This window comes from Muscardinus avellanarius, assembly GCF_963383645.1.
Source record: "Muscardinus avellanarius genome assembly, chromosome: 8".
Lineage (NCBI taxonomy): Eukaryota > Metazoa > Chordata > Mammalia > Rodentia > Gliridae > Muscardinus > Muscardinus avellanarius.
This window is the reverse complement of record NC_137794.1, coordinates 11,086,629-11,157,833: the sequence shown is the minus strand read 5'-3', so window position 1 is coordinate 11,157,833 and position 71,205 is coordinate 11,086,629. Positions and strand designations below refer to the sequence as shown.

General features: G+C 46.3%; 2 protein-coding genes across 3 annotated transcripts; one reads left to right on the top strand and one right to left on the bottom strand.

Moving 5' to 3' along the window:
* Positions 1 to 27,343: 27,343 nt before the first annotated feature.
* Positions 27,344 to 28,681, bottom strand: LOC308266259 (tubulin beta-4B chain-like; the record flags this gene model as incomplete). 2 transcript variants are annotated; one of them, XM_080700365.1, is made up of 2 exons in its annotated part: positions 27,344 to 28,399; positions 28,493 to 28,681. In XM_080700365.1, 2 exons carry the CDS (start codon positions 28,679 to 28,681, stop codon positions 27,344 to 27,346), a joined length of 1,245 nt encoding a protein of 414 aa, XP_080556491.1. The 2 variants fall into 2 exon arrangements, with proteins under 2 accessions (XP_080556491.1, XP_080556490.1); XM_080700364.1 differs by having other exon boundaries at positions 27,344 to 28,681.
* Positions 28,682 to 35,197: 6,516 nt separating this feature from the next.
* On the top strand, positions 35,198 to 62,436 carry ELOVL5 (ELOVL fatty acid elongase 5; the record flags this gene model as incomplete). Its single annotated transcript, XM_080699800.1, has 7 exons — positions 35,198 to 35,255; positions 39,380 to 39,567; positions 53,093 to 53,170; positions 54,579 to 54,750; positions 57,357 to 57,481; positions 60,723 to 60,857; positions 62,293 to 62,436. The coding sequence occupies 7 exons, from the start codon at positions 35,198 to 35,200 to the stop codon at positions 62,434 to 62,436; spliced, it is 900 nt and encodes a 299-aa protein (XP_080555926.1).
* Between the last annotated feature and the right edge of the window lie 8,769 nt (positions 62,437 to 71,205).

Here is a 71,205-nt window from a genome sequence, read left to right as displayed (position 1 = left end):
GACGAATGCTTGCAAATATTTTCTTCCACAGTGCTGATTGTCCTTGGCAGCTTTTTGTCATGACTCATCTTGTTCTCAGTTTCTCCCTGGTGCATCCTCCTCCTTTCATTTTTATAAGTGCTTTTCTTTTTTTTTCTTTTTCTTTTTCTTTTGTGACACTGGGGATGGAACCCAGGGGCTTTTCTACCTCCAGGCTACCCTCCCAGACCTATTTTATATTTTATTTAGAAACAGGGTCTCACTAAAGTTTCTGAGGGCCTCACTAAGTAGCTGAGGTTGGCTTCAAACCTGCGCGATCCTCCTGTCTCAGCCTCCCAATACTAGGATCACAAGTGTGCGCCACCAGGCCCGGCTCAGAGCTTTTCTTCTAAATATCACTTTTAAATGTATTATAGCAGGGAGGGAGGTGTGTGTGTGTGTGTGTGTGTGTGTGTGTGTGTGTGTGTATGTGTGTGTGTGTGTGTGAGAGAGAGAGAGAGAAAGAGAGAGAGAGGGAGGGAGGGAGGGAGGGAGGGAGAGAATGAGAGAGAATGTGTGTGTTTTACTAGGGATTGAACCCAGGAATATTCTACCTTTGAGCTACATCTTTTTTTATTTTATTTATCTATTTGTTTGTTTTTGTGTTACTGGGAATTGAACCCAAGGGCATTCTACCTCTTGTTATACCCCTAGTCCTATTTTTTTTATTTTTTATTTTGAAACAGGGGTCTCAAAATAAAATTTTGAGGCCTTACAAAGTTGCTGAGGCTGGCTGTGAACCTGTGACCCTCTTTTCTCAACCTCCCAAGTACTGGGATTACAGGCATATGCCACCACACCCAGCTAGCCACGGGCTTTTACTACTTGTTATCTTATTGCTGGAAATGGGGGAGAGAGAGAACGGAAGTGAAACCATGGAGACGATTCATATTAGCTGCTTTTTATGAGGTGTTGAGATCATTCGCGATAAGATTTGGGGAGGAAAGAGTGCAGGGAATGATGTCTAGGCTGAGGAGACTGAAGCCAGTGTGTGACCGGGCAGAAGGAGCCTCTGGAGAGAAGAGGCAGTTGACGGTAAAATGGGACATGGGACTTGAGTGAATAGTTGAAAGAAGTGGGAAAGGATCCAGGCGAGAGCATAAGGATGGAAAGAGTGTGAACTTCTGCGCGCCCCGGTGGCCTCGCCCTGGTGCACGTCCACAGTGGCACCAAACAAGGGTCTGGATCCTGCTGAGGACATCCGCAAGAGCAGACAGAGCTCAGTGGCCGGACAGGGACCTGCGTGAAGGGGAGGAAGGTCCTGGTCCAGAAGTGCTGGGGCTGGCCAAGTCAGGGTACAGCAGCAGCACGAGGCGGGGCCGGCTCGCTCTTGCCCATCAGAGGGCACCCGTAACTGCCCGCTGCACTAGGCACGTGGGCGAGGAGGGAGGCCGTTTTTTGTCCTGATGGCTTCTGGCCGGGAGGGGCGCCCACTCCTCTGGAAGCGGGCCTCTTCCTGTTTCTTCTGATGAAGGCCAGCAAGCTGAATCAGACACTCTTGCTGGTGCCCGAGGCCAGCACCTTCTCTCTGCCTGCAGAGTAAAGGCCATGGGATTCTGCTTTGCAGGGTCTTCCCTGGGCAGTCCCCAGCCTGCTTCTCAGGCTCATGCCCCAGCCCCACTCAGCACCTGGAGAGGTTATGGGCAGCCCGTGGGTGCCCTGTGGAGCATGGACAGGCACAGCGCTTGCCCTCATGTTAACCGTGTGTTGAACAGCTTGTGTCTGAGTGTGATTGTAGTGGAGACAGAGAGGCCTGACCTAGCCTGGTGGGGCTTTGGGGAGGAGCTTGGAACCTTTCTTTGGAGCACACCCTCTTTCAGCAGGGTGCAGATGGGAGGGGTGGGTACATGTGGGAAGGGGCAGAAGGAGAAAAGGAGCTGGAGTGGGATGGGGTGGGGGCAGAAGTTGCTGGGGAATTAGGTGTGGGCCAGGCATGAGGGGCCTCTCAGCCACAGGAGGGGGTGTAGACCATGTTCAGCGAGCAGGAGGGGGAACAGCTTTAGGCAGGAGCAGATGGTCAGTTTGGGATTCACATGAGAAACTGGTGCCGTGTGTCTGTGGATAGGGTTAAGAGCAGATGCCTGAAAGCCAGTTTCTAACCTGTGTGAAGGAAAATGGCCTTGGTGTGGGAAGGGGGTGCAGGGGGGAAGAAGCAGGTATTTATAAAGAACTTGGGAGATGGCATCACAGGATACGGAGGCGGGGGCTATCCTGGCACCCTGCCCTCCTGTCTCTGTAGGCACATGCCTCTGAATCTCTTCACTCTGTGCCTTGGGCTCTAAATACCCACCAACATTCTGCCTCCGAGGCCTTCTGTCTTGTCAAAGCCTTAATAACCTGGCCAGATGCCACTCTTATCAAGTCTTCTTGATGCACTGCCTGGAATTAATTCATTGAGCAAAATTTTCTGGAGCATCCACGTGCTTTGATGTGCTTTAAGTCGTAGCCTACTTGGTTTTCTAGTGAGGCGCAGCGTTAACAATGCCAGCCAGTTACCGGGCTGGTAACTAAGGCTGCGGCAGATGCTGTCCTGGGTTGGTAGCCTCGCCTCACCTCCACCCCTTAGGTAGTAGTTTCCCTTCCTGTTTCTTGGCCTGCTCACACCTACCAGCAGGCATCTTCAGTGGCAGGACAAGCCCATTTCTGCTGAAGCCCAGCCCAAGGCCTCAGCACTGCAGCCCACTCCCCTGGGCTGCCCGCTTTTTCTTGTTGGGTGCTAGTGTGGTATTGTTAACTTTCCATGTGCGTGTGACCAGCTGTACTGGACAGTTGTATAGTCTTTCAGGCCTGCTGTATCTAGGAGTGCTTGCATATGTGACATGCATAAACGTCTACAGCTGGCACCAGCTTCATACTTTCCCATAAGCCTTAGGTCAGATACAGGCCCTTCCTAAGACTAGAATCGGGATGTAGGTGCCATCCATTTGGCCTAAGATACAGGAGTATCTTAGCTTACTTAGACACCGTGTTTCAGACTAAAGAACAGTGCTCAAGTGATTCTCCTTTGCCCTCTTCTCCCCTCAGTTGTTATATACTTGGGTCGGACACCCCGGCACACGTGGCGTGGGTGAGGAGTAAATCAAGGGTGGCATTTTGAAGGGTAAGTTACGAACTGAACTTCCTAAAAGAGCTTACTGGTAGGGTAGGGTATCCCCAGAGAGTAGGCCTAGGGCGTGGGGCCAGGGAGACCAGGTGGCCTGAACAGAGAGCTTTTCTGCCTTGTTTTGGGCTGCACGGAGCGGGTGATCAGTGTCCCCAAGAGTCCTTGGCCTCAATCTGTGCTGCCTGCGGCCGAGAGAGCAGCATCTCTGTGGGCTTTTTGTATCGCTGCACATCCTTCAGAGAAGTCTCCCTTACCTCACACCTCAAGTGCATCCTTCTCATTCATTATCTGCTTTGCAGATGAAGAAGTTGAGATTTTCTTTTTGTTTTTATGATAATTGCATTCCTTTGTTTTATTCTAAGACTAGGTAGTTATCCCCAGCTTATTATAATAGACCCATATACGTTCCCCATAACTTGAACCCATATAGTTCTGTACCTCAGTTTTGTAACTGGAGTTGAACCCAGGGGCAACCTATCTCCAAACTACTCCCTAGCCCTATTTTTTTTTTTGCTTTTGAAACAGGGTCTCTCACTAAGTTGCTGAGGGACCTCTCAGTGGCTGAGGCTGGCCTTGAACCTCCTGTCTCAGCCTCCCAAGTGCTGGGGTCACAGGCGTGCACCATCACACCTGGCTATCACTGCTAATCGCAGCAGACTCATATTTTAAAGGGATGTGGGAGAAATCTATCATCCATCCTAGCTCTAGAGGTGGACGAGCGCTGAGCAGTCTGTTCCGCGGTCTGCGTTTTGCGTTACCCCCAGGACACACAGCAGAAGCACCTACTTGAGACTTTTCCAGCTGCCTTGCGGAAGCCATGTTGCCAGTGTTTGCTTTTTGTCATTTCTAGGCAAGGCCTGCAGCTTCACAAATGCACATGTCACCGAAGTCTGCCAATGATTCATTTGAATGGGGAAGAGAAACTCACATGCTTGTCACTCAACTCCGGCTGGCCCGCTCACATCAGTGTGGACGCCATTGTCTTGGGGTTAAACGGTCCTGGACGTACACCGCGTCTCACAAATGCGTGGGGTGCCACTGGGACCTAGTGTGTCTCAGGTGCCAGCAGGCTGCCGTTTTGAGGTAGTTCCCTCTTTCCCTACCAGACAAGAGTAAACTGGTCTAACTTGAGTGGAAGTGAAGAGCTCTGGGTGTGGAGCCAGCAGTCTTGGTTTGAACCTCATTTTCTACCAGGGGGAGTCTCTGTAAATTCTAGAGTGGGAGCCTCCGTTTCTCCTGTAAATGGGAGAAAATAACCCAGGGTTATTGAGACCATTGGACAGTGTATGTGAGATGCATGCTAAGTGCTTAGCACCTACCACATGCCCAGTATTAGCTGCTCTTACGATTGTCGCCCCTGGTACGTTTCTGCTCGCGGTGGTGTCTCCAGTCCTGACATTGTCACTTCATGACAAAATCCTCTCGACTCGTTAGTGAGGCAGCGATCTGTAATGCTGGGAGATCTGTTTAATGCTGGGACAGATCGGGCCAGACTTAGCGCCATTCCATCCTCTCAAGCCTTGGGTGGCTTATCTCTGTGCTTGTCAGACGTTTTGCTGACCAAGGCTTCCTTTCAGTGTGACTTGATTCCCAAAGACAGGGCCACTGTCGCTGGGAAGATTTGATGTCCCGGGTTGAAGTGGTGGATTCTGAAAGAAAGCTGCTGTGTCCCATGCATTTCCTTTTGCAAACGTGGGGACTGAGGACTCTTGAGGGATTCTTCCTGGTGTCCTTTGACACGCGTATGAAATTTCTCTGAGGGAAAGTCAAAATATTTTTCTAACAGCTCACTTAGTGCCTCCACATGGGACTGGAAAAATCAAGCTGTTTTATATGGCTTTATTTACAGCAATACTAATGACATAACCTAATTTGGCTGACTCAGCTACTTAGCAGCAAAAATGGTTCATCCTCTACAGAATGTCATGTACACAGTTTAGAAACCAACCGAAAGGTTCTTCTTACTTCAAGTTCTTGGGTAGAGAGATATTTAGCTCTTTTAAAGATAGTTTTATAACTGGGTATGATGGCGCAAGTATGTGATCCCAGTACTCGGGAGTCTGAGACAGGAGGGTTGTAGATTTGAAGTTAGCGGGGGCAACTCAGCGAGACCCTGTCTCTAAATATAAAAATACGGCTGAGGTAGATGCCCTCTGGGTTTAATTGCTGGTGTGTGTGACACACACACACACACACACACACACACACACACACACACACTTATAGTTTTATGACCTTCTGTCACCAGAACTGAATTTTTTTTTTTTTTGTTTTGGTGGTACTGGGGATGGAACCCAGGGGCACTCTACCTCAGAGCTACACCCCCAGCCCTAATTTTTAGTCTTTTTATTTTTGAAACAGGGTCTCCCTGAGTTGCGAAGGGCCTCGCCAAGGAGCTGAGGCTGTCTTCCAGCCGCGATCCTCTGGATTCCGGGATTGCTAGTGTGTGTCACCACGCCCAGCTGCGTTTGTTCCATAGGGCTCTCTTGGTTGTGCTTGGAAAGTCAGTGTCTGATTTAACTGCAGTAGTCTCCATACCCAAACAAAATCCATACTTAACAAGTGCTCGAACTGTGTTTTCCAAAATCAATACTTGTTCTCAAGGATCACTGTTATTTATGGATTGTGTAATAATTTATAGCGGTTTAAAACACAACTAGACTTTTTGGGTTGAAAGAGCGTTTTTGTAGAATGCACGTGTACTATTTACTAATGACCTGGGGGGGGGGAATCTCTCAATTAAAGTAACCAATTAGCAATTGCCTGTTTATGTTAATTATTTCTAGAAGCCGGGCGTGGTGGTGCATGCCTGTAATCCTAGTACTTGGGAGGCTGAGACAGGAGGATTGCACAGGTTCAAAGCCAGCCTCAACAAGGTTCCTGTTTCAAAATAAGATATAAAATAGGTCGAGGGTATAGCCCAGAGGTAGAGGCCCCTGGGTCCCAACCCCAGGACCACAAATAAATAAATAAATAAATATATAATTTATATTATTTAATATATATTTTATATATTATTTATGTATATTTATATTATATATAGTATATATGTTATTCCTTTAGGAAGCCAAGGACATAGAATGTGTGATTCATTTTTTTCTGAGCATTAACTAGTAATAGCTCTTTATTTACACAAATTTTTATTGTATAAAATGTTTACTTAGCCAATGAGATTTCTATATGACATATTTTTTACATACCCACCAAGCAGTTTATGTTAGACTAAATTACTGAAGAAACCTTTTTGGCTAGGCATGGTGCCGCAAGCTTGTAATCCCAGCATTCGGGAGGCAGAGACTAGAGGATCACAGTTCGCAGACAGCCTCAGCTACTTAGGGAGGCCCTCCGCAACTCATTGAGACCTTGTTTCAAGAAAATACAGAATAAAAAATAGGGCTGGGGCTGGGGTAGCTGGGAGGCACAATGCCTTTAGGTTCTATTTCCAGTACAGAAAAAAAAAAAAATCTTCATGTGGATAACCCTGTCCTGGCCAGGGAGCTGTTATGTCGGTTACTCATATAGATAGACCCTGCTGGTGGGGTTCATAGGTTAAAAATGTTTGGGAAAGGAATTTTATATAATTACATATTTAGACCCTTTACCTAACCAGCCAATTTCTCCCTCCCTCCCTTCCTTCTTTCTTTTTTGAGGTACTGGGGATTGAACTCCCCTCCGAGCTACATCCCCAGCATTCTACCTCCAAGCTCCACCTCCAGCCCTATTTTTTAGTCTTTATTTTGAAACAGTCTCACTGAGTTGCAAAGGACCTCAGTGAGTAGCTTAGGCTGGCCATAAACTTGCGATCCTCCTGCCTCAGTCTCTCAGGATTACAAATGTGTGCCACCACACCTGACTAACTGGCCAGTTTCTAAGAATATCGCCCATGAAAAATAATATATAGCTAAGGCTTTATGTACAAAGATGTTTATCTCAATATTATTTAAGAACTAAAAACTTAGACATATTAAATGGCCAATAATGGAAGAATAGCTACATTTATTAAAAATATTGTTTCAGAACTGTAGTTACAGTCATGAAGAAAACAATTGCCACAGTGTTAAAATTTACCAATATGAAAAGAGTAGAAGAAATAAACTTATGTTGTACATGTTATTTGTTACATAATAACCTAGCTCCATGACAAAGGCTCCACCCGAACATCTCATCTGATTAGGTCAGTATTCTTGTTTTTCCCATTAAGGGAATCTTTCAGATGAAGTGTCCAGGGCTTTCAAAGGTTAACTGTCCCGGGGCACCATTTATATAAATGGCAGAAGGATGATGGGGACTCTGCTATACTCTGGCTACTTTATTATTTGACTTCAAAATGAATCTTCTTTCACTAGTTTCCAAATTCTTACAAATAAACATTTCTTTTTTATACTCCTTGTAATTTGGGAAGTGCTATTTTGGATAAATATTCTCCAGAGGCCCCAGTGTTAAAGGCTTGGTCCCCGGCCTGTGGCCGTGGGGGTGCTGGGCCCCTAGGAGGCGGCCCGTGAGGAAGCTAGACCTGAGGGGTGGTGGGGCCCGGCTCTTCAGGTCTCTTCCTCAGCTTCCGTGGGGGGAGCAGCTTCCTCTCCATGCTCTCCCGTCTCCACGTCCCAAAGCCGCGGGCCCGCCCCATGGACGAAACCTCCCAAAGCCTGAGCCCAGGGCGCCTTCCCACCGCCACAGGCCTTAGGAGTTCTACTTGCGGGTACGCCACAGGAGGCGCAGTCAGTATCTCAGAGCAATACCCGTGCGCCCTGCTTGTTGCAGTATTGATCATAACAGTCAAGAAATGGAAGCAAAAGTGTCTGCCATCGGATGAATTTTAAAAACATGGAACAGGTACACAGTGGTACTATGGTACTACACAGTCTTTAAAGAGGATGAAATGTGTCTTTTGTGACAACGTGGATGGAACTGGCTAACTAAAATAAGCCTCACACAGAAAGTCAAATACCACACGATTCCACTGGAATTAACAGTGTAAAAAATGTAATCTCATAAAAGTTGAGATCAGAATGGTATTGCCAGGAGGGGAGGTTGGGGAGAGGTTGATCAGTGGGTACAAAGTTAGATAATAAGAATGGCTAGTGTGCTGTGTACAGGAGGGTGATTTTAGAAAACAGTAATGACTGCCGGGCGTGGTGGCGCACGCTTGTAATCCCCCCAGCGGAGACAAGAGGATCGTGCTGGTTCGGAGCCAGCCGCGCTGGCTTAAGAGACCCTGTTTTCAAGTAAAAATATAAAATAGGTCTGGGAGTGTAGCCCGGAGATAGAAGGGCTTCCAGGAACCCCAGTACCGCCAAAAAAAAAAAAAAAAAGAAAAGAAAAAGAAAAAAAAAGAAAACTGTAATGACTGTATACTTCAAAAAGCCAGAAAAAAAGGATTTGAATGTTTTTATCATCCTGAAATGATAAATGTTTGAGGAGATTCATATGGTTAACCTGATTTAAAAATTATATTATGTATTGAAGCATTATGTGGTACCCCATTAATATGTCAGACGTGTGTGTGTGGGGGGGGTACTGGGGATGGAGCCCAGGGGCATTCTACCTCCAAGCTAAACCTCCCGACCTATTTTATGTTTTAGTTGAAAACAGGGTCTAAGTTGTTGAGAGCCTCACTAAGCTGCTGAGGCTGGCTTCAAACCTGAGTGATAACTCCTGTCTCAGCCTCCTAAGTACTGGAATTACAAGCATGTGTCACCATGCCTGGCAGACTTTCGTTTTTTATGTGGCAGTTTAAAATAAGTTTAAAAAAACCAAAGCCAGGCGTGGTGGCGCACGCTTGTAATCCCAGCGTTTGGGAGGCTGAGACAGGAGGATTGTAGTTCGAGGACAGCCTCAGCTACTTAGGCCCTTTGCAACTCAGTGAGAACCAAAATAAAGAATAAGAAATAGGGCAGGGGGTGTAGCTCAGAGGTAGAATGCCCCTGGGGTCCATCCCCAGTACCACAAAAAACAAAACAAAAAACATAAAACAAAAATAGACACCATGAAAAGCAAGCCTTTCTTTTTTTAAGTTGAAATCTCAGGTATTTTATTACTGCACTGAAACCTAGTCTGACAAGGCAGTAGGTATATGGTTGAAAGAGTAGGCTCTGGCCGTTACCCTGTGACCTTGGGAAGGAGCCTTAACTGCTCTGCCTCCGTGTACTCGGCTGTGGAAGGCGGGTGTGGCAGGTCTGCTATGAAGGGTTGGATCATCCTTGTAACTTTATAGTAGAAAGGCTGGCAGATGGTAAAGACCAAGTTAGCGTTAGTTGCTATTCCATCCATTGTGATCTTCAAAGGAAAGGACTTCAAAATTTAAAAAAACATTATTTTTAAGGGAACACTTGAAATGGTCTTGGTTAGGTTCTGAATGGTTATGAGAGTCTCCTGGAGAGATGGAAATGGGCTGGGAGAAGGCACTTTGGAAAGCTCCTTGTCAGCAATGAGTCGTTAGCAGACCATTTGGTGAAGGCAATAGCAATTTGCTGAATAATTCAACCTCCTGAAGCGTGTGGTTCAGGCCGGAGCATTGCTGGCTTTGTTTGCTGAGGCCCACCGAGTGGAGACGGTCTTCCCTGTCCGCGCATTTATATCCTTGCATTCAACCAACTGTGGGTTGAAAATATTCAGAAAAGAAAGCTGTGTCTATATTAAAGTCGTACAGACTTTTTTTTCTTGTCATTATTCTCTAAACAATATGATTGGCCCCCACAACCAAGCAAGCAGTCACTTCCGTAGTAGACACCAGCTGGGTGTGCTCTAATTCAGTTCAGTTCTGACACTCTCCACCTGGAAGTAGGGTTAGATCCCACAGCTTGAGAGCGCGGCCTCATAAAGCTAACCCCACCCCCAGACATCAGATGTAAGTCCAGCCTCTGAAACTTCTCCCCAACCAGCTGCAGATGGGGTTCCCACAAGGCTTCCTTGGGTTCCATTAATTTGCTAGAGCTGCTCACAGCACTCAGAGAAACATTACACTTTGTGTGTGTGTGTGTGTGTGTGTGTGTGTGTGTGTGTGTGTGTGGTACTGGGGATTGAACCCAGGGACATTCTACCCTGAGATACTCCCCAGCCCTATGTTTTATTCTTTATTTTGAAATGGTCTCACTAAGTTGTGGAGGGTCTCACTAAGTAGTTGAGGCTGGCTGCGAACTTGCGATCCTCCTGTCCCAGCCTCCCAAGTACTTGTAATCGTGTGCCAACATGCCTGGTCCTACACTTACGTGTTTCTAACAGCATATTGGATACAGAAAAATAGAGGAAGAGTTTCACAGGATAAGCCCGGAAGGGCCCCAGCACAGGAGCCTCTGTCCACATGGAGTTGGGTGTGCCACCTGTCCAGCGCGTGGGTGAGCTCTGGCTCACCTTCCCGTGAGCCCCCGCTGCTCACTGTCCAGAGCCCTTGGAACCCTGCGCTTTGGGGGTTTGTGGAGACTTCGTTGCATAAGCATCGTTGAAGCCTGGACAGCTGTGAAGAAGTGTGATTGGACAAAAGGGTGTGATCTGTGACAGTGGGCCGAGTGGGGGAACTCAGCAGGGCCAGTCTGTTCAGATTCTTGGTCTGTGTGTGACATTCCTTCCTTCCGGGCATGAGCAGGACTCCTGCGACTGGGGACTTGGGATCTCAGGACCAGGTAGTCAGAAAATTTCTTTATGTTAGTTCGAATACAGGCTAGGGAAGATGAGTATGTTTTTAGTTTCCCTGACCTGCCTTGGGGAAGAGAAAGTCTAATTTCTGTGACCTGCCCTTTGGCAGAAAAAAAAAAGAGATGAAAGAAGGCAGGAGTCGGTCAGAGAGAAAGTTTGCTTTCTGAGGCTCGAAGTGCCCCCAACATTATAATAGAAGACTTGGTTCACCTTTATCACTCTGAAGCTCTTCTGAAGCTGTTCTGAAACTGTCAGGAACTAAAGATAAAAAGGACAAAACCTGTTTTAACAAAAGATAAGCTTTCTGTTCTAGTGATATGGGCAGTAACCAGGACCACGGGAACTGTGGATGAAACGGCACATAGGCCTCTGTTGCTAGACTCTGCCCTCTTTGAAAGCGGATTCATTTTCTGTGGACTGGTTTCATCCTGTGTCTATGATGGTTCATGAAATGTTTATTTATAACTGTATACTGAAAATAATAAAAATAACTGCCACTAGTTTAGGTAGTTATGCATTGTGCCAAGTGCTTTCTGTAATCTCAATCCCCATAACAACCCCCGGGGGTGTCAGCACCCTCCTTCTCATGTTTATAGATCAGGAAATGGAGCTCTATGTAAGTTTAGCAGCGTGTCCAAGGTCATACGTCAGTCTATACTGTTATAGCCTGTCAGAGGACCTAACTGAAATTGTACATATTACAGGTTATATTTCCACTTAGAAATGGAATTAGCAGGATGTGTTGGCGCAGGCTTGTAATCCCAGTACTTGGGAGGCTGAGACAAGGCGATTGCAAACTCAAGAACAGCCTCAGCGAGTAGCGAGGCTGTTATCAACCTAGTGAGACTCTGTTTCAAAATAAAAATAAAATAGTGCTGGGGATACAGTGTGGGGATAGAAGGCCTGGGTTCTATCCCCAGTACCACACACACACACACACACACACACACACACACACACACACACACAAAGGTGAGAAGTAGTGAGAGTCTGTAGATAGTCCTGTTTCTGCCACTTCACTCTAAGTTAAGTGGTTTAGGGTTCGTCTTCAGCTCTGTCAGCCACTGACAGCGAGGATCCTTCCCTTGGTCCCTGAGGACTCTGAGGATTGGGGGGACTCTGAAAATCTGTTGTAGCCAATAGGAAACAGTTCTCCTTTGTTTTAATCAGATTTTTATAATTACTTTGGGATCCAAAAAAGGTTATGAACTATTAACATTATTTCTATAGAAAAATTATTTTGGAAAGGCAGATTATTAATTTACAATACACCTGAGCCAGGCAGGGTGGCGTACACTTGTAATCCCAGCATTTTGGAGGGTGAGACAGGAGGATCTTGGTCTGTGAACAGCCTCAGCTACTTAGTGAAGCCCTTTGCAATTCAATAAGACCCTGTTTTAAAATAAAGAATAAAAAATAGGGCTGGGGGTATAGCTTAAAGGTAGAATGCCCCTGGGTTCCATTCCCAGTACCACAAAAAATATTTCCTTTGAAATATAATATTTTCATAAGGAGGAAATTGTTTTTTAATAACTTGACTGAAGGAAAATTACTCATCATAGCTGCTGCCGCCGCCGCCGCCGCCTCCTCCTCCTCCTCCTCCTCCTCCTCCTCCTCCTCCTCTTCCTCCTCCTCCTCCTCCTCCTCCTCCTCCTCCTCCTCCTCCTCCTCCTCCTCCTCCTCCTCTTCTTCTTCTTCTTCTTCTTCTTCTTCTTCTTCTTCTTCTTCTTCTTCTTCTTCTTCTTCTTCTTTTTGTGGTACTGGGGATAGAACCCAGGGGCCCTTCTATTTCTGAGCTACACTCCAAGCCCTATTTTATTCTTTGCAGAGGGTCTTACTAAGTTGTAGAGGCTGGTCTTGAACCTGCAATCCTCTTGTCTCAGCCTTCCAAGTCTAGGATTATAAGTGTGTGCCATCACGCATGGTTCACGTTAGGTTTTAAGAAAGTGATAATTTTCGATAGACACCATAAATAGTCATTCCTTTTAGCTCTTAAATGGAAAATTACCTCTGTATTACGGTCTGGACCTTTGTGCCGCCCCCCCCCCCCAATATGTTGAAGCCAATGGGATGGAATCAGGAGAGTGGGATCTTTGGGAGGTATTTATGTTTAGATGAGGTCACGAGATTGAAGCCCCCATGATAGGATTAGGATGATTATAAGAGGGGGAAGAGAGAACAACAACCCCATCACCCCCAAGTGAGAGTCCAGCTATCTGCAGCCCACAGCAAGATGGCCCTCACCGGGAACCAGCCTCCAGAGCGCTGAGCTATGACTATATCGCTTATGTCACCTGGCCCGTGGTGTTCAGATATTGCAGCCCAAGCTACTAAAGACACTGTCCTTTACTTTTTTTTTCCAGCCTGGTGTCATATATTAAATTGCTCGTGTATATGACAGAAGTCGTTGGGGGAGGGCGCAGTACATTGTAGACAGGTGACTGCTTCTGTAGTCACACTCATTTCTTTAAATAACTTTCCATTTGAATCAGCATAGGAAAAATACGTGATAGCTTTCCAAATCAAAGTAGGACATTATATCATATACCATTTTATATCTGTACCCCACCTTCATCAGCTAAACAGTCTTGCCTTTCAAGGGTGTACATGTGTGTGTGTGTGGGGGGGGGGGCTATTGTTGATTTGTTTTGTGCTGAATTTCTGTGTTTTGAAGTAAGGTACAAATATGAGTCCCAGCTCTGGGTGACAGCTAGAGTTCTGAGCTTCAGGGAAGGAACCCCATTCTCTATCCCCAACACCTGCCATAGCTACTGAAATACATTTAGTGTTCAGTAAAGGCACTCTGTTAAACCATTTTACAACTCTAAATTATTTCCTTTGAAGCTTTTACCTGACTGACTTTTTCTTACAGCTTCTATACACAAATAGGGTTCCCTCCTGCTACATCTTAAATGTGCCCTTAATTTTCACTTTGGGACTTGGTGGAGATTCTCCCTTGGTGTTCTGCCTGTAGTTAGGCATCTAGTGGACCTCGTGTTCATTTGATCACTGGCTTTCCTTCCTTTGTTTTGTTATGGCAAAACACCCTTTATGACGGCTTAGCACTGAATATTGGTACTGAGGAGGAACTAAAATGAAGGACATTCTTAATAGACAGAATATTCAGTTGCATTAATATGACTTGCCTAAAATCCTTGCAGTTTGGCTGGAATGGAGTCACCTTCAGGCCGAATTCTTCGGATGTTACCTTTCACAGTTGTTGGGGTTTTAAACACAGTGGCACATTTGTTGAAAGTAGTACTTAGTGAAAAAGGAGGAAGGCATAATCAGGAAGAGTTCTGATCATGCTGGAGAATTTCCAGAGGACTACAGAAGACTCCCCGCCTCTTCTGGAGCGTGCCCCTGTGCTCTGTGGGGCTGTGGGAGTTGGCCGGCAGCTAAAAGCTTGCACCGTGGCAGCCTGCTCGGTGTCCTGAAAGGGCGCCTTAACCGAAGCCTGTTTGTTTTTCAATGGGTTGAGAAGAATAGGCTCCAAAAGATAGAAGAAAGCAGTTTTTATTTTATAATGCACTAAACTTTTCTTTTATTATGAGAAACACCTGGAGTCTGGATGGCTAACAGTGTTGATGAGGCTTTTTGGGTTTCATTTACAAGACAGGAAAACTGCAAGGAAACTTGTGGGTCAGGGAGACATGGAGGATAAGTCAGAGATGTATAGAGCCACTTGGCTGTGGCCATCTACAGTCCTGTAGATGTAATTCTGACTCGGAAAGAATTCAGGATCACAAAATGGCTTTGAATCATCAGAGCTAGTGTTGTGCTTGGCAGTTTTTGTGCGTTTCTTTCTCTTTGAAGTCTGGCCTCTGTGTGAGGTGCGGCTCTCTCTGAGGCTGGTCACAGCACTCTCCCCACTGCAGGAGTGGTCTGGATAGATCAATGTTTGCTAGGGACCCCGGGGAGACTGCCGTGATGTGTCAGCATTTAGGTAAAGCTTAAGCTCTGGGGAGTGGAGTCCCAGTTCAGAGAGTCCCTTTCCAGCACACGCCTTCCTTTACATTACAGCTTCCCTGAAAGTCACCCTGTCCGCTGGCTCAGATGCTGGTTGGGAGTTTTATACATATATGCTTGTATTGCTGCCATATGGCTTCACCTCATAGTGCTGGTGACATCCATGCACACAGCACTAGGGGGCTTCCCCCGGCTCCCACCCCACTCCTTGTCGGTGTTCTCGCATGTATACACGATGTCTGAGGAGGTGTTCCCTCCGTGTCCTCCTCCTCCCCTTTCCTTCCCCCAGACCTCCCTGGCTCCACTGAAATTTCTCTTCCATTATCTGAAGTCCCCCTGGTATCCCAAATTACTCCCTAGCTGAGAGAAGCTGGTTGGGTTTTTGAAATCAAATGCCGAGTCTTGTTTGTTGGTTATCTTCACTGTTGTAGATTTTTAAAAATTCTACTTTTTTTGAGAGAGAATTACAGATTTCTATGCAGTTGTTAGAAATAACACCAAGATCCTGAATACCCTTTGCCCTTTTTCCCCTGCTGGTAACATCCTGCAGAAATGTAGCCCCGTATTGCAACCAGGATGTTGCTGTTAATGTGCTCTGGTAGGGAACGGTTGCTGTCCGCACCTGTTTGACTTGATTGCCACATCCTCTTCCCCTGCCTCACACCATCTCTAACCCTGCAAACCACCAGTCCCTTCTCTGTCTTTGGACTTTGATCATTTAAAAATGTTATATAAGCAGATTGGTTTTTTCACCCAGTTTAAATCTCTGGAGAGCCAGCCAAGCTGCGGTGTGTATCAGTCATTTGTTCTGTTTTATTGGTGAGTATTGTTCATGGTTGGATGTGCCAGTTTGTTTAACTACCTGTTGAAGAATATCTTGGTTGCTCCAGTTTGGGGCTACTATAAATAAAGCTGCTGTGACATGTTTGCATGGACATATGTTTTCATTTCTCCAGAATCAGTGTTCAGTAACTTCATTTTAATGATAGCATAGTATCTGTCTGTCTGTACGTAATTTCTGTCACTGGTTATTTCTAGTTGGTTATGCACTGGTCACCCCTCCATTTTTCTGTAATTATAAATATCGCTGTTAATAATCTTTAAATCTCAACACACCTGCTTTCATCTCCTTCATGTGGATTGCTAGAAGTGGGCTTGAGTATCAAAAATGTTAATTGCTTTTTATAAGCACCTGTCTCATTTGCAAAATTTATTTTTAATTTCTCAAGTGTTATCTAATTCCAAAGCATTTTAATCACTTAAAAAAGAAATTCCACACTCATACTAGCTCCCGTTCATTCCTCCCTTCCCTTCTGCCAGCCCTTTGCATCCACTCCTATGCTTTCTCCCATCCAGGCACTCACTGGGCCCAACCCTGCCTAGCTGCCGAGATCAGACAAGACGGGGCACGTTCAGGTGGTAAGGCCAAAGGCTGTACTTTCTTCTTTGTGATAATTTGCCTGTTCTGAGTATTTCATGTAAACAGAATCATGCAAGATGTGGCCTTCTGTGGTGTGGCACCTTCACTTCTAAACACAATTTTTTGAGGTTCATCCAGGTAGTTGTAAGGATCAGTACTTCATTCTTTTTATGGCTGATAATATTCCAGTAAACACATATACCATATTTTGTTTATTTATTGCGGGGTTGAAGGAATTTGGGGTTGTTTCCACTCTGGAGCCACTACTTAGAACGCTGCTGTGAATATTTGTTTGTAGTTTTTGTATGGACATATGTTTTCATTTTCCTTGGGTATATATCTAAAAGTGGAATTGCCAGTCATAGGAAGCTCTCGTTCATTTTTGAGGATCTGCCAAACTAGTTTCCATTCCATTTGACAGTCCCACCAGTCATGAGTATTACAATTTCTCCATATCTTTACGTGTGTGTGTGTGTGTGTGTGTGTGTGTGTGTGTGTGTGTGTGTGTGTTTTACTTGGGATTGAACCCAGGGGCATTTTGCCGCTGAGCCTCACCTCTAGCCCTATTTTATTTTTTATTTAAAAGAGAGTTTCACTAAGTTGTAGAGGGACTGACAGATTGCTGAGGCTGGCCACAAACCTGCCATCCTCCCATCTCCGCCTCCCAAGTACTCAGATTTCAGGTGCAGGCCACCATTTCTTATTGTCTGTCTTTATGAATATAGCAGTTGTGGCTATATTCTTTTTTTTTTTTTTTTTTTTTTGGTACTGGGGGTGGAACCCAGGGGCTTTCTACCTCCGGGCTATACTCCCAGACCTATTTTGTATTTTATTTGGAAACAGGGTCTCACTAAGTTGCTGAGAGCCTCACTAAGTAGCTGAGGCTGGCTTCAAACCTGCGCAGTCCTCCTGTCTCAGCCTCCCAAGTGCAGGGATTACAAGCGCTCGCCACCACGCCCGGCTGGCTATATTCTTTTTAAAAGAGAATGGGCCAAGCTATTTGAGCAGTGGCTGCTTCCGCTTCACTGACCCTCTAGCTATGACAGCCACAGGGACCCTATTTATGTTGAAGTCCGGTTGGTGGACTTCTGTAGAGCCACAGGAAATGAGGTGACTGCCCACCCCTCCTGCCAGAGCACCCAGCTTGTTCTCAAGTACGGGAATTGCCCAGCTCATCATCCACCTGAAGCCCAGGGGAGTTATTGGTGTCCTTTGTGGATTCGATTGCTGTTTTGAAACAAAAATTTGCAGAATCTCAAGCTAAAAATTTCCCTTGGTGAAATGTATTACAAGAATAGCAATTGTCTTAACAGAAAAAAAGTGTAACAACCTCTGAGAGCCTGCTTGGGTACTGTAAGATTAAAAATGAGAGATTTATGGCTTTCATTTTATTAGGTGACATTTCAAAATTCATTGCAGATCCTAAGCTACTAAGTGATAGCGTTAAATGTACTTTTAAAAAGTCAGCTGTGTTGTGTCTTGCAAATAGCACAAGGTTTGGGCCAACTTCAAATTAAGGAGCTTAACCCTGGGATCCACTGAGTTCTTCCGTGGTGCTAGGAAATGCCCTGGTTTCAGCACTGACACTCTTACTTCAGGAAGCCTGAAAAACCAGGACCATTGGCCACTCTGTCATATAAACTTGGAGTTAACAAATGGCCCTATTTACTTTTTGTTTGACCAAGTTACTCGAGAGTCTTTTAAAGTAGGCATCCAGTTAGATAATAAATGTTAGGTCCCTTGTCTCAGACTAGTAATAAAAGTGTTGTCTTCATAACCAAATCTTATACTTTTTTTTTTTGTTTCTTTTCCTATTTTCAGTTAAATGGGGGAGACATTTATATGTCACTAAACCATGATTGTGGCTGGTGCCCTTGTTATGTGCAGACAGCAAAAGGAAGCCAGCAAGGCCAGAGTTGGCTCTCAAGAACCTCTTCCTAGCTGGGCGCAGCAGCACATGCCTGTAATCCCAGTGTGATGGAGGCTGAGACAGGATGTCCGATGGCAGGTCTGACGACAGCCTCAGCAGTGTAGTGAGACCCTGTTTCAAAAATAAAAAACCAAGCCAGGCATGGTGGTACATGCTTGTAATCCCCGGATTTGGAGGCTGAGACAGGCCAGATCCAAGGTTCGCAGCCAGCCTCAGCTACTTAGTGAGGCCCTGCACAACTTAGTGAGACTCTATCAAAATAAAGAATAAAAATAGGGTGTGGCTCAGAGACAGAATGCCCTCGGTTAAACCTCCAGTACCACCAAAAAAAAAAAAAAAAAGGACTGGAGGTTTAGTTTGGAGGTAGAATACCTCCAAAAAAAAAAAGGACTGGAGGTTTAGTTTGGAGGTAGAATACCCACTACCACACACGCACACAAAATCCCCAGTACTCCCCAACACATACGAAAAGAACTTCCTCCCGCCCCAGCTGCATAATTTCTAAGCCCTTTCTCTATTAGGAAGAAGTTGTCCCCAATTTTCACAGCTTAAAACACAAACACTTATTGTCTTGCAAAGTTCCTGAGGGTCAGGAGTCCCCAGAGGCGTAGCGGGGTTGATCTGGCTCAGGGTCTCAGGCAGGTGCAGCCCTTGGCCTGAGCTGGTGGGGCCACAGGATCTGCTGCTAAGCTTGCTTGGGAGGTCCTCGGCAGAACGCCTCAGTTTCCCCCCACATTGGCCCCTCTGTAGGACCGCCCATACCATGACAGCCGGCATCCCTGGAGCTCATGATCCAGAAACAAACACGGCTACTGACCAAGATGGGAAACCACGGTATCTTATCACCTAAGCCCACAAGTAGCATACATCCGTTGGCTATGTTCTGTTGTCACACACACAACCCCGGGTCAGTGAGGGGACAGGAGAGTGCACAGACTGGGGGAGGGTGTCATTGGGACCTTCATAGAGTGGCCTCCCGTAGATTTCAAATTCACTTGAAGAGCCGGGCCTGGTGGCACACACCTGTCATCTAGTACTTGCAGGCGGAGACACAAGAATCTCAGGTTCAAGGACAGCTCCAGTAACTTAGTGAGGCCCTCTGCACCTTAGCGAGACTCTGTTTCAAAATAAAGAATAAAATAGGGCTGAGGTATAGCTCAGAGATAGAATGCCCCTAGGTTCCATCTTTAGTACGTACTACAAACAAACAACAACAAAAAACTCACTTGAAGAAGGCTGGAGATCTTCCAATCTCATAATGAGCCTAATAGAAAATGGCCCAGCTTATTTTTTTATCTTATTTTATTTTATTTTTTTGTGGTACTGGGAGTGGAACCCAGAGGCTTTCTACCTCCGGGCTATACTCCCAGACCTATTTTGTATTTTATTTTAAAACAGGGTCTCACTAAGTTGCTGAGAGCTTCACTAAGTAGCTGAGGCTGGCTTCGAACCTGTGCGATCCTCCTGTCTCAGTTTCCCAAGTGCAGGGATTACAAGCGTGCACCACCATGCCCAGCTGAAGTGGCCCAGCTTAGAGCCCATGTCTGCCAACCCACATCCTTCTGTCACCTGCCTCGTCTCCTTCCAAGGAACGCGCACACTTGACTGTGCCAAGCAGGTGCCACGATTGGGCCGTGCAGCCCAGCCACGTCCTGGCCCAGAGCAGTGTGATTGGACAAGTACTTACTAAATTCCTTCTGTACAGCAGTAACAGCTGCGAGGGACTAGGGATTAAGGGAGCAAGACAGAGCCATCCCTGCCCTCACGGAGCTTTACAGGTGACAGATCCTTTTGACTGTCATTTTTATAACGGCGTGCCAGAGTGGGGGAAGACCTGGCACTCCCTAAGGAGCGTTGGCTTATTATGATGTGGCCTTTGTGACGCAGTGTTTGAAACATATGAGAATTGGTCTCTACTTAGCGGTTTCATTTCATCTTGAGAGATGGTTTGAAATGAGTCCCCCTCACCCTGGGCTGGTGAAATTAGAGCCAACAAGGAATTGTAACCGAATTTGTTGGAATAAAAAAAATAGCTCTTGTCCTTGAGACCACTGTTGTAGTCCATGTTCGGTCAGTGTAATACAATACATAGATCCTGTCGGGGTGATAAAATATCAGAAGCTGCAAGGGATTTTCTTTTTCTTTTTTAGTCCTAAAGTCCATTTGATAGCAGTGCTTCCCAGTGCAGGTTGCTTCTCAGAGTTATCTAAGGAGAGTTTCAAAAAGACAAATTTTGCCGGGCGTGGTGGTGCACTCTAGTAATCCCAGCATTTGGGAGGCTGAGACAGGAGATTGCGGTTTACCGACAGCCTCATCTACTTAGGTCCTTTGCAACTCAGTGAGACCCTGTAATCCCAGCGCTTGGGAGGCTGAGACAGAAGGATCACACAGGTTCAAAGCCAGCCTCAGCTACTGAGTGAGGCTTTCAGCCACTTAGTGAGACCCTGTTTCCAAATAAAGTATAAAATAGGTCTGGGAGTATAGCCCGGTGGTAGAAACGCCCTGGGTTCCACACCCAGTACCACCAAAAAATAAAAAAAATTAAAAAAAATTAAAAAAAATTAAAAATAGGGCTCAAGGTGTCACTCAGAGGTAGAATGTCTGCCCTTGGGTTCCATCCCTAGTAACACACACACACACACACACGACAAATTTCTCAGCCACTAGAGTACTAAATTAGAATTTCTAGGGGTAGGTCACAGAGGTTTGTATTTTTTAAGCTCATGGATGATTATGGGATGCACCCAGACTTACTGACTCACTGATAGGAAACTGGAAATGGCATGACGGCACCCATCCATCCATCCATCCATCCATCCATCCATCCATTCACTCGTTCGTGGTTTGCACTCGGCAATCAGCAGTCTGTTGTCACAGCTCTGGGCTCTCTGGACATGCCAATGGCAACCTCAGAGGTTCCCGCACGAAGATCTTTGCCTAATGGGGATTGTGACAAGTGGACAGATAATCACATCATAACTGATAATTGCAACACTTGTAAGACTGTAATTTTATCACTAATGATTAAGATAGAGTAGAAGTGATGATGGGAATATGAAAATGAGGCCAAGAAGGGTTTCTAAGTCTTAAGTTATAAATAAGATCTCTATTACCAACCATTTTAAGAGAACACAACTGGCTTTTGTATGTGCTTCTTAATTTGATAGTTATTTATAATTACATTGGCTTACTCATAGGTAGTTACATGGACTCAAACAATGCTGTTGTATATCATTCTGTCCTCTTAATAAATGCATCAACATGCTCCCTTGAAAGGCTGCAGGGTCTGGGGATGGAACCCAGAGGCATTCGACCTCCGAGCTACAACACCCCCTGCCCTATTTTTTATTATTATTTACTTTGAAACAGGGCCTCCCTAAGTTGCGGAGGGCCTCGCTAAGTAGCTGAGGCTATCCGTGAACTGCGGTCCTCATGTCTCAGCCTCCCGAATGTTGGGATTACAAGCGTGCGCCACCACGCCCGGCTGCAGGGAGGGTTTTAAGAGCAGTAGACTAGAGTAGCCAGCCCTGCGGCCTTTAGCCACTCAGCCACCTCTACTCACAGATTCTTCTCGGCTTAGGATGGGAAGACATCCAGATAAACCCAGCCTAGCTTAGCAACGCAGTACACTGGGGGCTTTCTGAGAACTATAGCGCCACTGCCCAGCGTGAAGAAAGACTATCATACTGAATATCACTAGTCCGGGAAAAGATCAGAATTCCAAATTTGAAATACAGTTTCTACTGAATGCAAATTGCTTTTGCACCATCAGAAAGTTAAAGAAAATGTAGGTCTAACCACCGTAGTAAATAAGTGTATTGAGTGTCTACCATTTGCTACCTGCTAGGAGCACAAGAAATGCATGTAGACATGGTTATGTCTGATATATATTAAGACTAGAATGGACAATAACGTCTACGACCAGCATCCCCCAAACATTCCAGAAGAGTTCAGAGTTCCTTAGAAATCCCAGGACACGCAGTATCGTTATGGCGTGTGACTCCATCCAAAATGGAAGGCAGCGGAGCTGCGAGGTGTGGCGAGGGGGTCTCACTGCCCATGAGCACCTAAGGGACTCTGATTGACGGCCCAGCAGTATTTACTGTGTGACTGTTCTAAGCATCTTACATGAGTGGATTCTTTTACTCACACGGGGGAGATACTATAGTCAGCCTCATTCTACAGTTTAGGAAACGAAGGCACAAAAGATTAAGTTGCCCCAAATCACACAGCTGGGAGGTGGCAGTGCCGGGGTCTGAACCCAGGCGGCTGTCTCCAGACTGTGCTATGCCTAGCGCCTGCTCTTCAGACATGGCTGACCCACCGGTACCTTTTAAGTGTCAGGACAGGGGTCAGAGCTGTCTCGGTCACTGTCCTTTTCCTAACAATCTAACGGCACTCATTAAATATTTGTAGAGCCATTGAGTCAGCTGCTTTTCAGCTGTCTGGAAGCATGAAGAGCAGTCATTCTCGAGTGAAACCAGTCACACACAGACAATCCACAGGGGTGCTTCTTTCCCCTTACTTCATTGCAGTCTTGTGGGCGTTAATTAGTTACTGTCAGCAGAGTTGTTTATGGAGCCAAGTTCTAAGTCCATGTGCAGCAGCCTGGCCTTGCTCAGCAGCAAGGGGCCTCATGGCTCCTTTAAGCAAAACCTGCCACCAGTGCTGTCCTTGGGTTACAAATGGCAATTAACTCGGCACCTTTAAGATAGAATGGTTCTCTACAGCAGTAAACCCTCCTCTCCAGTTGTTAAGGAATTGCTCTGTAGAGTCCATGTCCTAAAGGCTGAAACCTTGCTGAGAGCCAAGGGAAGAACTTTGAACTTGAGGGTACATTCTGTTCTTCAGCTGTGAATAAGAATGCCCCTAGAATAAAGTCCTAAGATCATGTTACTCTTCTTCCCACTGCTGGAAAAGTTTTCTGTGTCTGAATTTCTTAGATTAAATGTATCTGTGAATTGCCTTCCAAGACTAGAAAAAATATCCCTCCTTGTCTCTGAATGGGGAGAAGTTTGGTAAATGTTTAAGGGGGGGGGGTGTGCTCAGCATTTTGTAATTGTTTCACACCTTTTAAAATGCCTTTGCTGATCACGGAACAGATAAGAACAGAGCGTCTGCCGGCCTTCCAGGGGGCCAGCGTGGAGGAAGCGCTCCCTGAGAAAATGCCTTGTGGGCTAGGGTTTAGCCCATGTTGTAGGAAGCGTGCATCGCAGGCTTCGGTGTGCGGTTTCCCCTCGTTTTTATTTTGTAATAACAGGTCTTTGTTTGTGCTATCGCCTGTGGATAACTGTTGCACACAGAACAAATGGGAGTCCTTGCCCTTGGCGAGTTTGGGCTCTAGTGAGGAGGTGCGCAGAGTGTGTCTCCATTAACACCTGGCAGGAAGTGTCCAGGTCACGTCACAGTGGACGTAGCTGCGTGCCAGATGAGAGGTCCAGACAGCACAGCTACAAGAGACCACGGGAAAAGGGGGCTTTGCAAGGCAGCCTTGGGGAGGGGGGAGTTTGAAGTAAAGAGAAGGCAGAGCAGAGAGGAAGGATCACCGCTGATTCATTTAAGAACAAAGCCACCAGTCTGTTTCTCTGGAAACCCTTCTTGACCTCATTTTCATATCTCCATCATCAAAAAAAGTCCTTCTCTAGCAATGGTTGAAAGCTCTGTGCGTGTGCGTGTGCGGTTGCTGGGGATCAAACCCAAGGCTGCATGCATGCTAGGCTGCACGCAACCACAGGGCCCATTAAAATAGCACTTTGAAAATAAATGGTGGCAACCAAGGAGCAGGTGTCGGAGGCTTCGCTTCTGACCCGTCTAATCTTATATTAGTGCAAGGAAATGCTGCTGCAGGATTTTACCCCCCCCCATCCTCCATGATACCAGAGTAAAGTGGTTCCATCTTCTTTAACCACGAGACTGACCTGTGCCAGTGCTTTGAAGAACATTATCAGTGCCCTACTTTCGCAGTAATATATCTGAGACTGTGAATAGGATTGTTCTTTTCTTTGCCTATTAATAAGAGTTTGCAAGCCAGGTGTTTGGGTTTATGCTTGTAATCCTAGTCCGTGGAAGGCTGAGACAGGAGGATCACAGGTTTGAGGACAGCCTCAACAACATAATGAGACTCTCTGCAACTTAGTGAGACCTTGTTTCAAAAAAAAAAAAAAAAGGAGGAGGGAGCTTTGGGTGTAGCTCAGAGGTAGAGGTAGAATGCTGGGTTTAATCCCCAGCACTAGAGGGGGGAGGGAGGAAGGGAGCGAAAGAGAGAGAGAGAGAGAGAGAGAGAGAGATTGATTTTGTTATAGCCTTGGAATGGAGGTTAGAACATACAGGAATGCTGTAGGAAAAAAAGAATAAGCAAGGATTTATTTATTTGGGGGACGACCATATACAATCTGAAGTGCCACTGATAATGTGGCAGGTATTTTTCTAGAACCAGGACTTAACCCAGCATAATCATTCATTTAGATGCCAGCATTTTAGAAGAATTCCTGTAGTCAAGTTACTTTCATTTCTAATCGCTGGTTCATTAGTACTTGAGTGTTCTTTCCCTTAAAGTCTTTTTTTTTTTTTTGTATTTTAACATGTCTTTGCAAAGTATGGTTATTATTTTTCTCCTTTCATTTGGGAGTGGAATGGATTTTCCCAATCTAGAAAAACCTTTTAAATCCAAGCAGCAGTGTTGTGACTACCAAGCTAAGCACCATTTGATTTTTTTGTTACTTTGTGTGGTCGTAGCCAACTTGAGAAGCGTTCCCATGCCTGCCTAAGACAAGTTGCCTGTCGAGAGGCGATGGACGGGCAGGAGGGAGAGAGCTAGCGGGCTGTGTCAGCTTGAGCTTTCGCTTGCCAGCTTGTGAGCTCAGTCCCCTTGGCGGCCTGTTTTTAGGTGAACTCTGACAATCCAGTAAAATAAAACAGGATATGACGAGGAAGTCAGCTAGACAGCAAACTTATACAAGACGTATATTTTTAGACCAAACAGACTGTGACTTGACTGATTCCACGGGAAGGGGAGCTGGAGAGCAAGCCGCCTGCCACCTGCTAGCACTGCCTCCGCCGCCCAGATCCAAGGCTCGACCCTGCGTCCTCGCTGGTCGAGGGGCAGCATTCGGCCTGCTCGTGGGTTCAGGAAATCAGCTTTCTTTATTATGATTCATACAGTAACTCTGACATTTACATCGTGGCATTTGTTTGGATTTGCCTTAAGAACCCAGCACCTTCACTGCCGAGCAGCCTCGCTTCCTCCTGCACCAGAGAGAAACACCCGGGAGGACCAGCATTTGCACGCGCAGGACCACGCAGGCAGCTGCTCCGGCTACCACGTGGCGCCCAGCAGCCCCGGCCTCGGCCATCCCGACGCCGTCCCTCCCCTCTGCCATCCTTGGGAGCCCACTGGAAGGAGGGCAGGCGCTGAGTGCTGTAAAGCCTGTCGTAGTGTCACTTCTGGCAATTCTGTTGGGTCTCAGTTCAGAGTGGACACTGATGATTACCCTCCCACACACGGTGCACCCTGGCACGGACTGCTCCTGGGAGAGACAGCTTTTCCATGTGGGGAAAAGAAGCAGGGCTTTCTTTGGGTTTGGTTTTGCCCTTCTGTGCTCAGTGTTTCCAAGTTCCTGTATGTCATGCTGTGGTAGTTCTGATCTTCTGCTCCAGTTGAGGCTGACAGACTCCCAAATCCTCAGACACTTGATACATGCAGAGAGAACTTGGTAGGGTTGCAGAACTGATCCATAAGGATGATGCAGAGGAAGGTGTGCCGGCTCTCACCTCATTCCTCTTCTACCTGCCCCTGTAAAGACAAGGTAGTTTATGAAGGCAGTTTCCAGCTTAGTCAGTTTTCTATAGTGAGATTCATAAATGAAATACAATTATAATATAGTTGCTTGGTTACCAAACACCTTCTAGAATTTTATAGTGGTTTGTGACTTTCACCTGAAAGTGTCTGTTGGGCCAGAAATAAAAACACCGTATGACCCAAACTATACCTCTCCTCAGTATTTACTCAGAAGAATTAAAATCAGAATATATAATGATACATCCATAGCCATGTATGTAGCAACACAGTTTATAATAGCCAAGTTATGAAACCAACCTAGGTGTCTATCAACAGATAAGTGGACAGTAGCCGGTCATGGTGGTGCACGCTTCTCATCCCAGCATTTGGGAGGCTGAGACTGGAGGATCGTGGTTCGCGGACAGCCTCAGCTACTTAGTGAGGCCCGCCGCAACTCAGTGAGACCTTGTTTCAAAATAAAGAATAAAAAATAGGGCAGGGGGTGTAGCTCGGAGGTCGAATGCCCCTGGGTTCCATCCCCAGACCTGAAAAAAAAGATCTGTGGACAAAGTCTAATACATACATATGCATATATATATATATATATATATATATATATATACACACACAGTGAATTTTATTTAGCCATAAAGAACAAAATCATGTCATGTGCAAGAAAATGGATGGGACTTGAAAGCGTAACGTTAAGTAGGCCAGACTCAAAGTCAGGGTCATGTATTTTATCTTATGTGGAACCTAGAGGGAAAAGGGAGGATCACGTGAAAGTAGAAGGAAGACCAGTACAAAACAGAAAGGGGCCAGGAGGAGGAGGGGAAGGGGAAGTACTGGGAAAAATAGACAAGATCATGCATGTGCCTGCATAAGTAGCAACAGATCCCGCTGTTAGGTATAATCATAACACCCCAATTTAAAAAGCTAAGTACGTGTCCATTGGGACATATGCACAAAAAGCGGATTCTTTAGAGCCTATTCTAATTTTCTTGCCTTCACGTTCTTTGTGTGTGTGTGTGTGTGTGTGTGTGTGTGTGTGTGTGTGTGTGTGTGGTGCTGGGGATGGAACCCAGGGGCATTCTACCTCTGAGCTACACCCCCAGCCCTATTTTTTATTCTTTATTTTGAAACAGGGTCTCACTAAGTTACAAAGGGCCTGGGTAGCTGAGGCTGGCTTCAAACCTGTGTGATGCTCCTGTCTCAGCCTCCCGAATGCTGGGATTCCAAGCGTGCGCCACCCGCCCGGCCTTTGTTTTCTTTATCATTTTCTCTGTGGCTCTTGACCTTTGAATACTGTTATGGTTGGAATTTTTAAAAATGGATCTTTTTTTTTTTTCTCGCTATGAAAACACTTTAATGGGTGGCATCTGTACAGCTTGTGATGTGACAGGACAGCAAGTGCAGTGAGGCATGGCTGTCAGGATGGGCTGTGAATGAATAAAGAGTTCACACCGCTTCCACTTTACCCGCTGACAGACAGGTCTAGGCCACCTCCTCCTCGGCCTCCTCCTCAAACTCGCCCTCCTCCTCGGCCGTGGCGTCCTGGTACTGCTGGTACTCGGACACCAGGTCGTTCATATTGCTCTCGGCCTTGGTGAACTCCATCTCGTCCATGCCCTCGCCCGTGTACCAGTGCAGGAAGGCCTTGCGCCAGAACATGGCTGTGAACTGCTCTGAGATGCGCTTGAACAGCTCCTGGATGGCTGTGCTGTTGCCGATGAAGGTGGCGGACATTTTTAGCCCCCGAGGTGGAATGTCACAGACAGCCGTTTTCACGTTGTTGGGGATCCACTCGACAAAATAGCTGCTGTTCTTGTTTTGGACATTAAGCATCTGTTCGTCCACCTCCTTCATGGACATACGGCCCCTGAACACAGCAGCCACCGTCAGGTAGCGGCCGTGGCGGGGGTCGCAGGCAGCCATCATGTTCTTGGTGTCAAACATCTGCTGGGTGAGCTCGGGCACAGTTAGGGCCCGGTACTGTTGGCTGCCCCTGCTGGTCAGGGGGGCGAAGCCCGGCATGAAAAAGTGCAGGCGGGGGAAGGGCACCATGTTCACGGCCAGCTTGCGCAGGTCAGCATTGAGCTGGCCAGGGAAACACATGCAGGTGGTGACCCCACTCATGGTGGCTGACACCAGGTGGTTCAGGTCGCCATAGGTAGGTGTGGTCAGCTTTAGGGTTCTGAAGCAAATGTCATAGAGGGCTTCGTTATCAATGCAATAGGTCTCATCTGTGTTTTCTACAAGCTGGTGGACTGAGAGAGTGGCATTGTAGGGCTCGACCACAGTGTCCGACACCTTGGGTGAGGGCACTACACTGAACGTATTCATGATCCTGTCTGGGTACTCCTCCCGGATCTTGCTGATGAGGAGGGTACCCATCCCAGACCCTGTCCCCCCACCCAGGGAGTGGGTCAGCTGGAAGCCCTGCAGGCAGTCACAGCTCTCAGCCTCCTTCCTCACAACGTCCAGCACTGAGTCGACCAGCTCTGCACCTTCTGTGCAGTGCCCCTTGGCCCAGTTGTTCCCAGCGCCACTCTGTCCAAAAATGAAGTTGTCCGGCCAGAAGATTTGCCCGAAGGGCCCCGAGCACACCGAGTCCATGGTGCCGGGCTCCAAGTCCACCAGCACGGCGCAGGGCACGTACTTGCCACCGGTGGCCTCGTTGTAGTAGACATTGATGCGCTCCAGCTGCAGGTCGCTGTCCCCGTGGTAGGTGCCGGTAGGATTGATGCCATGCTCATCGCTGATCACCTCCCAGAACTTGGCACCGATCTGGTTGCCGCACTGCCCGGCCTGTAGGTGCACGATCTCTCTCATGGTGGCGACGGCGGAGGCGGCGCGGGCAGCGAGAACGAAGTGAGCGCAGAGGAGCAGGCGCGCAGAATGCTCAAAATGGATCTTATTATTCCCTGTTGTGAGCTATTCTGAAAACCCCACTCCCAGGTTGCATGGAGGTCAGAGACTCCTGGTTAAAGCGCGACTTGGGCTTTGTGTCAGCAGGGTCTGTGTCTGGGCGGGCTAACCACCCCAGCCATGCCGCCTTTCCTGTCACTTTGTGGGGAAGCAGCCAGATCAAAGCATGGCCTATTCTTCTGCCGCTTATAGGACCAAAGCTCCTCCTCCAGGCGCCCCGTGCCTGAGCGAGCTTGGTCTCTGCCAGCGCAGTTGTACAGAGCCAGCTGTGTTCCTGTTTGGCTCAGAGCACCTGCGCTGCCTGTAGGGCGTGCAGGGTTACTGAGAGGTGATGTCCCTGACCATGTGGCTTGGGAGATGGAGTCTGCAGTAGCTGGCAGCCTGCAGGCCTGGCGGCGTGATTGGGTATCTCATGCAAAGTGGATGGCGCCGTTCCCATAGTCCCAGACCACTAGGCAAAGTGTCTAGGGCTTTGCAGGGCGCTCTGCCTCCCATTCCTTTAGGAAACTACAAAGGAAGGTAGCGTGGCTTGCGGGCCACTCAGCAAGTGCCCAGTTTACCCAGCCGAGCAGGCCGGCCCAGCCTGGCTTTGAAGAATTCATTTGCGGAGACCTTTTGTACTGCTCAGGAGTGCGGCAGGTGATGCCCAGCAAGCAGGTGAGGACAAGAAGGGCAGGTGGCTAGAGGCGGCTGCAGCGGAGGGTGAGCTCGGAGGCAGCGGCAGCTTAAAGGTCAGTGCCCTCCACACTTCCTGGCCGGTCCAGGCCTGCGCCCGGCCACAGAGCCGTGGCATTGTCTGTCCCTGAGTGGAGAGCCCTTTTTTCCATAGACAAATGCCTACTCCTGCCTTTCAGGCTTCTTCTCCGTTGCCATCTTCTCTGGACAGCTTTCCCTAATGTGTGTGTGTCTTAGTTACTGGGGACTGAACCCAGGGGTATGCTACAACAGAGCCATATCCCCAGCCCTATTTTATTTTTAAAATGGTCTCACAAGTTACCAGAGGCTAGCCTCAAACCTGCAGTCCTGAGCCGGGAGTGGTGGCGCATGCTTGGAATCCAGCATTCCAGAGGCTGAGACCGGAGGATCGTGGTTTGCGGAAAGCCTCAGCTACTTAGTGAAGCCCTCTGCAACTCAGTGAGACCCTGTTTCAAAATAAAGAGTAAGCCGGCCGTGGTGGTGCACGTTTGTAATCCCCGCACTTGGGAGGCTGAGCAGGAGGATCGCACAGGTTCAAAGCCAGCCTCAGCTACTTAGTGAGGCTTTCAGCAACTTAGTGAGACCCTGTTTCCAAAAAAAAAAATTAAAAAAAAAAAAGGTCTGGGAGTCTAGCCCGGAGGTAGAAAGCCTCTGGGTTCTATCCCCAGTACCACCCCCCCACCAAAAAAAAAGAGCAAACAATAGAGCTGGGGGTGTATCTCGGAGATAGAATGCCCCGGGTTCCATCCCCAGTACCTAAAAAAAAAAAAAAAAAAAAAACCCTGCAGTCCTCCTGTCTCAATTTCTCAAGTACTAGATTACAGGTGTGTGCCCTTGTGCCCAGCTCCTTGACTGCATTTTCTAAAATAAATACCTGCTCCATGATTAATTCTACTCTCTTTCTCCTGCTGCATATTTCTTGATAACAGTTATTTCACATCCCTCGTGCGTGCGCCTCTGTCTGTAATTAATACAGTAGCCCCCACCCTTGTGCACAGAGGATGCCTTCCAAGAGCCCAGTAGATGTCTGAAGCCATGGATAGTATGAAACTCTATCTACTATCCCTTTTCTGTCTATAAATACTATGATAAACATTCACCTTTTCACTTAAAGGAAGCACTTTATAGGTTCTCTAGATGATTCTTAAGTAAGAACTACTTGATCGTAGGCGTTTGTTTACCTTGACAGTTGTCTGATGACTGAGACAGCTTCGGAGTGATGCCAGGCAGGTAGCATATACAGCATGGATACACTGGTCAAAGGGTTGATTCAGATGGCCCCACACTACTCAGAGTGGCATGCAATTTAAAAGTAGAAATTGTTGCTGGAGTGTTCTGTTTTGCAGTTTTGGCCTGTGATTGACTGTGGATAAAGGGGGATTACTGTACATGTTTATGGTGGTTTTTCCTCCCCTGGCCCCGAATTTTGATTTGTTCCCTGTTCTGTTCCTTGGAGTCTTAGGGCCTCAGTGCCTGCTACCAGGTGTGTAGGTAAGTGAAAAAAATGGATATATATGGAGATCTGTGACTGGTAGACAGAAACATGAGAAAAACTTTGATGAAGATGTCTTGGTAATTTGCTTAAAAACAAACAACTTTGAGAACAGTGTAGAACATGTCTGGTTGTGGGCTTGGTGGGAAGCCATGATTCATGGGTCAGTACTCTGCAGATGAGGGCCCTGAGTTCCTGGGGCCCTGTTACTCGCCCTCTCTTCCTTTTTCTTGGCAGATATTTCGGGAGCAACACGTAGCTCTTGGAAAACTGTTGATGTCGTTCCTTTCCACGTATCTGTTCTTTTAAAGAAATTCTTGCTGCCTTTTTCAGTAAGTTCCTAGGAACGATTGTGAAAAGTTCCATAACCCACGAGAAGAATTGTCAAGCAGAGAAGAAATGCAGCCTAGAAACAGATGTGCTGTTTCCCGCAAAATCAGCTCCTGCGTGTGCTCTTGTAGCAAAGACATTCCGTCTTTTAAAGACAAAAGAGTGTTCCTGCGCCCACCAGCCTCACAGGGGCCCTGTTCAAGACAGGGTTTAGACTTGGGTTATTCGGAACAGATGGCTTGTAACAGGATCCTTTGGTATCTCCAAATACTAAATTGCACAGTCTCTCGTGGTAGCCTGCTGCTAGGTTCAGTACTCTTGGACTGAAATTTTACCTTATGTTTAATCAAGCTGTTTTTCTGCTAGCATGATGTTAGCCTAGATTCTCCAACTGGACTCTGTCCTTGGCTGCTGTCCTTGTTAATAAGGGGCCATTTATAGCGATTTCTTGGCCTTATTTTTCCCCCTCTGCTAATGTTCGTCTTCCCTGTCTTTATTCCTCCTCACCACCACCACCCCGTCTGTATTTTATCATTTTAAAATATTTTTTCACTTTTGTTTCTTGCTTTTTTGTATCTTCTTTATACAGAAACTGAAACTGGTAACTGGTTGCAGCCCTTTTTTTTTTTTTTTAAGGGTACCCAGGATGGAACGCTGGGGTACTCTACCTCTGAGCTATACCCTTAGCCCTATTTTTTATTCTTTATTTTGAAACAAGGTCTCACTAAGTTGTGGAGCGCCTCATTAAGTAGCTGAGGCTGGCCTCAAGCCTCCAGACTCAGCCTCCCCTGTACTGGTGTTACAAACGTGCGCCACCACGTCCAGCTTGGTTGCAGCCCTATTAAAAGATTTCTTAGTTAAAAGGTTCAGCGAAGGGCCGGGCGTGGTGGCGCACACTTGTTATTCCCAGTGCTTGGGAGGCTGAGACAGGAGGATCGCACAGGTTTGAAGCCAGCCTCAGCTACTTAGTGAGGATCTTAGCAACTTAGTGAGACCCTGTTTCCAAGTAAAGTATCTTATAGATCTGGGAGTATAGCCTGGAGGCAGAAAAGCCCCTGGGTTTCACCCCCAGTACTACAAAAAAAAAAGTTCAGTGAATGGTTTTCTTATCATTTTTGTTATATCCCTGATGTTAAATCCCCCAGAATAGTTAACTGAATTTTATTCTTATAACATGGTATTAAATATGTTTATGCAACATATGCATATATATTTATTTTTATATATGCAACATATATATTGGTACTGGGATTGAACCCAAGAGCATTCCACCTCTGAGCTATACCCCCAGCCCCTTTTTTTTTTTTTTTTGAAACAAGGTCTCTAGTTTCTGAGGCTGGCCTCAAGCTTGATATCCTCCTGTCTCAGCCTCTCAAGCATTGGAATTATAGGCGTGCAGCACCACACCTGGCTAATATACAGCTTATATTTGTATGAATCATTCTAACTCCTATTCATTTGCAACTGGATTTTGGTTTTGGTGTATTGCATCTGGCTTAATTTCTGAATGTCTCATTTGTTCTAGGTATGTAATCCTAAGTACACAGTAGGTGCTTGATATTTGTATATTTAATCAGTACATTCATGTTAGCCCTGACTTTGGTATTTAATAATGTTTCAGACAGATCTCCTAAGACAGTACCAACTCCCCATCTCCTTTTGCTGTTTCCCTAGGGGTGTGTTAAGACAGACATGAATGTTGTGGGTTATCACAATGGTAAGGGGCGCTGGTGGCATTTAGTAGATCAGGAATGGGTTAACCGTCTACAGTGCACAGGGCAATGGTGATTCCAACTCAATGCTGGTGTGCCCTGCTGAGCACACAGACAGCGTTCAACATGGAGTTGTCCTGTGGCAGATGTACAGTAGGAGACAGTGAAGGCTCATTACAGGCCAGGCCCTGCTTTAAGGGCTTAAGTATATTAAATCGTTTGATCTCCTCAGGCAGTTGCTTTATATTTTCTTCATTTCACAAATAGGGGAGGTTAAATAACTTATCTGAAGTTACCACATTGCAGTAAGTTGGGGGGTGGTGGCCTTATCAACAGCCCAGCGCTGAGCCACTCTGCCCGCCAGAGTTCCGCCTTTCCACCTGCTTACTGCCCTTTCAAGCTTAACGCCTGACTCTGGTACCTCAATGAGACCCTCAATAAATAGAACTGTGCGCCGGGTCATGGGGTCTAGATGTAACGTGTCTTTGAGGAAGGAAGGTTTGTCCTTGGCTAGCAGCTTGTCTCTCAGTGACCTGGTCCAGTCGTCATGACCTTTATTACCTTTATTGCAAAAGTGACCTAGACCCAGGGTTGTGTGTGGGAGCCGGTGCTTTCCTAGTTTCTGGTCAAGTTGAGTCAGTCCCCTCCTCAGGTCCTCTGGCAGAGTGTGGGTAGCTACTGCTTTCAAAGTGACATTGATGGCTCCTTCTCTACCTTACATCTCGGCTGGGTTGACTTAATTGTAATTACTAGAGCCATGAAATAACTTCACAAATAAAGTAGTTTATCCTGAATTAGCCAAACAATACATACACTTGGGTGTGAGTAGCTAAGAAGAGAAGTATCACTGCATGATTTAACAGCTGAGTTACTAAAGCTGATTTTGCCTTTATCTTTGGAAGCTAAAACATTGGTGGTTGTTTCTATGAGAGGAATGGCCAAGAAACTCGAAAATTCATACCTCCTACCTTTAATAAGAAAATCTGAGTACTCAGGTGAAGCCATGGTTAGCCACCCTCTAAATGGGAATCTTATCTTCACTGGGGGAAAGTATGGGGAAGCAATAGGCTCTTAGGAGATAGAGATAAACATACCATAAACACGCCGCTGTGATCTCCAAGATACACTTTCAAGTGAAGATAAGCGATATATGTATTTATGTATATAACAGTGCTTTCCTACGTTTTTTAAGTATTGTGCCCCCCCACAGTAGGCATATATATATATATATATGTATATATGTATAAATTTTTGGTGGTACTGGGGTTCCTGGAAGCCCTTCTACCTCCGGGCTACACTCCCAGACCTATTTTTATACTTTTTTATTTGGAAACAGGGTCTCGAAAGCCAGCGCGGCTGGCTTGGAACCTGCGCGATCCTCCTGTCTCCGCCTCCCAAGCGCGGGGATGACAAGCGTGCCCACCGTGCCCAGCAGTGGGCATATATTTTATATCAAAGCTAAATGCTGACGTTGTATGAAATGGTGTTCATCTCACTAAGGGCAAAGCACTTTGGTTCTGTATTGACCGATTTATTATTATTTTTAATGCCGAGTTGACTTGATTATCTAATGGATTACAACTGAAAACCTTTAAAATGTCCATTTAGCATGGTCTTTTCGCTCTCAAACCGTCAACTACCTCTGGAAATCTTTCAGAATGGAGATGAAAGATTGTGGTCAGAGGGCAGGATGAGTACTCACCCTGTTTTTCACGTTTACTATATTTGCTTTTTACCGTAGGCACAAAGTACATTAATTAACAAGAGGGACATGGGAGGCTGCCGCGCCTTTGTTTGCAGCAGCTTTCTGTTCCCTGGCAGGCTCTCTGCTCACTCAGATTGTCCCCGTCTGCCCCCTTTGCATCCAGTTCCACGCTCTCCCCACTGCGAGTTCAGTTTCATGGGGAGAGTTTTTAATGGAACTGACAATAGTCTGGAGACTGACACCTCATTTATAAAGTGAAGTCACAGGATTGTGTCTTCCCTTTTGATTTTCAAATTAGAACTAACGCGTAAGTTACTCTTGGTGTTTTTTAATAAGGGTTTTGTTTTAACATGAGGAATTTAGCCTTCTGTATAACATTTTCTTTGAACAGAATTTCTTCTGTTCTTTTATGAAGAGCTAATACATTCAAGGCCTCTTGAGGAGACACTAATCAATGTCTTTTCCTTTCCTTCGTAGGTTTTAAGATGGAACATTTTGATGCATCCCTCAGTACCTATTTCAGGGCATGGCTGGGCCCCCGAGGTAAGGTGGTTTTGGTTTCTTTTACTTCCCCCACCTTGCTCATTATAGCCACTTGTAAATATTGCAGGAGCAGATTCTAGAAAATGCTAGCATTTCCTGGGATAAGACCAAAAGCTTCGACATGGGTAACATGCCTGCTGGAAGTCCTCTGGCAGCTGTGGAAGTAGATGGAACTCCTGGCCCTGGAGGCAGAGACCCGGCTGCTGTGGATGGTTCTCTGCTGGCTCTGCTGGAGATCAGACTAGGCTGCAGTGTTTGTAGCCTGAGAATATCACAGCTTTCACCCCTGTCTTTGGGATATGCTTTTCTCACTTCTTGTGAGTCTCAAAGCAGCTGGTCCCCAGGTTGCACGGCTACAGTAGGATTTAAAAATACTCTTCTTTTACAATGGTAGGACCATTGTTTTCTGTTTTATTTTTGTTTCCTTGAGGCTGCGGCTCATTGTTCCCCAGGCCAGCCTTGAACTTCTGGGCTCAGGTTATCTTCCTGTCTCAGCCTCCTGAGTGCTGGGATTCCAGGCATGTGCCACTGCCCAATATAAATACAGGCACACAGCGTTCTGGGCGGCTGAGGATCCAGCTCAGGGCCGTGCGCATTCTAGGCAAATACTCTCCCACTGGGCTAACTCCCAGCCCTCAAGGGCTTTTGAATATCCTTTCCCTCTGTGTCTTATTGGTGGATAAGTACATGAATTTGAATGCATTTGTTATATTTCTCTTAGTTGTTATTATTTTTTAGGAAGTAAAATATCTCCATATTGTTTTCTAATGTCATATATGATGTTTGGTTTTGGTACTGGGGCTTGAACCAAGGGGCATTCCACCTCCAAGCTATACCCCTAGCTTTTTTCCCCTTATTTTGAAACAAGGTTTCACTAAGTTGCTGAGGCTGACCTGGAACCTGAGATCTTCCTGTCTCCCAACTACTGGGATTATAGGTATGTACCTCCATGCCTGACCCATTTATAATTTTTTTTTTCAGTACTGGGTTTTTTTTTTAAATGTCTTATCTAGAAAGAAGGTACTTTTTAAGTTCACAGAAAAACCACAAATAGGCCAGTGTGGTGGTATATGGCTGTAATCCCAAACATCTGTGAGCCTAAGGCAGGAAGATCATGAGCTCAAGGCCAGCCTAGGCAAGTTAGCAAGACCCTGTGATAACAGAAAGAAAAAAAAAAAACTATATCTTTTAAACAGATGAAAATATTCTCAGCTTTGCTTATGATTTTTAAAACAAAACAACGGGAACTTCATCCGTCGGTATGACAAGGTTAAAGGATGTTGGATACCACCTCTGGTAATGGTGATGGTGTGCAGAGTCTAGACGAGGTAGCCTTTCTGCAGAGCTGCTGTGCCTTCTATTGAAATTGAAGTGCACCTGCCCTGTGACCCCGCTGCAGAACTACTAAGCTTCATCCTGCAGTGAACCTTGATCAGTTATGCAAAGATACAAGGATGTTCATTGCAGTTTTGCTTGTCAAGACTGGATGTCATCTAGAGAGGCCCATCATCAGGGGAAAGGTTAAGTAAATTAAAGTACAGCTGATTAAAAAGAACAAACTAGACCCATCTATATGGCTTCATGCCAAGATGGTGCCCTGGCTTAAGCTGTAAGGGACAGAAAACCCAATTCTACTTGGTTGAAATAGTAACAACGATTAGCTTACATTATAAGGCGAGATGACTTCTGAGTTATTCAAGGTGTTCTCATGTTCACCAAGATCCCTGTGCTTACTGTTTTTCTACCCCGCCATCCTCATTCTCCAAGCAGCTCTGCTCTCAGAATGGGTCCCCCACTCTCCATGGCTGCAGGGTGGCTGCCACGCTCCAGGCAGTATATCAGAAGGAAGAAGGAATTTGGTTAGTGCATGATATTAACAAGGGACCTCTTCCGTGCAGCCCTTCACCAGCTGCCATCCCTCAGAGCTCAGTGGCCACAGTTGCTTCACATGCCCATGTCTGAACCAGCCAGCACAGAAGACACTCGACCATCAGATTAGCTAGCTCCTAGGGATTCACTGGCCACGCTGGGGCTGGGGCCGGGGCTAGGGCCATTTGCCCTGGAAACACAAAGCAGTGTGGAAGGAGGGTGGGTACGCTGGCATGTGAAGATGAAGATCTGTTACAAAGTGGGGAAAAAAGCACTTTTAAGTAAAAAGACATAGAAAACTGTGTGTATGTGTGCGTGTGTGTGTATGCACGCGTGCATTTATTGTGTTTATAATATATGTGTACACACAAAGGGTGGATCAATCTAACGTTAGTTGGTAAGTGGGAACTTGTTTTCTCAAAATTGACAGCTAAGGCCCAGAGCTGAGAACAGATGGTGTTATGAATCCCTTTATTGAGGTCTCTGGGTTCAGCCACTTCCCTGAAGGACTTCTGCGAAGCACCAGTTCCGCAGAACTGACAGTAACACCCTCCACCCACCTAGCATGATGAGTGGAAAGGGCATGAAGGGGGCATCTCTGAAGCCATGATGAGTGGAAAGGGCGTGAAGGGGGCATCTCTCTCTGAAGCCAAAGCAAGTTATGCATGAGAGAAACACTGGGGAAGTTTTGGGTGTTGCGAGAAGGGAAGACTGGTAGTTACTTCAGAGGCTTTATTGAGTATGTACCTCTCCTGTGAGATCCAGGGGGAAACGGAGAGAGGAGCAGGGGAGAGAGGAACAGGGTGGTCCAGCCACAGTGTCCAGGGGAGAAGCGGTCTGAAGATGCAAGAGGCAAGTCATGGAGCCCTAAGCTCAGGTCCAGGGCCTTGGTGCACAGATGAGATCGAGAAGCTGCCGACTTGGCGGGACCCTCATAGCCACATGCAGAGGGGAATGGGTTGCAGAGGTGGCTTTCTGGGGCTCAGCCAGAGATTAAGTTGAATCCTACAGGGATCCGACTGTCAGTCATCCAGAGAGGGATGGCATTTGCTACACAGCCACTTGGGCCGGTTCCTTCCTTCCCTCCTTGTCGCTTACCTGGGAGAGGTAGAGGATGTGTGGTCCCTTCAGCACCAGGCCCGCTCAAGCCTCTCCTCTAGCCTTCCTAAAGGACCTCAATAGGGCCTTTTGCATCCCAGCTGCCTCACCAGCATGTTTTGTTTTGTTTGAATTATCCCCTCCGCTGACTGCCACTCACAGCAAACACTCCCTTTCTGCCCAGAGAGTGTCCCTAACCCAACTAAATGGCGTGTTTTCTGAGTCTGCCCATGCAAGACATGCTTGCTGGCACTTGGCTGACAAGGAGGGCTTTGGAGTTGAGACTGCCAGAAAATTTATTTTTTATCTTATTTATTTATTTATTTTGTGGTACTGGGGATGGAACCCAGAGACATTCTACTTCGAGCTACACCCCAACCCTATTTTTTATTCTTTATTTTGAAACAGGTCTCACTGAGTTGCAAAAGGCCTCACTAAGTATCTGAGGCTGTCCTCGAGCCACAATCCTCCTGTCTTAGCCTCCCAAATTCTGGGATTATAAGCGTGCACCACCACACCCGGCTTCTTGTAGATTTTTTGGGAAGGCATATTTTTATTATTATCCGACTTAGCAAAAGGCATGAATAATAGGCATTATTAACCAGAACGTATAACGAGGAACATGTTTGGTTTGTATTGTTTGTTTGGTATGTATTAAAAATTCATGTCTTTTTCATTTTGTTAGGATTGGGGACATTATTAATATCAGGTGACTTTGGGACTGGGATTATTTATATATAGTTCAGTGGTAGAATGCTTACCTATACTATATGCAAGGCCCTGGCCTTAATCTCTATCACAAACATACACACATATTAGTAACTTTCTTTCTTCATTTATTTATTGTATTGGGAACTGAACCCAGGGGCATTCTACTTCTGAGCTACACCCCTATTTTTTTAATATTTTTTATCTTGAAATAGGGTCTCACTAGGCTGATGAAAGTCTCGGTACTTGCTGAGGCTGACCTTCAACCTCTGGTTCTCCTGTCTCAGCCTCCCAAGTACTGGGATTATAGATGTGTGCCACCATTCCCCTCTCTGCTTCGGTGACTTTTATAAAATTGTGCCTATAGAAACTTTTGTAATGTTTTAAAAGTGGTGGTTATTTTTATATCTACCTTATTAATCACTATTTTTCCTGTTGTTGTTTTCCAGATACTAGAGTAAAAGGATGGTTTCTTCTGGACAATTATCTACCTACATTTGTCTGCTCTGTCATATATTTACTAATTGTATGGCTGGGACCGAAATACATGAAAAACAAACAGCCGTTCTCTTGCCGGCAAATTTTAGTGGTGTACAACCTTGGACTCACGTTGCTGTCTCTCTATATGTTCTCAGAGGTAGGTCGGGGATACAGAGGCTTCCTCTCAATTCACCGCGCTCTGGCGCTACCCTGAATTTACTCAGTGAACGGGGAAAGACGGCTGCGTGAGGTGGGAGAGAACTGGAGAGCAAGTTGATAGCACATTTTTAGTATGTTTTAGAATTGATTTTTCAGAATGCCAGAGCCGCTTGTACAATGTCTTCTAGAAAATCTAAAATGGAAACCTTTGCTATTGATTCTTTTGTTATTTGTCATATGACACTCAGAACTAAAAAAAAATTTTTCAAAAACACTCTCAAGTGAGCAAAAACCAGAGTAAAAAATGAACCAAATGGAAACAACAGATCCGTGAGCACTGTGTTAGTAAGCACTTAATAAATGCTTTTTTCTCGGGTCAGGGAGGAAGGAAGTGGGTGACGTTCAGCTTCTATCATGACCCGATAACTTGTCAAATCTCACAGGTTGTTTAAAAGCAAAGAAGAATGGATGGTAAGACCCACGTTTAGGGATTCAGCGGTCTGAGCAGGCCCAGTGATTCTTTTGCATGACTAGAATGTTGAACACCAGTTCTGCTGGTCTCCAAGGCAGATGTTGTGGCTTAAACATCGGCATTCCAGGCTTCCCAGGAATATGGCCTGTGATGCTGAAAGGGGGGAAAGCTGCCCTCCAGTGGTTAGCACAATTTCTGTACATATTTTAGGTAGGGATTTGACAATTTTCAGGCTTGTAACACAAACCTATTGGTGGAGAATTACCCTATGTAAAACAAACACATCCACGCGAGCATTCTTATTTAGGTTTCTGACCTTTTATTTTAGCTCTAATTCTCCAAAGAATAGTCAGGAGGACTAGGGGAGATGGAGGGGAGGAGAAATCAATATGAATCTCCCAGTTAGTGTTTGGGGTTCAAGGTGCACCCCCTCAGCCTCCAGCCCCAGTGACTTCTCCCTGGCTGCCTGGGGTGGTGTGCAGGAGTGTGAATAGGTGTGCCCGCCTGTAGAAAGCGCGGTGTGTGATCATCAGCGGTGCTGCTGCTATGAGCAATCTGGTCTTGTTCTCCCACATGGCTTATAAGCCACTCTTTACATCATGTGATTACAAAATGGTAGATGGACCCGGCATTGCTTTTATGCTTGACACACTACAAGATGCTTACAACTCCTTCTTTGACTTTTCTGTCCTATTCTAGAATGGAGGCGGTTTAATTAGCGTCCAGGATGGAGATGGCAGGCTGAAGTCAGGGGGAGTGCACAGGAGTGAGCCTGGCCCCAGCCCTGGGCGCAGCACTCAGTGCTCAAGAGGCAGAACCAGCAAGCCTCAGGTTCCTCAGAGTGAACTCTTACTGTCCCACAATGGGCTGGTGACAGCTGCTTCTTAAGAGTGCTGTGGAGGGTGTATTATCAACTCATACAGTGTTCTAGAGGAAAAAATACTTAGTGATTAAAGCTGAGAGAACTCAAAGTGTTTGCCTTACCTAGTTCTCACGCCCTGAAGATATAGCTGTGACTTTCTAATTTGACCTCTCTTAAACATATACTTCCTTAGAAGAGAATTGCTGGATAAGTTGCTGAACCTGAGTGGATTGGGGGTTCCAAACACCCTGTTATTACAGTTCAGCTTTTCCTCTGGCATCTTGGTGAGAACCATGGAAGATTTGGAGCTCTGTCTAAGCATTGAATATAGAGATGTAAAAAATATACAAAGGAAAAAATCCACACTTTTAACTCTTAAAGTACATAAAGAGATAATCGATAAAAAGGCAATGTTTCTTTTATTAAATCAAGTATATAAAAATATATTCCAGTGTTGGGCATGGTGGCACACACCCAAAATCCCAGTTCTTGGGGGGCTGAGACAGGAAATTGCAGATTTAAGGCCAGCCTAAGCAACTTAGCAATACCCTGTTTCAAAATAAAAATTTTAAAAAGGGCTAGAGATGTAGCTCAGAGGTAGAATGCCCCTGGGTTCAATCCCTAGTACCAAGTATAAACATCTGTGGTTATATTTATGTATGCATATATGTATATGATCTCCCACTCAGATATCCTGAACTGAAAATAAGCCCTAGTTTACAAGTTAGGTGATTGTTACCTTTGAATTTTGTCTCACTTTGGTTTTTATACTTACATAAACCCGTTAGAACTGCCGCTGTAGCGTGGCCTTTGCCAGGTTTTGAATAGCGTTAGTGACAGGTCTTCCTTTTTTCACTTAGCATTCCCACTCCATTGACTGCTAAGACCCAAAGGGCATCGTTGACTTATATAACAGACAGACTGAGGCGGATCAGGAAGCCAGTCGAGCCCCGTCCCCCTTCCCCCCAATTTGAGAACTGTCCCAGGAAGCAGAGCTGTTGGCCTGTGGCCACACACCTGTGCAGGGTCATGAATATTAGTCTTTATTGACCTTCCTGCTTATCTACTTATTTGGGCCTGTAAAGATTTTTTTTTTTTTTTTTGGTGGTACTAGGGTTCCTGAAAGCCCTTCTACCTCTGGGCTATACTCCCAGACCTATTTTCTATATTTTTTATTTGGAAACAGGGTCTCTTAAGACAGTGAGGCTAGCTCTGAAGAAGCACAATCCTCCTGTCTCTGCCTCCCAAGCCTGGGGATTACAAGGGTGTGCCACCACACCTGGCTGTAAAGAATTTTTAAAGTAAATAGTCATTGGTATTTTTTTCTTTCTTTCTGGTTTGCTTTTTTGGGGGTGGGGCGGGTCTGGGGGTGGAACCCAGGGTCTTTCGACCTCTGAACTATACCCCCTGCCCTATTTTTTATTCTTTATTTTGAAACAGTCTCACTAAGTTGCAAAGGGCCTCACTAAGTAGCTGAGGCTGTCTGCGAACCTCAATCCTCTAGTCTCAGCCTCCCAAATGCTGGAATTACAAGCATGCACCACCATGCTCAGTTAGTAATTTTGTTTTGTAACTCTTTGGTATAAATGCACAGCTGCCTTGACAAGTTCTGGGTTGATACCAGGAAAATATCAGTCACTTAAAGAAGACAGGAGAGGTCTTGAAGAAAGGTTGTTAAGAAGGACAAGAAAGAAGAGTCATCAAAACTTTAAAATCCAGGGAAGAAAATCACTAAATCCCAGTTTGGAAACTATGAAATTGAGTTTAAAGTAGAAGGAATATTGACTTGTTAATAGTTAATGCATTTGGGGGGAAAAAAACGAAAGGAGGAATGTTTATTTCCAGGAAAAGATGCCGGATTTGAAGTCTATTTTTATAGTAGACTGCTTTAGTTTGAAAGTATAGGATTTTATGGCAGCCCATCCTCCTACTTTTTGTTTCGTGTGTGAACGCTTCAGCCCAGGGCTTGGCACCTGCTAGGGGAGCACAGAGCCGCACCCCAGCCCTCTTTTTAGCTTTTGCATATTAACTTAGGTTTTGTCTAACATCAAAGTCAGTGGCCACGATCCTGAAATCAAGCTCCCAGGAGTAGAAGAAAACTTGGCTTGTATTAGGTACCCAGCCTTGTAAAACTGTGCTTACCACAGACTTGACAGTCCTGTGGGTCTTCTGTCCCCGAGTCTCAGTGCACTGCACGTCCACGGAAGCCCGGCTGTTTGGGCAAACTCTCCATGTGCCTTTCCTCTTATCCGCAAGACCCAAGGTGAGGACCCTTGCCTCTATGGAACCACTTCTGCGTCTGCTCATCTCCACTGAGCATCTGCCCCGTAGACCCTACGCAGGGAGGCTCTAACTGAATGGCTTGTCCATTCAGTTGGCTGAAGTCCAAATAGGCCTCTCAACCCACTTCCCCCGCTCTTGGGTCCTTGCGGCGGGGTCATGTTGAGCAGCGCCCCCAGCTGCATCACTGGGGGAGTCTGGGGGTCTGCGGACTCCTCTCGGGAGGTTGCACTCTGGGTTTTCTTACCCCATTTCTTGTGCTCGGTCTTCCTCAAACCCCAACACCAGGCTCTTTCATTCTTCTGAGCCGCTGCCCCTCAGAAACTCTCTCTTCCTTCTGTCAGATGAGAGACATCCTCTGTCTGGCAGTCTCCCCTCAGCTGGGTTCAGTACAGGACCCAATGCCTCCCTGAAGTCCTGAGCACCAAAGGGGAGGACTCAGCTGTAGAACAGGGATTTTATTTCCTTTTCCTCAGCCTGTTGACCTCCCTGTTGTTCCAGAGGAATATAGCACATTCCCTTTCCATGGAAGAGCTTTCCTGGTGTATCCATTGACATCCCCATCCCTCTTCCCACCCACTCACTGATCACTGGTTTACAAGACCCTGTAATGGAAAGGTTCCTTCCAGCCGGGCATAGTGGCTCATACTTGTTATCCCAGTACTTGGGAGGCTGAGACAGGAGAATCACAGGTTCGCAGCCAGCCTCAGCTACTTAGTGAGACCCTTAGCAACAACTTGGTGAGACCCTGATTCAAAATAAAGAATAAAAAATAGGGCTGAGGCTGCAGCTCAGAGGTAGAATGCCTCTCGGTTCATAGTAGAAAAAAGAAAAGAAAAAAAGGTTCCTTTCACATCTTTCTCTTTACATTGTTATTAAGGCTGATTACTCCACCAAACATATGCTGAGTATGAGGGTAGGAAAAAAGCATGTGCCAAAACCACATTTTTATATTATTTAGCAAAGATAAATCAGAAGTTACAAACAAGATTACTTTTTGAGTATCTGTGTTTCTTCCCTTGTAGTTAGAACTGTGTTGTTGTGAATCACAGTTTCAAGGCCAGCATTAGCAACTTAACAAAACCTTGTTTCAAAAATAGAATAGGGCTGGGGATGTAGATCAGAGACAGAACTTCCCTGGGCTAAGTCCCTAGTATAAAAAAGATCTAGATTTTTAAAAATAATTTTGCTACCTATGTATGTGTCCATGACAGTATATGAAATGCTTTTAGGTCCTTTTAAAATTTTACTGAGTGATATACTGTTTATATTCTTTTACATACCTTTTATCAGTCAACATTACCTTTGGAAATGAATTCATATTGTCTTACAGACTCAATTTGTTCATTTTAGCTGTTTATTTTAGTTTTAGACTTGATCATACCATTCTATCCATGTTTCTTAGGGTGGAAAGGTAGGCTGTTTATGTCAGCTATTCCTTGCTAACAGTGCTGCACCAAATGTTGTTTGTGGACATGTCTACTTGTGCAGATGTGACCATTTCTTTTGGGAAAGAGACACCAATAGGAATTTACCCACTAAGTCGAATGTCTTTTCATGGTAATTGTTATTTTGGAGCGATTTCTGTAACCTTTTTCCAGTGTGTATGTGTTTTCTTCCTCTTTTTTCTTTCTTTCCTGCTTTCTGTTGAATTTTCACATTACTTTTTCATTTTGTTGATTTGAAAGTTATTCATTCCACTTCTGAGTTTTAGGGGTTTCCCATAAAATTTTAACATGCGTCCTTGACTTCATAAAGCCTAAGGTGGATCAATATTCTGTTCTCTTGAACAGTAGGGGACCTTAGAGGTCTCAGCCCTCATCTACCCGTTTCCACACCATTGTTGTCAGGCATTGAGGGCTATCTCTAAGTTGTTGCCATGCCCTTTTATTCATTGTGAATCATCCTTTTCTCTCCAGGTATGTTTTGTGTGAGTGTTTTTCTAACCCGCTCATACTTTCTTCACTTGTGTCAACCTGCTGTTTTATCCATCTTTTGTGCAAATGACCATTTGTCTTACTCCTCCTCCTCCTTCTTTCATTCCATAACACATGGGGTTTTCCCCTCTGTGATAAGGATATAGATGACAGCGGTCTCAAGGTTAACCATTGGCTCAAGTGTTGCTTTTAAAGTACTCTTGGAGAAGTTCACTTACAGCCACATCTGTGAAGTCATGCTTCTGAAAGTCCGCGTTAAAGGTTATATTGCTGGGCTGTCTACGGTAACTGTGTCTTCCCCCAAGTAAAAGAGAGATTTTGAAAGGACTTGAACGTAAGCTGGCTTCCTCTTCTCTCAGGAGTCGCATTTGCCCGGCAGCCAGCGCGGTGCTTGGCCTGTGTTTCGTAAGGAGTGTGTTTATCGTGGAGGGCGGGTTCTGCTTTTGTTCACTTAACCATACTGTCAGAACCTGAAGTCAGTGTTGCTTTTTCTTTGCGTCTTCCTTTGAAGATTTCTGATGTTTCTTTATGGGAAGGATGAGAGGAGCTGAGCATTTGATGGTGTGCTCTCTAACCTCTGTAATTGTGGGGCTATTAAAGCAGCTCCCCAGACACCCGGCACGCCCTCCCCGTGCTCTGCTTGGGAGGCTCCCTGGTGGATCCCCAGAGCAGGCGCGTTGGAAGCATCGAATTATCAACTGTCAGGTTTTCCTATATTGGGGAAAATAGGATTTGAATAAACATTTGAACAACCGGGCAATTCATTATTGAATTTTATAAAAGAATGATTTCATTTGCCAAAATACCATGAAAATACTTGTTCTTCTCCTTTTCCCATTTATCAGAGGTACAACATAGTTGAAACATCTCATGAGGACTTTACTTGGGCCCGAACGTTGCCTAAAATACGTGTCATCCTTAGTTCCCTCACAACTGGAATTCCTTGCACAGAAAGGTTCTTCTTCGAAGGCCGCCTTGTGGTGCACACTAGTAGTAATTCCAACATTTGGGAGGCTGAGACAGGAGGATCACACAGGTTTGAAGTCAGCCTCAGCTACTTAGTGAGGCTCTTTGCAACTCAGACCCTGTTTCAAAATAAAGAATAAAATATAGGGCTGGGGATGTCACTTGGAGGTAGAATGCCCTGGATTCCATCCCCAGTACTGCAAAAAAAGAAAAAGAAAGAAAGAGAGAGAAAGAAGGAAAAAGAAAGGAAGGAACTTCTTCCAGGGTGGAAGGCAATGGTCACTTGCCCTTTAGTTTATCTAACACTGCCCTGAGAAGATCCCTCCTAGTGGGGAGCAGGGAGAAAGGGTGCAACCCAGACCTCCTTCCCTCCTCACCCATACCCAGGGGCAGAACAGAGCAGGGAAGGCCAGTCCTGTACTGGAAGCTTTGGGGAGGTCCAAAGGCAGAGCTCCATGCTGGAGCCTTGGTGAGGGCTTTGCAGCTGGGGGGAAGGCGCGCATTCTACAAACCCTCAGCTGAACTTGGCTTCCGCTGCAAAGCAAGGCCTGGTATGTAGGCCAGAGACCTGTCTTTCAGTTATGCAGAGGGTGCTTTGGCAGGGCCTTCCTTACAGTTGGGGCAACCACTTCCACCCTTGCTGTGGATCTACAAGCATTAAAAGCCAAAATAGCAAGCATTGGGCTAGAATCGTATCAGATTTATATAGTGCCTTCTTTACACCAGTACTGGGCTAGGTCAGTGTTCATTGTCCTCTTACTGTAACCTTTGCACAGAGGGAAAGTTCCAGGAAGCCTGAAGAGTGAGAAAAGGATAAGAGGGCAGGGCCTGGGCCCTGGAAGGTGGTAGACATACCTGTTTCAGGTTGGCCTGAGCACAGGCTGTTTCTTTGTGCTTTGTGCTAAAGACTTCTCGAGTGAACAGAACCTGTCCTTATGACTTAACCAAGAGGATTACATTCAGCTATACCCCAGGGGTGTTCCTGGTCATAAGGAGAAGGAAGAACCACTTTTGGAGGGCATAGATGTGTAGTTAACTTAATGGGCTCCTTATGTTCTGGACACGAGAGATTTGAAATTCAAAGCCACGTGCACTGGCTTGACTTCGTTCCATAATGGCACTGCCAGAAGTGGCCAGCTAAACCCCAGAGGAAATGGGTGCTTTTAATTTTGGAGTAGTTGATGGTTAATTAAAAACCAGATATCTGCTGAAGATCAAGATACAGCTCAAGGTCTACTTTCCCCCAGAATTCATGAATAGAGTATCCTGGTCTGACTCTCAGTGACTCAGAAAGAGACAAGGGAGGTCAGATGATGAGCTTGGAGCTGCTGACTGAGGGGCCCTGGGACAGAGAGTCAGGATTCCCACGGGCCAGCCCGAGTACTACCTCCGAGAAGCTGTGTGGCTGGGCCACCCAGATCACTTCTCTCTTTGCTCATTTAAAACATGGGCTTGTTCCAAATTTAAAAATTGCACACTCGGGGACACTTGCTGTGAGAAGCGTGAGTCCTCCTCCTTCTTGGTGGGGTTACTTAGAACTAAGTGCGTGGGTCCCAGGACTGAGTTAATCCGAGTGTGGAGAAGTCTTCACGGTTGTGCATGCCATCTCAGCTCGGGAGTCAGTGTCCGCACAGCTCATCCAGCTCTTGCCTCTAAATCAGCTGACCCCTTTGGAAAGGGGTGGGCTGGCTCTCTGATGTCTTGGGACGTAGGGGCGAAGGGCTGATGAGGGCCACCAGGATGATGTTTTTCTACTTGGTCTGGAAGTGTTTCAAATGACCTTGTTTCCTGAGATGCATTGGTAGCATTCCAGAAAGCACCGCACTAAAGGATATAGCTCATTTATGGTTAAACGTGCTGCTAGCTGGAAAAAGTCAGTGCTCGCCATTAAAAGTGACTCACTCTGTAGGTTGCGTCATGCAGGCCCAGCTGTGATATTCACCTAGATTTTCTTCTTTCAATGAAAAGATGCACAAAACCGCCATTGGTTATTGAATTTGTCTCCTGAGGAGAGAAGAAAGCCTCTAGCTGTGTTTTAATTATAACTCTTTCCACGTTCCTGGCCTAATTAAGGTTTGCTTTCATCCAAGGAAGGAGAAAGCACATATGGTTTTGAAACGGTACTGCGTGTATCTTGGTTACCTGGGAAAAGCTGTGTAATGAATGCTCCGCTCCTCGTTCTTAGAGTGGTTGCTAGCATGAAGAATGGAAGACAGTGCCGCGCTGTTCGGCGTGGCTTGTCTGTGTTCTCGTGCAGCCCTGGCCCCTGCCGAGCTGATTTGCAGAAGCCCGAGGTGGCCATCTGCCCTTTCTGCAGTGCCCACCTCGTCCAGCCTCTCCTGGGCCCGCTCCCAGTGCTGTCCACTTTCATGCAGCCTGATGGATTTGGGGGATTAGCCACAGAGACTTGGTGGCGCCAAGCCAGGCCTGAGCTCTGGCGGAAAAGGCTGTGGCTTCGACGGCAGCCTGTCTCTCGAGGTGCCCTTCCTGGGCTGGGGAGGGACCTTTGCTTCCTGGGCTTCTGGGGTCCACTCCACGGCCACATTGCATTTTTCTGATGAGATGAAGGGAGTGGGACCCTCTAATATTGGCCCATCTTATGAAGGTTTGGTGGTGTCTTTGATGAATAAATTTAACTTAGGTTCTTGGCCTACATGTATTAAATTCTATCTCCTCTGAAATGGGATAGTTGAGAATTCCTGGATCCCTGGTATGAAGTTTATGGTTTTCTTCTTATGAACAGACTTTGGATGCCTATCCTCAAATCAAGCCTTATTAAAATGCTTTCTAGTATTTTAATTTCCCCATTTGCAAAGTAAAAATGAAATAAAGCTTTTTTTTTCCTTTTCTTGCCGCAAATAAAACCTTAGGCATAGACGCGGTAAGAAACGCTGCACCTTCAAGTTTCTCGTTAGTTTCACAAATATTTGTTCAGCACCTCCTGGTGCTGCCTGTGCTGACCCTACTGATGTGAGAGTCAAAGCCACCGCCTTGACGATCACAGAGGAGCCTGATAGACTCCACTGGCCTAAGGAAGCACCTGACAAGTGGCTACAGGCCCGGGCAGCGCGAGCCTGCAGGGAGAGACGCAGCCACGGTGAGTGCTCAAGGGAGGAGTCCTGAAGAAAATAGAATTTCACCCCAACCTTGAAGGTCGATGGGATTTTAAGAATTAGAGATGGGTGCAGAGAGCATTCCAGTTGAAAAGATAACATACGGGTCATTGCCAACATGTATTATACTTAGCTCCTGTGTCCTGGAGGGTAAGACCACTATGGCATATTTAATCTCTAAGCCTTGTCACAGAAGCCTTCTGAGCTGGTCTGAGGAGTGAAGGACCTGAGTCTTAAAGAGACTGAAATGCCAAGGTGCCCTAGCTCTGTGCGGGAGGCTAGGAGTTAATGGCAGATTCCCAGCCTACGTGCTATTCCTTTTACCACAGGCCGGTGAAAGAAAGGTGTGTGGAGAAAGGGAAGAGGTGTGGTTTGTGTGTGGGCAAGGGGGTGTGAGAGGTGAGCTCGGGGTGGGTTGTAGAAGATCATGACGACCTGAACACAGTGTAGGATTTGGGGTTTTGTTCTGAGGCAGTGACGAGCCCCTGGAGGGTTGTAAATGTAGCACCAAAGGCTTGAGAGGCTGCAGCCCTGTGGAGGTGACCGGGGCAGCCACACCGGAGGGCCCGTGCCGAGCAGCATGGCAGAGCTCTGCAGGGCCTGTGCAGGTGGAGGAGGAGCCTAGCACACATCACAGACTAAAAGAGAAGCTGGTTAAGCAGTCACGGGAGGTCCTGGAGTGGAATATTTTTAAGATGGTAATTTTATTTATTTTATTTTTTGCGGTACTGGGGATGGAACCCAGGGACATTCTCCCTCCAAGCTACACCCCCAGCCCTGTTTTTAGTCTTTATTTTGAAATGGTCTCACTGAATTGCAAAGGGCCTCACTAAGTATTAGCTGAGGTTGTTCACGAACCGCGATCTTCCTGTCTCAGCCTTCCAAATGCAGGGATTACAAACGTGCACCACCACGCTCGGCTAAGATGGTGAAATTTTAAGAGATTTATCTGATGAAGTCAATCAAATGCCAGTAACTATTAATTATACAAATGTAGCTTCATGAAAACTGATGTTATCCCGTGAATATTTCTCACAAGATTGAGAATTGTTTGTTTCAACAGTTGAATTGGTCACAATTCAAGTGTTGCTTCCTGTTCTGTGCTCCGGCCATGGAGAGCAGTTCATCAGCTCCCTGTGGGGTGGACAGACGGACAGGGAAGGAAGGGAGTGCCCGCCGGTCTCCTGAGGATGCCGCGCCCCCTCCCCTCCATCCACTTCAGACGCAGGCTTCATGTCTTGACCCTTAGGACTTGTGAAAGGCCAGCAGTGGCCTACTTTACTGGCCAGGACTTAGAGAGGGGTATAAGGCCAAAAGGAAAATACATTCCATCCTCCAGCGAGTAACTGTGTGGTGCTGTGCCTTCAGACAGCACGGAAGAGCTTGCCGTTTGTACTTAAAGTCCTGTCATAGAAATCATTGTAAATCCGAACAGAGCATCAGTAGACATCATTTACTCCGACCTCATCTCCGACAGGGAAAACAGCAAAGGCCACGGGAATCAGTCAGCTCGCCTCAGGTGCTAGATCTCCCACTCAGGCCTTCCTCCTAAACCACAGAGCTTTTCATTAAAAAATGCTGCTAAGGAGCAAGGCGTGGTGGCACACGCTTGAGATCCTAGTACCTGGGAGGCTGAGACAGGAGGGTTGCAGGTTCTCATCCATCCTCGGCTACATGGTGAGGCCCTTCGCAACTTAGCGAGACCCTGTTTCAAAATAAAGAATAAAAATAGGGCTGGGGGTGTAGAACACACCTGGGTTCAATTCCCAGTAACACACACACACACACACACACACACACACACACACACACACACACACGCTGCTAACCCCCTCCATCTCCCAGTGCTCTAAATCCCTGTGCTATGCTGTGCTTTGGCCATGAGAACTATGTTAACTCGTTTTTTGTTGTTACTCTATTGGGGATTGAACCCAGGGGCCTTCTACCTCTGAGATACCCCCACCCCAGCCCTTTTAACTTTTATTTTGAAACAAAATAAAAGGTAGCATCTCACTAAGTTGCTGAGGCTGACCTCAGATCTGAAAATCGTTTTGTCTCAACTTCCCAAGTACTGGGAGTACAGGTGTGCGCCACCACGCTGGGCCTGTGTTAAATCTTAATGCCTCTTTTATGTGTAGAAATGACAAAGCAGAGCCGGGCGTGGTGGCGCACGCTTGTAATCCCCGCGCTTGGGAGGCTGAGACAGGAGGACTGCACAGGTTCAAAGCCAGCCTCAGCTACTTAGTGAGGCTCTCAGCAACTTAGTGAGACCCTGTTTCCAAATAAAATAGAAAATAGGTCTGGAGTATAGCCCGGAGGTAGGAAGCCTCTGGGTTCCATCCCCAGTACCACACACACAAAAATAAATAAATAAAAGAAATGACAAAGCAGAAGGAAAACAGCAAAAAAGGAATTCAGAAGAAAAATCAGATACCGTGCTACGTGTTCAGTGAGTGCGGTAGCTACGCCCATGGCTGGCATGGATTTCTGGGGTCAGGCTAGACGGAAGTGTAACAGTATTGTCTTCAGCCCTTGTCTGAACCTGCTGTTGCCTGAAAGGCATCTGCGTTTCTCACGGCGCTAAACCTCTGCTCAAGGGCAGTGGGGGATGTAGCTGGCCTCTCTTGGGTTCTCTATTCTCCAACAAGTAAACCATTTTTTACTTGTTCAGTGGCACGACACCACAGGCTCCTGGTTCTCGCCATTCTGGCTTTCTGTTCTGGGCTGAGGGCCGGCCGTGGTCATGTTCCTAAGCTCTCTGTATTATCCTGCTGTGCAGCTGGAATGAGCACCACATCTTTAAGCTGGTGGTTTTCAAACCTTACCTGCCTCAAAATTACTTGTTAAAGTGGGCACAGTGATGAATGCCTATAATCCCAGTAACTGGGAGGCAGAGACAGGAGGATGATGGGCCTCCTCTAACGTTTTAGATTCCAAAGGTGCAGAGGTAGACTCAAAAATGTGTCTTACAAGTTCCTGGGTGGTGGTGGTGGTGGTGCGCCTGCTGCTGCCGCTGCACAGGGAAGCCCACTTTGCTGACCAGTGGCCAGTTCCTCTGCTGGGTACTGGGATGAGAAGCAGGCTGCCTCAGGCTTTCCCTCACTGGCTCCAGGTGGTCACCAGGATGTCTCGATTGCTCTGGACTTCAGGAGGAAGCTGAAGAGAAGCAGTGAGCAGTAGTTACATAGTCAAAGAGCAGCGTCTCCTAGGTGTCGGTCTGGAGCACAGTAGATGGAGAACATGGAAGCGAGGGTGGTGAGAATAAACTTCTGTCCAGTCTGTGAGCTGGGATCACTGCAGAGCCGTGGCACGGCTTGCACCCTGTGCTTGCAGTGCCGCGGGCAAATTCCGAGGCCCGGGTGCAATTACTCCAGTCTGCAGGCGTCTCATTTCTGGGTCCAGAGAATGGACTAAAGTGGACTAAATTACCCCAAAGCCTGCAGCGGTGATCCTCAGAGTGTGGGCCCCAGACCAGCAACCTCAGGACCACCTGGGAACTGGGGATCGGAATAAGTTCTTGGACCCATGCCAGACCTATTGAGTCAGAAATTCCTCTTTCCCACCCCCGCGGTGTGTGTTTATCAGGTGCTGTGCCTTCAAGGTGGAGGAGGCCTGGCTCAGGGAGGTGGCTGGGGCTGCTGGCAGGGACCAGGCAGTGATGATCTGAGGACTTGCGGAGAGATCGGAGACGGAGGGTCTCTACTCTCCACCCCCTGGAAGCCGAGGCTGGAGATTGAACTTGTCCCCATGGTTGTGTTTTTTCCTTAGAACAGCTTGCCTCACACAGCCCAAAGTCAGCTTCCACAGGCTCTGAAACCCACGTGGGTTTAACTGGATAAAGCTTTCCGTCGTGCAGGTCTTGTGGGTGAGCATTTCTCTTTCCTGTGTTTCAGCTGGTGACAGGAGTGTGGGAAGGCAAGTACAACTTCTTTTGTCAGGGCACACGCAGCGCAGGAGAATCCGACATGAAGGTACCGTCTCTCTTTCCCTACCTAGTGTTTATTAGGTAAAAATTTAAAAAAATAAAATAAATTGTTTGGAAGACAAATGAGCCACAACCTCTTCACCTAAGTTGACATTTTTGAAAGAATATGAAAAATAATGTGTACGCAAGCCATGAAAATTTGAACTTTCATGTTCATATTTTAAACTAAAAACTAAAGCTACCTTCTCTGTTAAAAGTAGCTCCTGTTAAAGCTGGATGTGGTGGCGCACACCTGTAATCCCAGTACCTGGGAGGCTGAGACAGGAGAATTGCAGGTTCAAGGCTCTGCAAATAGTGAGACTCTCATCAACCCAACGAGACCCTGTTTCAAAATAAAAATAAAATAGGGCTGGGAGTGTAGCTCAGAGATAGATAGAATGCCACTAGGTTCAATCCAAAAATCAGTTGTCAAGGGAGAAATTGCGTACATTTATCAAGTTTTATATTTGCATAAATGAGATCCTAAGGATATTAATTTTTTTAATTTTAAATTTAATGTATGTGTGTGATTTACTGGAGATTGAACCTAGGAGCATTTTACCTCTGAGCTACAACCCCAGTCTTATTTTGATTTATTTTGAAACAGTGTCTCATAAGTTGTGAAGGGCCTCGCTGAATTGCTGAGGGTGACCCAGAACCTGTATTCCTCCTGTCTCTGCCTCCCAAGTGCTGGGAGTACAAGTGTGCTATCCCCATGCCCAGCTTAAATTTAAATTTTTTTAAAATAACTTCTAAGTGCCCTCTGAGTAGTACGTTAAAGATAGACTGACTTCCACTCTGAGAGGGGTGTGTGTGTGTGTGCGCGCGTGCACATGCCAGGGACTGAACTCAGGGCCTTTCACATGCTGCCCAAGTGCTCTCTTACTGAGCTGCATCCCCAGCCTGATATCTTGTTTTTAAGCAGAAGCTGCCAGTTGAAGCGCAGCCTGAGCAGGCATTTCCTTTGAGGGCCTATTAGACATTAATTGGGCAGGGACCAGACACTGCAAGTTCTGGCTCTTCTGTCTTTTGTCACTTGCTCCAGGCCGGCCCCTGAAATCAAAAGCGTATTTTTCTCTATTAACAACTCTGCAGACTAATGCAGGAGGAACAGCTTCTTCAAGGTTTTGAACCTTGAGCTTCCTGTTCTTGTTAGAGTGTTAGAGAGGGCCCAGGCCCCTGGAAGCCTGTCCCTGTTGTTATTTAAACTCCTCTGTTCCATCCCAACATGTTCTTTGGTTAAAGTCCCTCCCCGAGTGACCAGAGCTCACAAGAGACTCCTGATGGCTGTCAGGAGCCAGTGGGGCCCTTCGGTTGACACTGGACTCGGGGATGTCAGTGAGATTTGTCAGAGGCAGGCAATGTCTCAGAGAGGCATGGAGGATTAACCCAGCCCTCTCACCCTGGTCTCGCAGATTATCCGTGTCCTCTGGTGGTATTACTTCTCCAAACTCATCGAGTTCATGGATACCTTCTTCTTCATCCTGCGCAAAAACAACCACCAGATCACAGTGCTGCACGTCTACCACCACGCTACCATGTTCAACATCTGGTGGTTCGTGATGAATTGGGTCCCCTGTGGCCACTGTGAGTACTGGGGGCTCTGTGAGCTGTGTGAACAGAGGCTGGGCTGAGGCAAAGGTTTTCAGAGAAAGGGCGTCTCTGAGCTGAGCGTGGTGGTGCACGCCTGAAATCCTAGGACTTGGGAGGCTAAAACAGGAGGACCACAGGTTCGAGGTCAGCCTCGGCAACTTAGTGAGGCTCTGTTTCAAAATAAAAATTAAAACGGGGCTGGGAGTGAGCCTGGCGTGGTGGCACATGCTTGTAATCCCAGCATTTGGGAGGCTGAGACAGGAATATCCAGGTTCGTGGCCAGCCTCAGCTACTTAGTGAGACCCCGTGCAACTCAGTGAGACCCTGTTTGAAAAAATAAAGAATAAAAAATTGGGCTGGGGGTGGGCCTTGGAGGTAGAATGCCCCTGGCTTCCATCCCTAGTACTGCAAAACTGCAAAAACAAACAAACAGCTCCTGAACACAGAAGCAGAACCACTGGGCGTGCCCTTGAAGACCAGGGCAGCGGGACAGGCCGATCTGCAGCAGACAGGGCTGCAGGCTTTTTATAGGAAACTGCCATCAATTTCCTCAAATATTGATTCACTCATGTATTTATTGAATTCCTGCCGCGTGGCTGTGTTCCTTGGTAGATAGGAACTGTAACCATGCTTGGATTCCTAAGAGGTGGAAGAAAATCCTTTGAGGAACATTTTCCTTTTAGAAAGAAGTAGAGAGCAAGTTTGGAAAACATACAAGGAAGAACCCCACCGTTCTGTATCTTGAAAACAATTTCTCTTAGCCCTTTGATGTTTCTTTTTATATATTGTTATGCTTGTCTTTTACTTATAAAGTAAACAAATAGGGCTGGTAGAATGTCCCTGAGTTCAATCCCAGGTACCACCACCAAAAAAAGAAAGAAGTCATTTTTGTAGATTTCTAGGTCAAGCATTTGAACTTTGTGTTCAAGTTGGGTTTTAATGATAATTTGTGTGGCCCAAGTGCACAAAGCTTTTTCTAGTTTGGTGCGATGAGGGAGATACGCTGAAGCCTGGGGCATGTTAAGAAATAGCATGTTCTCCATCTGAGAGCTCAGCTGTTCCTGGTTCTCTCAGAACCCTTGTTCTCTGCAGTGTGGAAAGCAGTTTGCTTGATGGGCACACCGGGAAGATTCAGTTGCACCATGGAGGGCGTGCCAGGAAGCAAGCTGGTTGTGAAATGTAGCCAGCTTTAGCTGATAGTGCACTAGGAGGTTTCCAGGTAGTCTAATGAAGCATGGTCACCAGGTGACTGATGTGCATGCTTCAGATTTGATATAAATTTGACCTCACATTCGGTCTGGTAAAGTCTCAATTTTCAGAGATTAAGTGGTTGCCTTTGGGTTCAGCTTGGGAGTTTAATTTTTAACATCCCAATACTGGAAAATCTGAGAACATTTAGGTCTATTCATAGATGTCTTTCCCTGGGATTAGCTCCGTCTATCAAGATTCACGAGCTATAAAGTTTAAAAAGGGTGTGTGTGGGGGGGGTTTGGGGGGTGTTGGGGATTGAGCCCAGGGCCATTCTTTTGCAGAACTAACCCCCAGACCAATTTTATTTTTTATTTGGAAATGGGGTCCCACTAGATTGCTGAAAGCCTTGCTAAGTTGCTGAGGCTGGCTTCAAACCTGCGATCATCCTATCTCAGCCTCCCAGTACTGGGATTACAAACATAGGCCACTATGCCCAGCTCCATCTTTACATTTAAAGAGGACAGTATCAGGATGTGGTGACACACTCCGGGAATCGCAGCTACTCAGGAGGTGATACAGGAGGATCATGAGTTTGTGGCCAGCCTCGGCAACTTAGTGAGACCCTATCTCAAAAGGGCCAAGGACGTAGCTCAGTAGTAAAGTACCCTTGGGTGTGATCCCCAGAATTGCAGGGTTTGGGGAGGAACTCTAAATTTTTAATTTTCAAAGCTCTTGCAGGACACCTAGCCCCAGCCAGCAGTAGAAACTCGCAGCTTCACACCACCTTGTGACTCTCCAGGTGCAGAGAGAGCCCATGGCTTAGTTTCATTGTCCACTGCCTGGGGGGGTAGGGAGGGAGGGTCTAAAACACCTAGTGATCCTGCTGGAAATCAACTCACGTCAGAAGATAGAACTTTCATCTAAAGGAACTGACTCTGGGGTCTGTTATTCATAAAAGCCATGGCCTGAGCTCTGCAGTCCTCGGGAATGATTAGAAGGTGACTGCAGGGGCCTCTCCAGAGCTCAGCAGATGTGTGGAGACAGTCTGCTTTGAGCACTGCCAGCTGCCTCACAGGGGCACAGCCGAGGCAGGTGGCGTGGAGGAAGGCTGCAGGGTCTGCGGCCCAGCCTCCAGGGGCCCAAGCCGGGCTTGGGAAAGGTGGCTTCTGTGCCGGGCGGCACCCTGGAAGCTCCCGCTGACCCCTCAGCGAACAGCATCCTGATGGCTGTCTGCCCGGCAGAACACGCCTTCCCATCCCGCAGGCACACACTGTTGCTGCTGGAGTGAGTGCTAGCCTCTGCTCAGAAGCAGCCCCTTTCTGGTTCATAAAATACCTTGGATTTTTTTTCCACCTGTTATGCATAAAACACTAATGCGTCCTCCTTCCAAATCCCCTCTGTTCCTGCAGCTTATTTTGGTGCCACACTCAACAGCTTCATCCACGTGCTCATGTACTCCTACTACGGCCTGTCCTCGGTGCCCTCCATGCGCCCGTACCTCTGGTGGAAGAAGTATATCACGCAGGGACAGCTGGTGAGCAACTCGGCCCCTGTCCAGGACTTGGAGCTGCTGGACACAGCTCTTCTGGCTTTGTTGTTGTCTAATAGCACCTGGAGATATCACTTCCCCATCTTTTTCATCTGAGCCAGTTAAACTCCTTGAAATCAGCCGGGCGTGGTGGCGCTCGCTTGTAATCCCAGCATTTGGGAGGTGAGACAAGGATCACGGTTCAAGGACAGCCTCAGCTGCTTAGTGAGGCCCTCTGCAACTCAGTGAGGCTAAATAAAATAGGACTGGGGGTGTAGTTTGGAGGTAGAATGCCCCTGGGTTCCATCCCAGTACTGCAAAAAGAAAACTGCCCATAGCATGTTGCCAGTTGAATTATAGAATGACAATCTGAGTCTCACTCCCTCGGAGGTCAAATGCCTCTTGTTCCATCCAGACCTGCAAAAAAAAAAAAAAAAAGAAGAAGAAAAGCACATACGCATACATATATATATGAACGAATACGTGCTTTCTAATTACATCCCAAAGTCTAAGGTGAAAACTGTTCCGTGTTCCTGGGAGCTTCGGATGGAGCTGTGGGGTAACGTAGACAGGATGCCTAGCGATGATTAGGCAGTGAGGATATTCGCTGAGACAGTTGCCAGCCAGCCTCGGCTCCTGCTCAGGGGGCACCTGTTGGTGAGCGCGGCTCCTGTTGACAGTCCTTTCCAAGCTCACCCCCCCACTGGCCAGGACTGTTTGCACATGAGTGATTAATCGCCGTCCTTCTGAAACTGTCCTCAGTTGTCAGTCTTTTACAAACCCCTCTTCTTCTCCCTTCATGGATTCTCTCATGAACTATTAATACTACTACTGCTGATAAACACTTCCAGGCCCTCCAGCCACATGGATTGTTCTAGAAGTCCAATTTCAGATTATTGGCCCATTTTATAAATGAAGACACTAAGCCTGTAAGGCAAAGCTAGCTGGTGAGGGTATAGACATGAAGCCCTCGGCTCTGTCTAACCCTCTTAACACGTTTTTCCAAACCAACCAAGCTAATTCAGAACCCTCCAAGTCAGTTACGGTTTTTCAATATTTAAAAATAATGATCTGAGAAAATGAGAGCGACTTGAGTGTTTGGCGTTTCATTAACACCTCTGCCAGCTGCTCTGCGGCCCTTGTTAATTTTTCCTCACCTCCCTGTGAGGAGGGTGATTGTTCTCTGGCCTCCTTGTTATGCTTGAGAAGTGCGCAGAGATCGATTTAGGCCGCACAGGCCGAGCTGAGCAGAAGCTGAACTTCAGCACAGACTGGGGAGAGGACTCCCATCAAGCTCTGCCCATCTGTCTGGATCTCTATTAAGCACCACTCCTAGTTAACTCCTCCACTAGAGCTCTGACCTTCGAGAAGAGAGGCAGAGAAGCCGGGCGCCACAGTGCACACCCGTGATCCCAGCTACTTGGGAAGCCGAGGCCGGAGGGTCACAAGTGTGAGGACTACTTCCTTGGGCAGTACTTACTTACTACTTAGAGAGATCCTGTGTCAAGATGGAAAGGGTTAGAGATGTAGTTCATTAGTAGAATGCCCCTGGCTACTGCAAAAGAAAAGAAAAGAAAAAGGAAAAGAAAACACTCTTTACATTGGAAACTGCCAGAAATTTAGTGGGCAAAACTTCATTCTCTGTTGTTCTTCCTGAAGATGTACCTTTATTTTTATTTTTATTTTTTTGTATGTTTGTGGTACTGGGGATGAAACCCAGGGGCATTCTTCATTCCACCTCCAAGCTAAACCCCCAGCCCTATTTTTTATTCTTTATTTTGAAACAGGGTCTCACTGAGTTGCAAAGGGCCTCATTCAGTAGCTGAGGCTGTCTGCGAACCGCGATCCTCCTGTCTCAGCCTCCCGAATGCTGGGACTATAAGTGTGCGCCACCACGCCTGACTTAAGATGTACCTTTAACCACCTTTTTACTATGTCACCTAGCAGTTCTGCATGTTTTTCAAAGTTCACTCATCAAAAACATCTGCAGAGCTGGGCGTGGTGGCGCACACTCGTAGTCCTGGCATTTGGGAGGCTGAGACAGCAGTATCGTGGATCGCGGCCAGCCTCAGCTAATTAATGAGGCCATTTACAACTCAGTGAGACTGTTTCAAAATAAAAGAATAAAAACTAGGGCTAGGGGTGTAGCTCAGAGGTAGAATGACTCAGGGTTTCATCCCCAGTACTGCAAAAAATAAAAAATAAAAAGTCATCTGAGGGCCTCGCATTATTGGCTAAGAAGAGTTTAAACCTACTCATTAGCCTTCACCAAACCAAGGGTACATGGATAAGGAAGGAGCCGGAGGAATGTCCAGGCGTCCTACAGTCAGTGATGTTGCCAGTTCCCTTTAAATTCATACCCCTCCCCTGCCGGCCTCTCTTAAAAATTAAGGGGAACATTCTACCTCCATGCTACAACCTCTAGCCCTATTTTATTCTTTCATTTTTAGAAACAGGGTCTCACTAAGTTGCAGAGGGCCTCAGTAAGTTGCTGAGGCTGACCCTGAACCTGTGATCCTCCTGTCTCAGCCTCCCAAGTACTGGGATTACAGGCGTGCACGATCAGGCCCGGCTATGTTTTGCCAAATTCTCAGGGAAGTTTTGACACTTAGTGGTGTTGGATTTGTACTTAGCAAGTCTCGGTCTAGCCTGCTCATCCCAAGGACAGAAGTTTGAAAATATCCTTAGAGTTGAGACAAAAGCTGAAGAGAAGATGCTTTCAGGAAGCCAGAGAACCCTTGCTGGCCAGGTTTCCTGAGGAAGGCAAGGTTTCAATCCCCAGGACTACAAAAAAAAAAAAAAAAAAAAAAAAAAAAAAGCAGCAAAATATGGTGGTAAACCTTAAGTGCCTTTAGTGTATCTGAGATAGGTACTTAATTAAGCAACAACATGTGAAAATCATTCCCATTTGTTCAAGCACTTTTTTAAAATGAAAAAAAAAAACTTTGGTTTTTTATAAAATAGTTTTACTGGAAAAATAATTAAGGGGGAAAAACCCACTTGGCGTCGATGTCCACACTGCGCCCTTGAGTGTGGGATGTTTAGTAGCTTGGGGAGGAGAGGAAGCACAACGCCAAGCTCTGGCGAAGTGTAGCGCAGGCCGCGTGTGGACGGAGTGCCTGCTGCACCGGAGGAATGTCCATTCACTTCCGGTGAGTCACATGTTGGTTCGGGCGCTGGGGGCAGCGCCCGCGTGGGGCCTGACCTGCGCTCAGCCGCGCTCAGCCCTGTCCCCTCCCTTCCCCAGGTCCAGTTCGTGCTGACAATCATCCAGACCACGTGCGGGGTCCTCTGGCCCTGTTCCTTCCCTCTCGGTTGGCTATATTTCCAGATCGGATACATGATTTCCCTGATTACTCTCTTTACAAACTTCTACATTCAGGTGAGTCTCACCATTTGCTGGCGCTTGGTATTTGGGGCCTGTCCACCACAGGGCACCTCCTTCCATCTCTGGAGTCACACAGGGCCCTGCGGGGCGGGCAGCGCTGCGCTAGCATGGAAACTTTGGGGGGTAGGGGAGCAGATAGAAGCGGTTCTAGATTCTGGGCAAGGGTGTCTTTTGATTCCTCTGGGAAATGTAGAACTGTGGCAGGATGCCATATCTGTACCCTCTGCCCTGTGGCAGACAGGAGAGGTGATTTTTCAACCAGAAGTCTTAGCCCTGCCCAGCGTTGTAGTGCACACTTATAAACCCAGTGCTTGAGAGGCCGAGACAGGAGGATCTCAGGTTCTCAGCCGGCCGTGGCTACTTAGTATAGCCCTCCACAACTCAGTGAGACCTTGTTTCAAAATAAAGTATAAAAAATAGGTCTGGGAGCATGGCTCGGATGTAGAATGCTCCTAGGTTCGATCTTCAGTTCCTGAAAAAAAAAAAATAGTCTTAGCCCTGTTACCCTAGATGCTATGAATGACATTTCAGAAGGGTTTCCATTATAGTCCTCAGAGAAAGATAGAAACCCGCCCTTTTGTTTCAGTTTTATTATACATCAACTGCTCGAGTTTGGGAGCTTAATTCATTTCTGGGCACATGATGTGAAAAGGTTTTGGCTCAGAGAAGGGTCATTTAGGGCAGATGATCCCGGCAGAGCCGCCGCTTGGCAGCCACTGCGGATCCTCCCATCACCCTGGATGGCGAGCGCGCTGCTCTGTGGTCAGGACCTGGTCACCGTGCTGCGTGCCAGTCTGGGGAAGCGTGGCATGGGAGGCAGAAGCGGGAGCAGAGGCCGGGGCCTGGGGCGGGAAGCCCAGTGGTGAGGAACAGCCGCCTCTCCTCTGTCCCCACCCTGTGTGTGGTTCACATGCTGCTGGGCTTGATAGTGTAGGACCACATTACGGAACGCACCCCGGGTACGAGGGAGGCGGAAGGAGAGGAGCTCTCCCTCTGCTCAGCGTGTGGCCAAGGGCTGAAGCAGTCGCCCAGGCGGTGAGGAGAGTGGAGACCAGCAGGGGTATCAGTAGAGCAGCCGCCCGATGGAGAAAGCTCATGTACCCTCTGTCTTCTGCCCTTCAGACACTAAAGAGGCGAAGCAGAGAGGAACGTGGGTGAGTTTTCAGGGTGTGGTTTACGTGGTACTTCGTGGCAGCCTGTGATTCAGGGAACTTAACCTCAGGCTAAACCCCAGCAGAATGGAAGAGTGATTTAAGCCATGGGGAAGCCATTTCCAGGGCTACTTAACCCTCAGAGCAGTTACTTCTTGATAAGATCCAGTCATGAGGGTAACACTCGGCCTCGCACTGGGGTGCAATTTCCGGTAGAGATGCCAGCACAGAAAGCCACCCCATGTTCGCACCCTACTCACTTGCCCTGTGTGTTCCAGACTTACAACAAGAAGGGGGCCTCCCGGAGGAAAGAGCACCTGAAGGACCACCAGAACGGGTCTGTGACGGCCGCCAACGGCCACACCAACAGCTTTTCCTCCCTGGAAAACAACGTGAAGCCGAGGAAGCAGCGGAAGGATTGAAGCGGCCGAGCGGACACCTCCAGACCACGTCGTGTGACTGCAAGCACAAGATGAGCTGTGCCCACGCTCGTTAACAGCTGCTGTAACTAGTCCGGCCTACAATAGTGTGATTCCTGTAGGACCGCCTTCATCAGTCCCAAACCCCTAGACTCCGTATACAGATTATACAAGTAGGCATAAGATTCTCACATTTCTGGGCTCTCACTGACCCCCGCGCTAGCCTGTGGAAAGGGAGTGTTATTGTAGTATACAACACTGCTGTTGCCTTATTAGTTATAACATGATAGGTGCTGAATTGTGACTCACAATTTAAAAACACTGTAATCCAAACTTTTTTTTTTTAACTGTAGATCATGCATGTGACTATAAATGTAAATTTGTACAATGTTGTTATGGTAGAGGAACACACATGCCTTAAAATTTAAAAAGCAGGGCCCAAAGCTTACTAGCTTAAATTAGGATATATTTCAAGTTTGTATTCATTTGTAATAGCTCTGTGTAGAAAAATCAGAGACCGTGATTTATGAAGTAGTGTGTGACACGTACTTTTAAGTGAGCTGTAGATGTGAAATCAGAAACGGCACCTTCAGTTTTGTAATACTGGCTTTTAATCAGACAAGCTCAAATCTAGTGGAACAGTCAGTTTAACTTTTTAACAGATCTTATTTTTTTATTTTGAGTGCCACTGTTAATAATGTAAAAAAAAAAAGTGGGGGGGTGACTCTGGAGGAGTCTTAATGAAACTTAAATATATATTCTTGGTCCTCAAGATTTTAGGAAGCGTGTAGGGTCATAGGCCATTTTTCATTTCTGAAGTGCTAAGTGTTTTTATACAGGAGACAAAAAGTCCATTTTGCTTTCCACCAGTGCGAGAGAGATTGAGACTTCTCAAGAGAATTGATTGAATACCTACCATTTGACAGGTTCCGTAGGTGAGCAACGGGGAACTGGTTTTTAGGGTCCAAATCTGGATTGGTTTCTGTACTGCTAGCTGTTTTGACACAGACTTTCTTTTAAATGTGCCTAGTTCACCAAAATTGACAAAAGGGGGGAAGGAACCTTAAAAAATTTAAGGTAAGCTGGGCGTGGTGGTACACGCTTGTAATCCCAGCACTTAGGAGGCTGAGATAGGAGGACACAAGTTTGCAAAGTCTCAGCCATTTAGTGAGACCCTGTTTCAAAAAAAAAAATGGGCTGGGGCTATAAGCTCAGAGGTAGAATTTCCCAGGGTTTGATTTGATCTCCAGCACTACCAAAAAAAAAAAAAAAAAAAAAAAATTAAGGTAAAATTAAACAGATTAGCTACAGCATAAGAGAACTGAGGAATTGGAGAGCTGTAACTTGTTTGATGTAAATCTAATGGCATCTGTGATTTTTTTTCTGCTTATAATCTAAAGATTTGTTTAGAACCACTTGTTTAAAAACAATAGACTGCATATTGTGAAGTCATGTCTCACACTTGAGGTGGTGGTCACACAGGTAAGGACTTCATGTGTGTCATTTTAAAGTGTTGGAGGTTAGCCTCTGAATACCTTCTCCATGGGGGGGGGGTGTCACTGAACCACTCGTCACATATCCTAGAAGGTCATCAACAATGTATAAACTAATTGTGGGTTTGATATTTATGTAAATATCAGTTTACCATGCTTTAATTTTGCACATTCACACCACCGGGAGCCAGTCGGCTCTCTTGTTAGTCTTGTGGGTTTTCTGTTTGAAAGGAGTCACAGCATCTGTTTACATTTACCTTATCAAACCTAGAACGTGTATATTTGTAAATGTCTTCATTCCTAGGTACTAGTTGGCAGATGTCTTTACTATTTCAATACAGAAACTATAACAGTCAGTAGTGTGCTGTCAAAGTGTGCTTAGCTCATCTGGGTATACCACACTGTTGAATAATGTCTAAACATTAATCATTAAAACATTTTTGATTACCAGTGCTTGAATTTTATGTTGTTTGTGTGTTGATGATTTTGAAAGACAAGGGGAAAATCCACTTTCTTTACCTTCTAGAAATTTACAAATAGTTTGTAATTCAGTATGTAAGATTATATTACTGCTCACTTTACGTGCCGAAGGACCACACGTGATAAGGAGTAGTGGTGCTTCCTCCTCGGTTTCCCTCACTAGAGCCCTCACTCAGCGTCAGGCACACTCTTTATCCCTCCTTCCTTTGATTCTCCCCTCACCCCTCTACAGTGGCACAGTCGGATAGCTGCAACACAGACCTGACAGAGACATATTTCTGTCTGACTCTTTGCTGAAATTATTTGCAGACCTGTGGCCTAGACCCAGGAAAGTAACTGTAACTGTGCCACTCTCAAAGACAAAAGTAGCCATAAGAAATATGTGAGTGTGCATGGTTGTATCCTAATAAAATAGAAGCCCTGCCAGGCATCGTGGTGCACACCTGTAATCCAAGTACTTAGGAGGCTGAAATCAGAGGATCACAGATTCAAGGGCAGCCTCAGCAAGTAGTGAGACACTATTTCAAAATAAAAATAAAATAAGGCTGGAGATAGCTAGGAGGTAGAATGCCCCTGGATTCAATCCCCTGTCTGTCTGTCTGTCTGTCTGTCTGTCTCTCTCTCTCTCTCTCTCTCTCTCTCTCTCTCTCTCTCTCTCTCTCTCTCTCTCTCTCACACACACACACAAAAAAAAAAAAACCAAAAAAAAACAGAAGACTTGTGGCCCTAGTGTGCAGGCCTCTAATGAAGCCCCAGCGTGCCAGGGTTTTTTTTTTTTTGGTTTTTTTTTTTCCTCTCTGAGCTATCTCAGCCATATTTTATTTTTTGTTTTGAAACAGGGCCTCACTAGTTGCTGAGAGTATTGCTAAGTTGCTGAGACCAGCTTCAAAGCAGTGATCCTCCTGCCTCCACCTCCCAAGTACTGGGAGTACAAGCACGTGTCACCACGCCCAGCTCTCGTGACTTTCCCCTCCACGAAGGCCACTTGTGTCCCAGATCCTGCCCCCTCCAGTCTACCCCAGTCCCTTTGCCTTCACGGTCCATCCATGCCCACAAGGGAGGGTTGGCATAAGTGCACATCTTCCTTCTTTTCTCTTCATACCTACAACAGTTCCCAGTACAGACTTAATCCTGGCTATGGGATGTCTTTGGGGTTGTAAATGGCACCTTAAATGTCACTTGAAACTGCATTTAGTATTTGGGATGATATTTTTTAAAAATGCAGCAGGATTGGGGGGTTAGTGGTAAAATCACATTCCCATGTTCCCCCTCTAAGTCCAGAACAAGTTGAAAAAGTGAGACACAAGAATCAGAGCACTAGAAATCAAGATAGCACCGCTACTGAGAAGACTGGATTGAGGAAAGTAAGACCACAGTCAGGCTCAGTTACCCAGCTAATAATCCTGCTGAACCAAATGCACCGTGCTTGGTACTGCAGGGCTCTGACTTTTAGTCCAGTGAACTGGCGGTTAAAATGTTTAGAAGCCAGGCTTTGTGGTATGTGTCTGTGATCCCAGCATTTTAATCTTTTATTTATTTACTTTTTGTGGTGCTGTGGATGGAACCCAGGGGCATTCTACCTCTGAGCTACACCCCCAGTCCTATTTGTTATTCTGTGTTTGTGTGTGTGTGTGTGTGTGTGTGTGTGTGTGTGTGTGTGTGTGTGTTACTGGGGGTCGAACCCAGGGCCTTTTCTACCTCCTGGCTATACTCCCAGACCTATTTTATGTTTTATTTGGAGAGTCTCACTAAGTTGCTGAGAGCCTCACTAAGTAGCTGAGCCTGGCTTCGAACCTACGCGATCCTCCTGTCTCAGCCTCCCAAGCATGGGGATTACAAGCGTGCGCCACCACGCCCGGCTGGAACCCAGCGACATACTACCTCCAAGCTACACTCCCAGTTCTAGTTTTTATTCTTTATTTTTTAAACAGGGTCTCACCGAGTTGGAAACAGGAAGATTGCAGGTTTGAGGACAGTCTCAACAAGTAGACTCTCATCAACCTAGTGAGACCCTGTTTCAAATAAAAAAAAAAAATGGGGTTGGGGTTGTAACTTGGAGGTAGAATGCTCCTGGGCTCAATCCCCAGTACCAAAATAGATAAAATGTTTGGAAAGTCAGGTCAGCAGTTGCACAAGCTCCCCGTGCAGCCGGAGTGGCCCTGCTGACCTCACCTTGCCTCGCGGTGCTCTTAGCCGCCTCTCCCAGCCAGCTGTGTCCTCCCGCAGAGGTGAGTGGGTGAGAGGGCATGACGGGGCCAGGCGTGCTCTTCACTTTCCCTTGCCCAGAGGAAGGATGCATTCATTCACCTGTGCAGGAAAAGGATTCTCGTTCTCTGTTCTCAGCAGCCTCGTGATTCTTATGCAAAGACAGTATATCCTAATTTGTAATGCATAACATGAGAGCCTGTTGCCTGGGTTTAAATCCTTTTATATGACATTTTAAGCAGACGGTTTGAACTTTACCTCGCACTTTTTTTTTAACCTGCCAAACATGAAACAGGGCCATCCTGAAGATTGCATGGATTACTATCCATGTGAAGCCGTGGGGACCACAGATAGGATGTCACGTGGCGCTTCTCACCTTGAAGGATGCGGTGTGCTCAGTACATCCACTTGCCTTTTTCAACTATAAGCTATTGTTTCACAATTTTCTCCCTAATTGTAACCCCTGCACTTGGGAGGCTGAGAGGAGCGTCACAGGTTCCAGGCCAGCCTCAGCAACTTAGTGACCCTCAACAACTTAGCAGCACTCTGTTTCAAAAATAAAAAATAGGACTGAGGGTGTAGCTTGGAGGTAGGATGCCCCTGAGTTCAATCGCCAGTACCAAGAGGAAGGGAGGGAAGGTAGGAAGTTAGTTTGGTTTGGTATTTTCTTCGCTGTATCATAAAGTAAAAAAGTTAAAATGAAGTAGTGCATGATTGTAATCCCAGGGCTTGGAAGGCTGAGACAGGAGGATGACAAGTTTGCAGCCAGCCTCTAGTGTTACTTAGGTCTTCCGCAACTTACTGAGAACTTGTTTCAAAATAAAGAATAGAAAATAGGGCTGGAGATGTAGCACAAAGGCAGAATGCTCCCGGGTTCCATCCCCAGTGCTGCAACAAACGAAAAAATTGGGCTGGGGATGTAGCTCAGAGGTTATGTGCCCCTGGGTTCAAAAGAAAGGTCAAGTCAATCCTTAGGGGTCAAAATGTTCACCAAAACCAATTCTGCCACTGTGTTTTGGTCCCTCCTTTTTCTAGTAACAGTCTATTCCTCAGTGAGATGCACTTTTTAATGTCCACAATGAGTGAAAACATACAGGATTTGTCTTTATGTGTCTAGCTTTTTTGGGGTTTTTGTTTTTGTTTTTGTTTTGTTTTTCTTGGTGGTACTGGGGGTGGAACCCAGAGGCTTTCTACCTCCGGGCTATACTCCCAGACCTTTTTTTATATTTTATTTGGAAGCAGGGTCTCACTAAGTTGCTGAGAGCCTCACTAAGTAGCTGAGGCTGGCTTCAAACCTGTGTGATCCTCCTGTCTCAGCCTCCCAAGCCCTGGGATTACAAACGTGCGCCACCACGCCTGGCTGTGTCTAGCTTATTTAATTTAATATATCCTTCTGTTACATCTATGTTGTTGCAAATCACAGGATTTTATTTTATTTCTTTATTTTCTTTCTTTCTTTCTTTCTTTCTTTCTTTCTTTCTTTGTTTATTTATTTGCGGTACTGGAGGTGGAACCCAGGGGCATTCTATGTCCGAACTACACCCCCAGTGTCGCGCGCAGTGACGACTCTTACACGATCTTCCTCAAGCAGTTTTATTACCCCAGGTTCTTGTACAGTTACCATTCCTCTTTAATGCTCTCTCAACGCCCTCTCAGGTAAAAACAACATCAGTCTTCTATCCTCTCCCTCATCACTCCACCAACCCTCCTTCTGGCACTCTACGTCTCTGCTGCAGCACACACCGGTCACAGTGGTGGCTTTGTGAACATGTCCGTCCCAGCTCGGAGCCCGGAGCAGTCCGCCAAGGAACTGCTCTTCCTGTCCACCAACCCTCTTAGCTCCTTCTCCTTCCTCCCCGCTAGGGCATGCGCGCTTTTTAACCTTCTCCTGGGCGGGCAGGTGGTAGCACGAGGCGTTGCATCACTAATTATCCGTAAGGCGCCTGATAGGGCTCACTGCGCAGGCTCAGGGCACCGCCAGCCTCGTGAGCCTCGTGACTTGGCTGCAAGCCCAGGCGCCATCTTGAGTCCATGCTGGCAACAAGCCTGGGTGCCACCTCGGTCCTGCCGAGTGGGCCCCAACACCCCAGCCCTATTTTTTATTTTTTATTTTGAAATAGGGTCTCACTGAGTTGCAGAGGGCCTCGCTAAGTAGCCAAGGCTGTCTGCTACCAACTACCAAGTACTTGAATTATAAGTGTTCATGTCCAGCCTTTGATCCATTTTGAATTGCTTTTTTTTTTTTTTTTTTTGGTGGTGGTGGTGGTACTGGGGGTAGAACCTAGAGGCTTTCTACCTCCAGGCTACACTCCCAGACCTATTTTCTATTTTATTTGGAAACAGGGTCTCACTAAGTTGCTGAGAGCCTCACTAAGTAGCTGAACCCAGAGGCATTCTACTTTCAATCTACACCCCCCCCCCCGACCCAATTTTCTTATTTGAAAACAAGATCTTGCTAGGTTGCTGAGTCTCACTACTTGCTGAGGTTGTCCTCGAACCTGCAATCCTCTGTCTCGGCCTCCCAAGTACTGGGATTATAGGTGTGTACCACCAAGCCCAGCTTTAAAGGGCTTTTATATTTATTATGCTATTTCCTTCATTCTGTGATACCATTGAATAAGAGAAACTTCCAAGTCATAAAAGCACAAATATTATCTATAAATCTAATAAATGTTTTTTCAGAGAAGCATCATGTTGCATGTTCTTAATTCTATTTAAGCCAGGTGTGGTGGTGCATGTCTGTAATCCAAGTACTTGGGAGGCTGAGACAGGAGGATAAAAGGTTTGAGGCCAGCCTCAGCTACTTAGGCCCTCCACAACTTAGTAAGACCCCATTTCAAAATAAAGAATAAAAAATAGGACTGGGGGTATAGCTTGGAGGTAGAATGCCTCTGGGTTCAATCCCCAGTACCACACAAAAAATAATTATATATACATATATATATTTATATATGTATATATAATTATTTTGGTACTGGGAAGAACCCAGGGGCTTCTCCTTTTGGGCTATGCCCCAAGCTCTAAACATATATATATATATATATATATATATATATATATATATTTTTTTTTTTTTTTTTTTTTTTTTTTTGGGTACTGGGGGTGGAACCCAAGGGCTTTCTACCTCAGACCTATTTTATATTTTACTTGGAAACAGGGTCTCACTAAGTTACTGAGAGGCTCACTTAAGTAGCTGATGCTGGCTTTGAACTTGTACGAACCATGCCTGATTAATAATGATTCTATTTAAAATTGTATAGAACCAGGTGTGGGGGTATACACATATAATACCAGTACTTGGCGGACTAAAACAAGAGAGTTGTAGGTTCGAAGCCAGCCTCGACAACTTAGTGTGGCTGTCAGCAACTTAGTAAGACCCTGTTTCCAAAATAAGTAAAATAAATAAATAAATAAATAAATAAATAAATAAATAAATAGCAGGGCATGGTGGCGCACGCTTGTAATCCCTATGCTTGGGAGGCGGAGACAGGAGGATCGTGTAGGTTCAAAGCCAGCCTTGGTGGCTTACGAGACCCTGTTTCCAAATAAAATAGGTCTGGGAGTGTAGCCCGGAGGTGGAAGGGTTTCATCCCCAGTACCACCAAAAAAAAATAAATAAATAAATTTTAAAATAAATAAATAAATAAATAGAAAGTAATAAATAAAATAGAGCTGGGGACATAGCCCAAAGGCAGAAGTCCCCTGGGTTCCATTCCCAGTACCACAAAAACAACAACAAAAAAGTTTTTTAAGCCAGGCACAGTGATGGATACCTGTAATCCCAGTACTTGGAAAGCTGAAATAGGAGGATCACAGGTTCAAGGCCAGCCTCAACAACTTAGTGATACCCTGTTTCAAAATAAAAACAAAACAGCAGGAGGTATAGCTCAGAGGTTGCATGCCCCTGTGTTCAATCCCCAGTAACAAAAGAATAGCAATAATTTATACAACCATGTAGTGCTTTTTTAAGACTTTTGAGTCTTAAGTTCCTTCCAGACACTGAAGAAAGTCAGCTGGAAATCGCCGAGGCCATGGGTAGGTCGAGCGCATCTCAGAAACATGCTCCTTCCCTACCTTGCCATCAGATCTAGACAAGGTCCCCCAAGGGCCTGCCTTGCACCAGGCACCTTGCTAGTTGCTTGGGAAAGAAAAAACACAATGAAAAGAAAACCTTCTCTGGGGAAGGACAATGACAAGCAAACAAAATGCTCAGAAAGTACGGCTGCTCTTCTGAAGGAAGCCACCAAGGTGTCAATGCTCACAATACTCTCTTAGGTATTTGTACATGTGACTTAGAAGCCTAGCAAGAGAATTTTTATTTACTTGGTGCTGGACAATGGCACCCAGGGCCTCAGGCATGCTAAGCATGCGCTCTAGCAAGGAGCTAAACCCCAGCCCCAGTGTTGCAGTCTTTATGTATATGGTTACAGGGATAGTTCATATTTTCTCAACCAAATAAGCTATCACTGAAAGTTTCACATCTGCAGGAAGTTATCAGGAACTTTCTGATAGGGCTCCCGGGTGTTTCTGGAACACCTCCAGGTGTTCACGTAGAGGACAGCCCTTCATTATAGAGGAGTCAGTCCTACCCGGA